Source organism: Cupressus sempervirens, chromosome 7, assembly GCF_028749045.1.
Source record: "Cupressus sempervirens isolate cs-2001-9-10 chromosome 7, ASM2874904v1, whole genome shotgun sequence".
In the NCBI taxonomy this organism is placed as follows: domain Eukaryota; kingdom Viridiplantae; phylum Streptophyta; class Pinopsida; order Cupressales; family Cupressaceae; genus Cupressus; species Cupressus sempervirens.
Genome location: NC_143124.1, coordinates 230,590,096 through 230,662,184, shown reverse-complemented (window position 1 = coordinate 230,662,184; position 72,089 = coordinate 230,590,096).

Sequence of the window (72,089 nt, the reverse complement as noted above, 5' to 3'; positions counted from 1 at the left end):
TTGGCTACATGCAATCTCCAATTTTTTGATTGGCTGGATGAGGATTGCATAGGTGGTTGTGAGGATTTGATCTTATTCTTTTATCCTATCATGAGTAATGCATAATTGTTTCACATCATGGTTTTTATTGGCACAAACTCTTATGCTAATCCTACGTTGCTCAGCACATGAAGTAATACTGATGCTCGATATCATCTATTCTGGATTGCTCGACATCCACTATGTTTCTACGTTACTTAGCTCCTATAGAATTATTGTGTCACTCGACACTTGTTAGTTTTCTTCATTTCTTAGAACCTATTGGATCCTGAGTCACTTGGCACTTATTGAGTTTTGTATAGCTCAACAAAAACTGTAGTTTGCTCGGCACAATCTATGACTTGGCACATAAAGAAATTCTAGCTTGGCTTCCATTGTATACTCAACATGAGTAGTGAAAATGGTTAAGTGTGTTGACAATCATTTTTCAATCTTACTTATTTTATCAACAATTTCCCCCTTTGAAATGGGTGTCAAAAACACTTAATTGATCATTCATGATCTAAACCTTATGTGTGTCCATTCTTCACTTACAAAATTTTAAAAAAAGATATTGTGAACAAAAATATACCTTATGACTCCCCCTAAGTTGATTATGTCATAAATTTTGATGTCTTGTGCCATTGTGCCTGTTGTACTTTGTTCTTTGACCTGTTCTTAACTTCTGAACCTGTTATCTCTTTATCTTCTTGCTATATGCATTTCTCCTCCTTTGAATATTATCTCCTTTAATATATCTCCCCCTTAGAATATTATCTCCTTCATTATCTCCCCCTTTTTGACACTAATTTCAAAGGGTCCTAAATGGTAATGCCATGCTTGGCCAAAAATGCTTTATTAACCTCAAGGAGTATTTTGAGAGCTGCATCCCAATTATTCAATGCAATATCTAATGACTTGTGTTGGATTGCAAGCTCTGCTACTAGATCAACAAGTCCTTCATGTGTAGAAATTGTTTGGATCCTTCTTCAGGACTGTTTCTGCATACATTTTCTCCTTATGTAATATCTCCAAGTGAGGAGTAATTGAGGCTTGTATTTGCATCAACTTTTCTTTAATAGTGGCCTCTTCTACTAATAATGCAGCTAATTCCCGCTGAGTGTGAAGCGTTTGAGAAAATTGCTTCTCACTGTGTGTAGGATTTGAGAGTAGTTGCATACTAGAGAGCTTAAATTTGTTCTTAAGGTTCAAAAATTTTGGATTTATTTCTTGTGTGAGCCTGGAAAAATCACACAATTTTCTATAAAGGGAAAAGATGTTCCCTAGTACAACCTTTACCTTATCCAATTTCTTGGCTGGGTCAACCTATCTTAAAATTATGTTATTGGCTATCTTTTGGTTGACCTTGCCTACAAACTTCTTTTTTGACCATTCCATGAGTTTTACATTTGTATCATGGTCTTCATTATTCACTTGGTCAACTATATCAGATAGTTGCTCAAGGATTGGCCTACTTGAATCTGGAGGTTGTAGGCTAAATGCATCCATGAATATATACTTGATCTCATTCATCTTTTCCTTAGTTAAAGTGCTTGAATCATAATAGGGTATTTTAATTTCTTCATCAAGCTTAGGAATACGATAATGAATGGTCCTAGCTACCCTAGTAGAACTTGAGCTTGGTGTACTGACTTGTAAGATCATCATTTTAGTACTCAGCTTCTGAATGGGTTTGGTAGGAGTTCCTATTTTTGGCAATTCAACCAAATTTTGTATTGTAGACTCCTCTTTATCCTGTGTTTCTTCCTTATCCTCTTCTTGTACCACTACTACTGGGGGTGTACTTGTTATCTATATTGATGTACCTATGACTTCTTCTGCTATTGCACTCGGCTCCTAATAAGGTTGCATGGCTATTCTTGGTGGTGATGGAGATGGTAGAAATGAAAGTCTAGTAGTTTGAATGATATGAGGTGGTTCTTATGGTGACACCTTGGCTTCTTTGATTTTATGTACTAACTTTTGGAGCTCATCTACACTAACCAATATGGGACTTGTACACAACTATTCTTGAATAGTTGTTTGGTCAAGGATCTTAGTGAGATCCTCTATAGTTAATGGATTGATGTTTTAACTTGAGGTTTCAACAACATCCTTAATCTTTATTATTTCTGCAGGTGTGATAGTAGAGTGAATAGGGCTAGGAGGTGGAAGTTGTGTGTCTTGCACAATTTTCTGCTCATCAATACCCCTATCTTCATCTTTTCCTTCCTCCTCTTCAACCTTTTTATCTACTACTGTCTTCTCTTCTCTCCTCTTTCTTCTCTCTTCACTTAGTAGTAGCTTCTTCTTTGTATTCTTCTTCAAGGACATCTTCAGTTTTCTTATAAAAATTCTTCCATGATCTTGTGGTTTTCTGTACAACTTCTTTAATTTTGTTTTGGAGAATGGAGAATTCCCTATACGTAGATGTAAATCTAGTGTCCTGTCTTTTGACTGCTTTAGTTATTTGTTCCCTTGTCAAATCAGGTAGTATGCTTGCTAGGGTTGATTCCCTCATCTCCTTCTCCATTTTCAAATAGAAATGCCATCTATCTTCTACAATTTTATACAATTCCTTTGGCAATTGTCCATCAAGTTCAAGAGGTGTATACTTGAATTGTGCCATCATTACATAGATTGATTCTTCTATTCTGTTTTGTTCCTCTTTGGTGAACTTATTGAAATCAATCTTTTTCATTTCACTTAAGTCTCCATTCCTAATCTTTTCACATAATGTATCAATTGAAGACTTAGGAGGATGACTTACCTTTTTAGACTGATCTTCTTCATCAGTATCAGGTTGAGCCACATATCTATTCCTTTTCCTTGGCTCTTCCTATGCCTTCTTGTTTGTTTACTTCTTCCTTTTAGCTTCATCTTTGGCTTTTTGTGTGGTGGCCCTTGTTGTAGCTCTAGTTGTTGGCTTATTTGATGTATGCTAACAAGCAGGAGGTGTCGTTGCCTTCCTTTAGTTGGCTTTTCCTTTGACGGGTGCTTCCTTGGCTCCTTCTTCCTTGGCACTCTCATCTTTGTCTTCACCTTGGCCTTGTGACAATTCAAGTGGCCCTTGTTCTAGCTCATCCTCATCTTTCTCATCATCACCTTCTTCTTCATCATCACTAATTCCCTCTATTTCTCCTACTGTACTTATTTCTTCAACACCAAATTTCTTCCTTATCTTCTTCACCAACTTGTCCTTCTTCTTCACTGCTATGGTTGTCTTGAGTTCTATAACAACTCTTGATTTGACAATGTCATAAGTTCCAAATGGCTTAGCAGATTTTTCCATTTCCTCTGCAAGTAATGCTGTAATAGCTGCAGAAACTTAATCAACATCAAGCTCATATCCCAATGGTTTGAGCCATCTTGTTCTTGGAAGGACTGCTTGGATATAAGTATAGTCAATATCAACAAGAAAGCATATATCATTTACATGCTTTTCCACCAGTGAAATAGGTATCCTCATTCTTTTCTTCATTGCATTCTTGAAATCATCAAAATAGATAGACATTTCATCATCAAAGCTATCTCCCATTTGTGCAATAAAATCATTTATTTGATCAACAATTATTTTGTTCTGACTCCAGTTGACTTTGCCAAATAAAGGGAATTCCTTCATCACATAGAAGGACATACAAACTAGTACTGACCCAAATTTACATTGTGCTCCCTTGGACTTTCTAATAGCTCCAAGATTTTCATTAATCTATTGCAACATGAGCTCTACAAGATCATATGTATGATCCTTCTTTATTAGTTCGTATGCAACATCAACAACTATACAAGGCACACTATTCAATCTGCTGGACTGATAAAATTTGTGTGATATGATCTTCACAGTAAAATCTAATAGGGGGTCTTTTACTGTGTCAATTTTCATTCCCCTATTATTCCATTTTGCACATTTGTTCTTCTCTATTATTTCCTTCTTTTCACTTCTTAGTGTCTTGGGCTGATCTAGGGTTGGAAATCCTATAACCCTATGAACCATCTTCTTGGTAATTTTAACTGCTCCTTGCTCTAACTAGAATGATCCATCATGAATTCTGTTAAGTATTATGTGTATCCACTTAGTTTTGAATACGATTGGAAAAACTAGGGCTTTGGTTAAACCCTTCTTCTCTATGATTGAAAATTCATCCTTCAAATACCATTGTCACAGAGTTTTTCAAAGGCATTAAAGATTTCCAAGTCTCCTATGGCTCCTATTTTGCAGTTATAACACTTTCACACATCTTGTACCATAACAAATTTTTTAGGGATGGTGGATAGGGCACCAACGGGGTCATTTTTATGTGAAACTTCTGGGATTGGCCTAAATTTGGGTTGCTTAACCTCATCCCTAACAAGTTGAATTTCATAGCTCTCTTTCCTTTGGGTCAACTTTGAACTAGATGGCATTTTTAACTGAACTAGGGTTTGACATTTGAAAATAAATTTCTCAAACTGTACAACTCAGCACCTGAAGGAAAATACCTGGTTAAATGCTTAAATCACTTGGGTAGATGTTGAATTGTTGCAAATCGCTGGTTGAATGCTTGAAAATTGCTCACTTGTGCTCTTGGTAATCACTTTTCAAAATAAGTCAATTTTCACCTTTAAGTAGTTCAAAAACCTTGCATTTAATGCATTCTTGTACCTTCACTTATCACTTAGCTTCCAAAGGTTTTCAACTTGACATCCACTCGGTAGCTATTCTCACTCGACATCTATTGATTTTGTTGATAACTTTGCAACCACTGCAGTTTTACTCGGCAACCAAAGACAGCTTGGCATCATCATTCAAATTTTGTCTTAGCATCTTATCTCATGAAAATTTTTACTTTGCAATGCTTCTTCTTTGTTTAGGGCTGATGTATGTTACTTCCTTATATGTATCAGCCCCATAGGCTCATCTTGTGATTAGTTGGATGAGATATGATCACTTTACCTCTTGAATGAAGTGACCCTTCCATTGGATGTACTTGATCCGTCTTTTTTTGCCATATCTTCTTCATGTCTATTCTGATGTGTTCCTCATCAACTTTTTCTTTGCCCTGATTTATTTTAGTCTTGGGTGCCTTGGCCTTTTTTGGATAATTCTTGCTGACACGTTTAGTTTTCAAGCAATTGAAGCAAGTAGTTTGGTTCAACCATCTTTTATAGTTCCCCTTGAAATGTGTTCTTATGTAGTTCTGGGGTATATGTCCATACTCTTGACAATAGTGACAACTTTGCCTTGTATTGTAATCCCATTTGTAATGATGTACATAGTTGTCCCTTCTTACATGCTCATTTGGTGTCTACATAGGATTTGATCTACATTCAAAGGCTCTATGTCCATACTTCCTGCAATTGTGGTAGTGTCCATCAAATCTTTGTGTCCTTGCAATGTTAGACCTACGGTCTTGTGTCATATGTCCTTGCATGTTGCACTTGTGACAGTAACCCTTGCTTTTGGGTGTGTTTGGCTGATTGATCCTTCTACTTCTATAAACATTAGCAATATGCCCCTTTTTATTACAGTAATGACAAGTGGGTTTAGAATCCTTACCTTTGTCACTTCTTTGCTCAACATTCTTTGATGATTCCCCAACTTTAGTGCTGATGTATCCAAGTCTTGATGTATCAAGGGCTGATCTTGGGGATTTTAGCAACTGTTCAAAGTACTTGATAGCTTCACTTGAATTTTTGAGATTCTCTACTATTCCTTTTTCTCTCTTCAATTCATTCTACAGTTGTTCATTCTGCATCCTCAAAGTAGAGATCTCAATATCTTTCATATTGAGTTCATGATGAAGATTCATCAGTTGGGAAAGTGTGTCCATCTACATGTTTGAGATCCTTTTTAATTTAGTACATTTTTCTTCAAGTCTATTTGCAAGATTTCTTTTGTCATCTTCCATCATGACTCTATCCTCAACTACTCTTTTCTTTTGCTCAGTGATTTCACATAGCATCATATCATATGATTCATGCTCTATCTTAAGAGTTCTTATCTCTTATGCTTGAACTCTGATTTTCTCCATCAGTTTTGTTATTGCTTCATCAAATTCTTTGGAATCTCCTTTAGCAAATACTTGTATGGTGTCAATCTCCTTGTAGTGAATATTATTTTTGGCTATAGCTATTTCCTTCCTTCTTGTTAAGGATTTTCTTAATTCCTCTCTAGCTTCCTCTACCTTGTGTAGAGCGAGATGCACATCTATCACCTAGTTCTCAATGATCTTCCCAAGTTTGAAGACTTCCATCTTCACATCTTTTCCTCCAAGCTATTAGGCTTCTTCTTGAGAGAACTTGGCTCTCATACCAATTGTTAGAATTTCTTAATGGCAAGAGTGTTTCTGAGAGGGGGGGTGAATCAGAAGTACTGGTCATTTTTACTTTTTTAAATCCTTAATAACATATAACTGAAATTAACATGCATGCATAAAAACATTAAAAAATTATGAGAAACAAACATGCATCACCACATAACACTTGAGATTTTGATGACCCAAAAATCCTCTAGGAATAAGAAGGTAAAACTGGGGTGGGGATGATACCCATAGAATTACTACAACAATTGATTTCAACCACTTTTGATGGTTTGTCCTATTAAAGGCCTACCCTGTTAAAGGCTACAACACACTATTAAATGTGACCCTATTAAAGGATTTCAACACCCTATTAGGAGTGTGCCTTGTTAGAGGACTTAAGAACATTCAACTTAGACTATTAAAGGATTTACATAAGGCTATTAAACACACCTAACTCAATAGGATTTCCAAATTCCTAATACAATTGTGAGAGAGTATTAGAATAATACACCTGATCTAATGAAATCTCTAATGCTGATCTTAGGCTCTTGGTCTACTCTTTTATCACTGATCTCTGCTAGATCTGATCTACTCATTGTGTTCCTTGTTCTATTTTGATCAATTAGATGTGTAAATGTCATCCTTTCCACTAAATCTTTGACACCAATTTTCTACAATAACCTTAACAATAGGCTCTACTTTTCCTTCTTCTTTCGACTCCTCTTCTGACAATGTTCAATGGCGTCAAAACTCCCTTATAAAGATTAGTTGTTTTTTATGCATCCTTGATTGAAATATTCTAATTCAAACCCTTGAAATTCACCTATTGGTTGCATGCAATCTCTAATTTTTTGATTTGCTACATGAGGATTGCATAGATGGTTGTGAGGATTTGATCTTATCCTTTTATCCTGTCATGAGTCATGCATAACCGTTTCAGATCATGGTTTGTATTGGCACAAAATCTTATGCTAAACTTGCATTGCTTGACATAAGAAGTAATACTGATGCTTGGCATCATCTATTCTAGATTGCTCGGCATCCACTGTGTTTCTGCATTACTTGACTCTTGTAGAATTACTGTGTCACTCAGCACCTATTAGTTTTTTTCATTGCTCAGCACCTGTTGGATCCTCAGTCACTTGGCACATGTTGAGTTCTGTATAGCTCAGCATATACTATAATGTGTTTTTCTTGGCAGCAACTATAGTTTTCTTGATACAATCTGTGACTCGGCACATAAAGAAATTCTAGCTTGGCTTCCATTGTATACTCGGCATGTATAGTGAAAACGGTTAAGTGTGTTGACACTCATTTTTCAATCTTTCTTATTTGATCAAAATCTTAATGGTTTTCTTTTCATGTTTTAGATTTTGATTTATGAGGAAAACTAAAGGCTTGTGTTGGTATTACTCACCCTTGAATAGGGCAGAAGTGGTCGTGTATGGGAGGAGGGCTTCAGTTGGACTCTGGATAGTGTAGAGTCTCTCTTCATGATGAAAATCATGTTTTTTTAATATAAATAATATTTATTTTATTTATGGATTGTAATGATTTCATAATTATATTATGGATTTAACTATGGGGTTGATAAACTCGAATTGCTGAAGTTGCAAAATTGAAGGGTTATTGCAAGAACTTTGGGTTGATAACTTGATAGTATTTAGGAATGTGACCTAAGGATGAAATGAATGTTTTGAATAATTTAATAATCAATATTTAATGATTTTAACTAGTTTAAAAGTTCATTTAAATAATAAAAATAAAGTATTAAGTCAATTAGACAAATTTTTTGAAATAATGAAACTAGCTCACCTTAGGGATTGTACCAACACACCAAATAAATATGAAATAACTTGATAACCTAATAGAATTTAGGAAACTTTATGAATTTAATAATGTGACTTATAGAATGGTAAAATTAATGTCAACTTATTCAATAATTAGGGTTTAGTCAACCTAAACTCAATGTTTCTATAACACATTGACTTGAGTGTTGTAGACCTATACAATATGGCCAAAATGTCAACTCTACATCTCATTGTAAAATAATCAAAACTCATTTTTAATCCTTTGTCAACTTTCCCTAACCTTTTAAGTATAGTATGTATTAATATAGTGGATTAATTATCTTTAAAAAAAAAATTGTGTATTTTTGCCTTGATATTTTGGGCATGACATTTTGGTATCAGAGCTTAGGTTCGTAACACTTGGGAAACAACAGGTCCATGTAAAGTGTGGACATTTAAATTTTACTATATGAAGTAGGGATTTCTCTTTGTAGAATTTTATGAAGCTAATTTAATTCTTTCTAAACAATGATACTAATGAGTAAACATAAGCAAAACTTGGAATTAGTATTAACAATTGTAAATGGTCAACCATAAATAGATAACCCAGTCTTGATGACTTGAAACAATTGATTAGATGTCAGAATGTCATGTTTATATTAAGGTAGATTATGATCTCTTAAATATTTCAAAATTATATTGCACATGATCACCTTGGGAAAAAAATAAGTCGAGGATCCTCAAACATCTTCCAATCCTATGAGTAGAAATGAGTAAATAACCTAGAAATAAAAAAGAAAGTGTTTCTCATCATCTTTAGTAGAAGTTAGATTTTGTCTGACCTGATCAACTATGGAAGAATTGTAGTCCATATCAAGTATGGAGGTGATCAAGTAGATTAGTATTGATTTAGACATTTCAAACATAAGTAAAGGAAACCTATGATCTTCATAATTTAATTTTGTACCTTCAGATTAAAATATTGAATCGATAAAATGAATGGTGAGTAAATAGGAAGGTAACATGTGAAGGGTATACTAGGATATCAAGATGTTAGGGTACCTCTAACTCATTACAGTGTTGAAATGTATTGTTTCAGTAATCCTTAGAATATAAACAGAGCTCAATTCAAATATGCAAGTAACCTTTGGAAACCTTCAAATATGGTGGTAAGAAAGAAAATAAATGGCGAGAAGTATGCAACATATAGTATTTAACCAATAATATGGAAAATTAAAACTACTGAGTTAGGGTTATGTTAGTCTATTAATGCTAGCAGGCTTATTGTATAAGCATGACTAATACTAAATTTTAACTATCAAGTGAATACTCGTAGACTCTAGTATTGGAGTTATGGATCAATTATAACCTTACAATATAGAGAAAATAAATTTTCAAAAAGATTATCAACCTAATATTAAACAAAGGTACACATGTAGATGCTTAAATTCATCCCAAAAGACTATATTAATCTATTTAATATTGCCCTTGACATTATAATTAATTATTTATGAATTAATTATATTTTTCATATTCTTCTACTTATTTAATTAAATTTATTTAATTAAATAAGTTCATCTCTTCTAAGGAATTTAAATTTAATTTAAATACTTCTAGCCTTGATGTGTTAAATTTATTTAATACATGATCCTCCATAAATCCCCTTTTAAATAAATCTCATTTATTTAATCCCCTGCATTTCATTAATTCCTCTAAACCTATGATTAAATTAAATCCTATTTAATTTAATCTTAAACCTAGCCTAAAACCTAGACTACACCCATCATTTTCATCCTTCTAAGTCTATACACCATTTAATCCCACTTAATCATCCTAATCACCTTGGTAAACCCCCTTCTTTTCCTAAGTGTGTGCTCACACATGTGTGAGGACCACTCACACTTTCCACACCCCTCATGCCTTCTACACCTCTTACCCTCTTGTCCCCCACTCCTCTCTTCAAGTTTTCTCACACATGTGTGAGAAAACTTTGAATGTTGACCACTTGCATGACTTGCTCACATGTCTCCCATGTGGAACCTATGTGGATGCCACATAGATGCCACCCCATCAAGCCCTCTCTCAAGCCTATAAATAGAGCCCTTGTCTCAAACATTAGACATCTCTCACAATTGCATTGTTATCATGCTAGTTTGAGTTTAGAGCTTTCATAGTGATTTTTATGTTGCATACTAATCCTTGGTAGCTACTTTTAGATTGCATGTACATTGTAAGTCTAGCTTATTTATGCCTTTGCATCTTCATTTCATCTTGCATTGTAGATTAGTCTTCATTTTCACCTTGCATTATTAGACTAGTTCCCTTTATTTGCATTCCATCTCCACATCTTTGAATGCTTTCAAACATGGCTTCCTCCATAGTCATTTTTTGGAGTGTTCTTCATTTCATATAGTATAGGTTTCATTATCACACTTGCACATTCACCATCAAGAGATTCAATCAATATAGTTTTGTTTGGGAGAGCACACCATACATACCTCCAATCTTAACACACCAAAAAGGCCTCTCATGGGTGCATTTTTTGAGTTGTTTGAGGTTTCTTGAGGATTTGATTTGTTGGTTGCTTTGAGTTGCAAAACTCAAGCAAATTTTGGTTAGCTTTCTTTTATTATCCTACTTTTGATATATGCATATTAACTAATGTTTGTTTGTTTACTTTTGCTTCCAATAGGTCATTTCTTTTAGCATCCAACAGGTAGAAAAGTTAAGTAACAAGAGGATTATAAGCCACAAGGCATGATAAGAATGGTTATGATGAGCTATATTGTTAGTGATGATATGGTTGTAAGAATGAATAAGTAAACAATGACAACATTCTAATACCTACCTAGTTGTAAACCTACAATCTAAGGATGAATTCATAAGTCATTTATGGCTAGGAGACATGAAATATGGAATTATTGATAAGAATAGTAGCATTATATACATTCTTGGATGTTAAGTAGAACTTGTGTAAACAATGAAATAAAATTAGTTATGAGTTAACCTAATGGACTATTAGATGAAAAAGGTGCATGTGTAGTGATGGACTTGTTTAGTGGCCTATTAAAGAATCAGTATGTCGTGGAAACTCTAAAGGAAAATTGGTTAACCTTGAATAAATATCCAATTTGCATTATAAGAAACCTCATTTGAGGGAGGTTTGTACAACTATTACCCTGATGAGTGAGTATGTGGAATTTAGAATATCTTATGATATTATTATTATTATTAGAGACTCTATAAGTATTTTATACTAGATTAGAATGTTGGTATATGCAACCAATATGTTTTAAGAAGTGTTTGACCCTAGAAAATGTAACCATGTTAGAGTTATGGATAGAACTTCATATTTTGTAAGAATAATTAGGTTAATATGTTATCCTCCCTAAGTATGCATGTAAATTATTAATCATTCTTTATATAGTTGTAAATTTTGAAATAATTCTAGACAAGGTCTGTCTTGGGATAAACATCTTAGTTGTGTGACTTCCATGAGAAAATCAAAGGCTAGTGGGGGAGGATGTAAGGTTCCTCCTCGTATGTACTTATTAAATATGATTTTTTTTGTTAAATCTTTTATAAGATATTAGAATGGATATGAAGAAATGTTTTATGTTTTAGATGTCCTAATGAAAATTGAGATTAGTTGATACATTCATGTTTTAAATACTTAGTGATTTGAGAACGACTACATTATCTTGACTCTTTAAACATTAAATTTCACTAAGGATGATACAAGCTTTTTCACCTTATGATGATGATATTAATTATGGTAACCTCACAATTAGGTTATATGCATATTGATGGTGTAGTACAATAAATGAATGCATGATTAGGAATATGATTAATACTTTAATTGTGCAATTTTTAATGGTTAAATATATGAGTAGAAATGAGATAAAAGTTATTTAAATGAAAGATTGATGTTTTGATTTATGTGATTATCCATATGAGTTTTAAATATATACATGTGACTTTTTTTGAACTATTGATGTGTGAAATGAGTGTGCAAGATAATTAGCTAGGAAATCTAATAGAGAACTGGTAACCAACCCTATGTACTATCTGTGAGACCCAAGGTTGAGTCTAATTAAAGATGCAGACCCCATTGTTTCATATTCTATTTGTATCATAATCAAAATGGGTGTGTCTTTGTGTAATAAAAAAGTGTTTAATGTTATGTAAAAGGGATTTTATAGTGTCACTTAACACTCTTAATTTGTATATGTATATTAGCATGATAATTATGGTTAGTTAAATAACTTGATAATTTGAGATGGACTAGGTTAGTAACCTAAGACTAATTAGATGGTAATGAGGATTAATTACCCTAATTAGGGTTTGGTGGTAAGATTTCATTCCTAGGGTCTTTTAGAAAGTCCAAATATTTCATGCAATTTAATAGGTCCCTAAATAGTCTTAGAGGAAAAAATTAATAAAAATTAAGTGCCTAGGGGTTATATGTATGGGTTGGGGGCATTTTCCACCTCTCTAGCCCCTTTTGTTGACTTTTGTGACCACTCAAATATCCTATTTTTACTTTAGTGCGAAAATTGGAACTTCACCTTAAGTTTGACAAGTTTATACTCTACTATAAAGTTTTCCTTAATGATAGGATTAAGTTAGAAGACCCTAGAAGCCCTTAAGTCAAGTCTAGAGTTATTGCAATTTTAAGGTGGTTAAGTTAGGAGCCTATTTAGTTGCAAATTTGAGGAATGAAGAGTGTTCACCCAATCTCTACATTTAGAGGTTAAAGTTAGGATTGAAGGAGGAAGAAGGATAAATCTTCTCAAATTTTAGTTTTCCATAACCATTTGTGAAGGTAGGAATCCTTCAAGTTCATGTCTTCATGTTGTGTCTTTATTTCTTACGTAGGCTTTCTGCATGTGTGTGTATTTGTATGTATGATGAACATGTTAGGGATGAGATTGTGATGGGTTTCTTAATGGTTTTCTTTTCATATTTGTACATTTGGACTTATGAGGGAAACTATAAATATTGTGTTGGTATTACTTACCCTTGAATAGGGTAGAAGTGGCCATGTATAGGAGGAGGGCTTCAATTGGACCCCAAGCAGTGTAGAGTCTCTCCACATGACGAGGAGAGGGAGAGAGTAGGGTGATATGGGCCCCTACTCGTCAGTACAAACCATGTTTGTGTTTTAGAAATTGAGAAGTGAAAGAACAAAAGTTCTTGTGATTATAGCCTTGAAAGGGGCATCTATTATGGTGTTGTGACCGACTTCTCTTGCTTTGAAAAAATCCACCTTCTCCCTAGTTTGGTTCAAAAATAAATTAGTTGTGCAAACCTAGAATGGGAGTATTTGATTGTTTGTGTCCTTGTGTTAAATCTATTTGTCTCGTAGTCAGTTTTTGGTTTTCTCCATGGTTACCATGATGTAATTTTTTAGATTTCATAGTAGCTACCTTGATATGGAGCCAAGCATGAATTCATAATTTTTGTTTCAATCCAAATAATTGGGAGACTTCTCCTCAGGATAATGATCCTATAGTAAAAAAAATTGTTAAACTTATTTCTGAAGTGATTATGATCTTTGTTTTTCTTCCCTAGTTCTTTCTCAAGGGAGTCCTTGAATTAGGTGTTTTGAATAAAATAAATATGAAGGTGCTAGCCCACTATTGTTTAGAAAAAGAAAATGATAGTCCCTTATATATAAGATAAGCTTCACTGAATTATTAAAATGTTTCAATAGTTGTTCCATTATAATTTGGGTTTGTAAATAAAAATAAAAGACATGGTTTTTTAAAATGTTGATTTACATTATGGAGAAATATATATATATATATATATATATATATATATATATATATATATATATATATATATATATATATATATATATATATATATATATATATATATATATATATATATATATATATATATATATATATATATATATATATATATATTCCCTTGTAACTTGTATAAATGATGGAAAAATGAAAAGAATATAATTTCTAAGTATGTTTATGAATTTTCAATATGAGATCAAGTGCAAATTTAATCAAGAATGCAGTCCTTGGATTAAGCTACTTTGGGTATGATAAATTGCTTACTATTCAACCCTATTGATTTAATGGATTTAATGATATACTATTAGTTAGTAATCCTATATAAAACATTAAGAACTTAGTCCCTGGGTAATAGTATTATCTTAATTAGTATTCCAGTACATTATCCAACTAAAATGAATTAAATCATTATATTGGGGGTTCATAACAATATAAGAAAAAAATAGGAATTATAGAAATCCATACTTTTTTAGGAGAGCATATTAGCTCTTTGGAAAATGTATGGGCAAGTAATTATTAGTTTCAAAAGAAAAATCACAAGAATGTCCTACTTTAAAATTTAAATGAGAAATATATAAAATTTAGAAATTAAAAATAAATAAATAAATCTAATTCTATCCTATCCTAAGTTTCACATACTTAACTTTATCCCATAAACATAACTACCCTCACCTTATTTCAACCTTTACCTATAAAACTTTAAACATTTACTCTCTCCCCCACTTGTCCATGCATTGGAGATAGCAAAAGCCTCATAATAAGTGGTCGTTGGTTTTGAGTAGAGGGGAGGCATTTTAAGTTCAAAATTATAAATAAAAAGGACTCCACCCTTTATGCCTTTTCTTCCCTCCTTGTTGACTTACCTTTCTTGGATGGGACACACCTTTATTTATTTAAAAATAAGAAGAAGAATGGAAAAGAGTTGGTTTTAATGGCACATGGTTAGCCATTCAAAATTTATTAATTGTTTCCCCATGAAAAGTCACCCTAGGCTTCTTATTTAATGGAGCCCTACATTTTTATTTAATGCAGCTCCAAACTTTTTTTTATGACTCACCCTAGAAAATAGGGAGTAGGGGTAGAGATAAATTATTTGAGTTAATAAGTATGGTAATTTAGTTAGAAAGTTTAGTAAATAGTTAAATTAAATTAGATAGTGAGTAATGAAGTTAAATTAGTAAGTAAATTTAAATTAGTATGGGTTAAAACAAAGTAAAGTCAATTAGTAGTTAATGCTTCTAATTAAGTTAGTAAATGGTTTAGTTTATTTAGTAAGTAGTTTTAAATTGTTTTTATTTATTTACTTTTAGTTTAGATTTAATTAAAATATTTTCTTTATTAGTTAGTAATTAGAGTAAATTTAAATTGGATAGTAAATGTATTAATGTTATTATGAAGTAAATATAACTAGATGGTAAGTGGATTTAACTTAGTAGTTAGTAAAGTTAATTAAATTAGTCGCAAGAGTGGATTATATTTATTTAGTTGTTAGTCAATATTAGTGTAAATAATATAGTTACATTTTATCTATATAATTTATCAATCAATACATACGATATTTGAAATGAACATCATGTTCTTTTAATATAAATAATATTTAGTATATTATGGATTGTAATGATTTCATAATTATATTATGTGGTTGATAAACTCCAATTGCCAAAGTTGTGGAATTGAAGGGTTATTGAAAGAACCTTGGGTTGATAACCCGATAGTGTTTAGGAATGTGACGTAAGGATGAAACAAACGTTCTGAATAATTTAATAATTGATATTTAATTATTTTAACTAGTTTAAAAGTTTAGTTAAATAATGAAAATAAGGTATTAAGGTAATTAGAAATTTTTTCTGAAATTATGAAACCAACTCACCTCGAGGATGGTACCAACACACCAAATAAATATGAAATAACTTGATAGCTTAATAGAATTTAGGAAAATTTATGAACCTAATAATGTGACTTATAGAATGGTCAAATTAAGGTTGACTTAGTTAGCAATTAGGGTTTAGTCAACCTAAACTTGATGTTTCTATAACACCTTGACTTGAGTGTTCCAAAACTATAGAATATGGTCGAAATGTCAACTCTGCATCTCATTGAAAAATAATTGAAACTCACTTTTAATCCTTTGTCAAATTTCCTTAACCGTTTAAGTATAGCTTGTATTAACATAGTGGACTCATTAACTTTAAAAAAAAAAAAAAAAAACTATGTGTTTTGGTCCTGATATCTTAGGCATGACACAATTGACTAAGTGTTAAGTCACTAATAGACAATATATTTTATCTTAATTTCAACAATGAATTCAATGACCAATCAACTAAATCTAACAGCAATAATTTTTAAATTTTTAATCACTTAAAATAGTCATCTGGACTATGAGTTTGCTTTCTAGCTTTTTGCTTAATTTATCCATTTATCTTTGATCAAATCCTTAAAAATTTATTTATTCAATTATAACCTATGGTGTGACCACTTTATCCTGAGTCTTTTATTTAATTAAAAGATCATCCCCCCCTTTTAATTAAATAAAATTATTGACACATCTCTTATTCTAAGTTGCACAAACATAAAGCATTATTCCTATTTTTGAAATAAATAAAAAGGAATCTTTGTCTACACATGAATGAACAATTTTCTAGGTGGGAGGAATCTTATATTTAAAAAATAACTTTAATTCTCCTCCACACATTTGAAACCTTCTCAAAAGTCAACTCTACATCACGATTGGTGGAGATGCTTGTGCACATGGATCACTCAAGATGCATTATCCTCCCTTGATTATTCCTCTTAATCTCTATCATTCATTTTTCTTTAAAGGGGAGGGGTCTCTCCTCATTCAAAAATCTTAGTCTCTCATGCCATTTTTATGCTATAGGTTTTCTTGGTGATTTTGGAAACTTGGAGCATTCTTGCATTTTTGAATTTTAGCTTAGCTCTCATTCTACTTAAATTATGGCATACTTTTAGCTTAGTTTCTTTATGATTTACCTTAGTTCTATTTTTTATCTTGTATTTTATTTAGAATAGCTTACATTTGCATTGCATTGATTCTAGATTCTTGGATGCTAGCACTCTTTCTCCCATATTTGAATCTCTTGTTCTATGGTGCACCTTGCAAGGGTTTCATAGTTTGGTTCATTTCACAACCACCATCTAATAGCCTTTGTATGTCATAGATAGAGATATATAAGCCACCTCTTGAGATTCCCTCTTCCATCAGTATTCTCAAGAATAATGGTTTATAGAAGTATGACACTTTTTGTACATACATTTATGGTGCCCACCAAGAAAATGAAGTGTGTACAAAAAGTATCACACTTCTTATATAAACCATTATTTTTTAGAATACCCATGAAAGAGGGCATCCCAAGAGGCAGCTTATAGCTCTCTATCGATGGCATGGAAAGGCTATGAGATGGTGGCTCTCAAATGAACCAAACAATGAAACCCTTGCATGGTGTGTCATAGAACAAGAAATTCAAAATTGGGAGCAAAAATGCTAGCATCCAAGAATCTAGAATGAATACAATGCAAATTTAAGATATTCTAAATGAAATGTAAGCTTAAAAATAGAACTAATCTAAATCATAAAGTAAACTAAGCTGAAAATTATGCCATAATGTAAGTAGAATGAGTGCTAACCTAAAATGAAAAATGAAAGAATGCTCCAAGTCTCCAAAATCACCAAGAAAACTTGAAACATAACAATAGCATGAGAGAATAATATTTTTTAATGAGGAGAGATCCCTCCATTTTAAAGAAAAATGGATAGTAGAGATGAAGAGGCAAAAGAGGCATGATCAAGGGAGGAGAATGCATCTTGAGTGATCCATGTCCACAAGCATCTCCATCGAGCATGATGAAGAGTTGAATTTTGAGAAGGTTTAAAACGTGTGGAGGAGAATAAAAGTTATTTTTTAAATATAAGATTCCTCCCACCTAGAAAATTATGCATTCATGTGTCGACAAAAATGCCTTTTCTTTTATTTCTAAAATAGGAATAATCCTTCATGTGTGTGCAACTTAGGATAAGAGATGAGTGGAGAATTTTATTTAATGAAAAGGGGGACATGTTCTTTTAATTAAATAAGAGACTTGGGATAAAGTGGTCACACCATAGTTTATAATTGAATAAATAGATTTTTGAGGATTTGATCAAAGACGACCAATGGATAAATTAAGAAAAAAAAACTAGAAAGGGGGATCATAGTCTAGATGACTATTTTTAGGTGATTTGATCATTATCTTGGTGATTTCATTTCATTTATTAATCTCATCTACATCATTTCATTTTTGATCTGGAGTGGGAAAAAATACTCTATCATCGCTTGCTACAACTATCTATTTCTTAGGAGCACATATTTGATCTTTTCATTTTCTCTCGATCTATCTACTTTACTTGGTGTTAGTACTCTTCTTGAGTTATGATATCGTCTCTCTCTTGGTGTTCAGTACTATCACTAATAGGTTGTGTGTTCAAGATTTTCTATCTCTTAGCACTTGATTCTTCAAACTTAGTTTTATTTCTTTCTTGGTTGCTTTATTCTTTGACATAATGTGTTCCCAAATCAATCACACATGATCATCTTGCATGCCTCTAAACTATAGATCTAGAAAATAATGTCATTCTTTTCAAATAGAAGCACCTTTGGTGTAATTATATTTTTGTCTTTTCAAATAAAATCACCATTCCTCAACCCCTTGAAAAGAAATAGCCCTAGAAATATCTCCCTCAATAGGAGTCTCCTCCACTTCCAAAATCTTGCACCTGTTATCCACTTCAGTTGGAGATAGCTTCAACTCCATAGAAGCCATGTATGAAGAATTGAACACAAATATACAACTCTACCACCTATATAAATTCATATTTCTCATAACTAAAGAACACTATAGATCCCTCCCAACAAGGAACCAACAACCTATTAAAGGGGGAAACCAAACTTGAGCAACAGAAATAGAGGCACACAAATATCCAATACCCAATCATAAAAAAATATTGGACAACTTAATATACCTATAGAAAGGATCCAGTGAGATATCAAACAAATCAGACCCTTGATTAGAGACCTCTCCCACCAAATATGTAAGGGAAATAACCAACCCTAAAACTGGATGCTCATAAAGAACATGGGAACCAAGAAACATTTTCTTCCACAACCAAAGGTTGTTCCAAGGAAAGTAGCCCAACCCAACATCTAGCATAGGGAGAGGGGGAGTGAGAACCCCCGCCAAACTATTGTTCATAGAAAACCATTAAAAACCCCAAAAATAAACAAAAATTTGAACAAGAGTAGAGTAAAACATAGGATCCTTCAGACTTGATAAAAAACCAAGAAAATACCATGCGAACTAGGCAATAGAGAGCCATGGGTCAAGAACATGAAAATTCCAATAATACTTCCATTGCTCACTAGTACATTTGGGCTCATTTTTTGACCTTTATTGGTCAAAATTTTGACCTAGCTTTTGACCAAATTTTGACCAGATTTGACCAAACATATATATTTATATATTTAAGTTGTGATTGTCCTAGTCGACATGCATGCAAAATTAATAATATCAGATTTCCACAATCCATTTGTAATGAAAGTTCATTTTGGATTTGATTGTGTGTGTTTTTTAGCATCATTGTTTCAGATCACTCTCCATAATCCATTATTAGCTAGATGAGAGAGTGCAGGATGCATGAAAAATGTCATATCATACACGCAAGGCATGTGAAATATTTTATAGAATGCCTGAAAAACATCGACAGTAAATAATCAAACTTTCATAAACACCGATAGTAACTAATATGCTTCTTCATTAGTATGCCTATTACAATAAGAAAAATTTGCAACTATGCACAACAAGTTATACACTAAAAGGAAATCATTTAGGAGATACAAAATTTGACCAACCATATGTTAAGATTCTACAAGTTTTATCACTTGCCTAACTCTGAAAGTTGAGAATAAGTTCATCATCCTCCCTGTACTATGTTTAGATGGCTTGCACATGCACAAATGTTCCAGCATCTCAAATTTGTAGAATATGAATTGTTTGGTAGAAAATGGACATGATTGATGATAAATCATCATATAAAAAGACTCCCATGTACTACTTCCAAAGATGCCTACTTAAAATGAAAATATAGTACTTTTAAGCCCAAGAGTAAAATCTATGAGAATGGAATGGTTTGAGTTATACTTGAGTATTAACCATGTACTTCTTCTAGAAATGCCTACTTTATCATTCCTCTAGTAACAGTGCCTTGTACTAGATCTTGCCAAACTTTATACAAATCTTGAATGAGCTTTTACCGGTGTGCCTGAGCACAAACTAGGCCTACATACTTTGTGACTTTAGGCTAGTCTTGAGATGTAACCACCTGACATTTCCACCAAACCCAAAATATTAAGATAAGCATTTTTCATATGAATTGTGTGAACTAGAACAACAACAAACAATGATCTATATTGAAAACCTACTATTTCTCTTGATGGACTAGAATCTTCCCCAAGGTGTGGATGTGTAACATCTACCCCATAAGAGTCTAAAAGACATTGTGAAGAAAAGTAGTCCTATTTTTGGCAAGTATAAACTAAAGTCTAAAACTCAAAGCACACATTACAACATCAAACACTTGAAGAAACTATTAACAATACACCATAGCTAAGGTTGAGCCCCTTCTGATGGTAGAATAAAGTAATATTAATTACCTCATGACCAACCAGAGTCAACAGTATTGTTCCAAAATCTCTAGCAAAGATCCCCTTATGAATAGAAGAGCCCAAAAGTTGAACAAGCAAGGCCAATACGACCACCCCCACTGTCGTATAAAGAGAATTGGTGGTGAATTCAAGTCCAAGCCACAAAAGAAAAGACATTTACATAAAAACTAAGCAACCCTATCTAGTAAGAATAGATATACAAAGAATTCTGACTGAAATTACAAATTTATGCTAAAAAACTTAAACCATAATAATTGTTTTGTAGAATAATAAAACAAATGACAATAGCATACATTTCTCATTTCTAGGCTATTATGGTTCTTAGTGGCAGATTTCTGTATCTGTTGAATCATGTTGCATGGAATTATATGGAATATTTGATTATTTAATATAATCGACATGCATTATGAAATCATATGATTCAATATCTTACCTAGTCATACAATATACAAATGATAAGACAGTTGACAATGATTTATTATTTACCAAGATGTAGAATATGCAAATGCCATGACAGTCAAGATCAATCTCACAAAGTTTAAGAGGCACTACTTGATAGCTTGACTTGTTTCAGAGCCAGTCACAAAAGGATCAAATTCCCTAGAAAGAAATTCATTACTATAATATACCTCACACTTCCTGAACAAAAATAATATTTGCTACCAATTTATTTCAAATCTAAGCAATCAAATTCAAAATACACTAACCATTAGATAAAATAGTTGATAATATAATGCAAGCCTCAATAAGCACAGTAACAATGCAAGATCTATAATGGTATTACCTTCAAATCAACATTGCACCAATCCATAGGATGATCGGCCACAAATAAGACTTCATAAAATAATAAGTACTACTCTTCTTCAAGTTCCTAGAATTCTACTACAAAAGATCATGATTTTAGTCAAGTTCCTAGAATTCTACTATAAAAGATCATGATTTTAGTCATAGGCATTTAGTCATAGGCACTAACTATAATAGGAATTGTTAATGAAGAGAGCATTATTGTTCAACTCAAATATCAAATTTATATATAAAATCACTTTGTGAATCTTACAAGAAGATTATATGGAAAATGAAGTTACATTCAAAAAACATTAGTGTTAATTTCAGGTTTTGGTTCAGAGAACATACATGAAATAACTACAGAAATGGCCCAAGTCCCTATATAGAAAAAAACCATGAGCCCAATAGCAGGAGCACATTGGAGTATAAGTGCATTCTCCTGCATATATTTGTAAGCCCTGCACCACTAAGAAACTTGTTAAGTATGCTTTTATTTTGGTAGGGTTTTTAATATATTAACATAAATCTATAGTATACCCCTCTAAAAACACTTTAAGCTTTACCCAATAATAATATCCCATGAGTCCAAGAACAACATTTGACTACAAGGGTGGTGATGAGAAGTGTGGGGAAACATCCCTTCAAACCATATAAATTCTTCTAAAGTTCATGTTCAGTGACACAACTTTTGCATTTCACATACAAAAGCTTATTGTCTAGTGTCCTCTTAAATTAACAAAAATCAATACAATCAAAGAAACTGTTGGTGTTTGAACCTACTGAAAAATAAAATGTTCAATAGTAGAATGATAACACTCATATAACCTAAGGATCATCCAATTCCTATTATCAATTACATAAGTAAACCATTTGGACCCAACTTTGACAAAACCATTGGTGGATTCCTACTCTTTAGGCTTTGCAAAACCAAGGTGGGTATACCTAGAGATGATTCCAATGCAAACTGTTGTGTAAAGATTCTTTTAGTTTCATTCTAATTTTCATCTATTACCCACTAACACATGAGCAATTTACTTCATTTCTTTTAATGTTCTCAAACTTGTATGCATCCCTTATCAATAGATCTGGTCGTCATTCTCCTTGAATTTATGAATATTTCTGATAATAGCAGCTACCTCAGACTCAAAGAATAGATATAAATGAGTATTGACCAGAATTTATAACTTTGAACAAAATTGAAAGAAAAATGATTTTGATTTTATAATTGGTCTGATATGCAGCAACAAAATTTATCCTTGTTCACTTCTAACTTATATGACCAGTGCCTTATCCATTGGACAAAAAATTGACTATTGGTGGGAGATCTAATTCAATTAACTTGTAAATGAATTAATCAATTGTAATCACCCATTTCCATTCTTATGAAGTATCCTTTCTATAAACTCATAAACCCTACTGATTCATTGAAGAATTTCTATAATTCCTTGAATTAAAAGCAATAGTGATATCAACATACAACCCATCTAGATTGCATTCAGCCAAGTTAAACCTTATTTAAAATGACTTCAAAGTAGACAAACCCATAAAAAGGAGACAAAAATTGATGACACAAATATAGTGCAAATATCTTTTTAGATGACTAATACAATGACCAATATAATTCAAAGGAAATCCCATAACATCTTGCTGGGTATGTCATTTCAATATATCATCAAAAAGTATAACTAGAAAATAAACCTAGAATAGCTACACACTATTAGACCGATTGTATTCTCTCAAAGACTTAAAATTGTACAAAATTTAGACCCTCACATTGCCTTGAAAACTCATTTATATAGACATGAGTTGCAACAACCAAAGGGTAGATGTGATTGACAGGTGTCCTTTAAAAAATTTTACATACACCTACCACAACAAGACCAAACTCTAAATAATAGAAAGACTGGTACATCAAACATTCCTTTGTGCGTCTGGAAAGACAAAAATATTATGATCGGATTTCTTTAACATTCTGGTTCTTCGAGATAGGTGGCCATCAAATGTGACAGTGATGAGTCATCTCCTACTACTTGAGGATCCTCTTTGTCTTTATCATCAGTGGCAGAAGTGGCTTCCACTTTTGTACTCTCTTCTTTATCATCATCTTCCACCTCATCACCTTCTTCTGTTTGTTATATAGACATAAACTCTTCCTTCCACTTACTATAGGTAGTGTCCTACAGACAGTCAAAATTTAAAACTTCTCTTTGTACAGTTACTAAAGAATTTGCATTTGCCTCTATATCAATAAAATATTTTCTGATGGAGTTATAGAATATTTGTACTTTTACCAACTCCTCATTTGTCATTGCCCACAATAAATGGCATTTTCTATATCCCATTTGGACAGAAGGAGGACTCCTGATTGTCAAACTATTTTCCTCCTAGCATTACAATAAACTGGGCAAAATCATTCAAAAATTTAGATTTTACCTCTTCCTTAATATCTAAATCAGGTTTTTTTGGCTGTTTTGCTTTTATCTTCTCACAGGTTTTTCCAAAATTTCCCATGTTTAATCTCCACAAAAATTGAGCAAAAGCCTTAGACTTTGCAAAATTCTCATCATTAATAAACCTTTCAGAAGCTTAGGCAACTATAAGATCAATTTTCTTACCTTGGTAATCAACAATGGTTAGGTCCAAGGAAAGTGTAGGAGGTTCTTGTGGCTCTGCAACATCCAAATCTATAGAAGTAACAATCACATCCCATTCTCCACCCATTTGTCTAAGCTTCTCCCTTAAAGATGCTTCATCATCGATCCAGATTAGGGACTAGCTTGGGGAGTATTGTTCTACTTGAGAAGAAGAAGATCCCTATTTTAATTTTTGTCTTTTTGGAGAGTTGGTTGCAGATGGACTCCTTGGTCCTTGGCCTTTGATGAAGGGGTGCCTATTGCACACTTTGAACCATTATATAACCTGCCCTTCTCTACAAGGTATACTGGCTAGGAGCCACCACATCTCTATTGCTTATCCTTCTTTGTACCTCTACAGCCTTTTCTAGATGTGTCTCAACATATATGGCTTTCTTCTCATTCATGGTTTGGATTATTATAGAAAAATTATTCATTAATGCTTGCATTTTAGCTCCCCAATATTTCATATCTTTCAATGGGTCATATTGGAGGTCAAAAGAATTAATGAATTCTAAAGTCTTACTGAATACTATCCACTTTTCTTTCCTCAATTCCTATTCTTCCAAAGTGAAAACATTTCTGATTATATCCTCTAGATAATAAACTTATTGTACCATGCGAGAAGCTTTCACCCTCTCTCTTAAGAGGTCATAGAATCCTTTAGGATCAATAAATTTGGCATGAGATTCTGCCATGTTATATCTATCTAAAAACAAATTCAGGTGCTTCCACCCTTTCCTAACAAAAAGAAAATCATGCACTATAGTAACAATTGGAAAGAAGGTGCCCTTCTTAGACAATTCCCTCTCATCTATAGTGCCTATCTACCATAGGAGCTCAACTATCCCTATCTTCAAGGGTACATGGAAAGTTAGAACATGAGGCTTTCCCAAAAATTCACATACTCTTATTATTTTTGAGATGTTGTAAGGGATTATATCCTCCCAGTTATGACTAACCAATAGTCCTTTTGCATGATACTTGGATCTGACCAATTCTAGCAATGCTTGTGGAATTCTAGGGCTATCCCCTTTCAAAAGAAACCTAAGCTTTGATGCAAAGTATCTATCAAATCTCACATAACTGGCATCTGTAGCTTCTAAAGTCATATCTACACTTCACAGCTACATTGGATTCCTCTCTCCATCCCTGGTTGTTTCCAGCTCCATACCCTTGGAGAAAAAGGTGAGTCCCTTGTACAAGAATACATGCATTAGTAAAGAATACCAACAAAATTGTTTGTCCACTTTTCCCCATGCTATCCCTACTAGACCATTGTAAATTTCTTTCGAAAGAAAAGTAGCAAAATCTAGAATAGTGCTCATCCCAAATTGAAGAGTTTGAGCCATGATAAGGACAATAGAGCCTGGGATTTGATTAGCTTCATCCATCCCAAAAATCTTACAAAGAGAAAAATATAATGCTTGAGCTCTAAGGTTGAAATGCCTTCTTAGTGATGGCTCTAGGGTACTGGCTATAATCATAGGCAAGGTGCCAATTTTAACAGCATGCTCCTGCAATGACCCTACTCTTAGGTCAATTCTTTGTGCATCATACCTTTCTTGAAGGTCATCTATGTTAATAATTTCATGTACAGTATGGTTAGGATTGAGGTTAAAAACCTCACTAATTAATTTAGGGAAAACCCTAAAAAGATTCACTCCAGCATGGTTTTTTGCCCCCCTATAATTGGATCATATTTCTTTGCTAGATCCATCAATAAATCACTATCAAAGAAAACTATGGGGACTGTTAATTTACCAATATTAAACTCCCATACATTTCTCATAGGAGTGTCTGGTTTTCACTCTGAAAACCATTTCTTAAACAACTCCAGACCCCCCATGGAAACCTGGGCATAGAACCTAATTAGGTCTATTGTAAAAACCTTATGCTACAGCTACTCTCAGATTTTTTGGAATGAGTTCCCTCCCCTTAGTTATCTCATGTACCGATAAGGGGAATTGTTCAAGAAAATCATTGTGCACAAAATGTTTCAAATAATCCATTTGCCTGATGAATTCTTTTCGGGGAGGCATTTTGAATAAAACCCTAGAAATTTTATAACAATAGATACTCAAATTTTTTAAAAGGTCAAAGAGTACTTACCCGCTAGAATTCATACTTCTACACTATGTGATTTCTTTTGCAATTTTACTAGATTAGTTAGCTAAAAAATTTGTGCCCTGGCTCTGAGAATTTTGTATGCCTTGATGTTCTATCTACACTTTGGTGATTCATTACTGGTGAGATCATGGGTTCTTTTCATACATTGAAATCACATGCATGAAATCTAAATCATATTTACTCTCACTAACCATTACCTCCAAATTGCAACCAAGTTTGAATCCTATCCGTAGATTTTCACCAAACCTGATGGCTCTGATTTAAAAAGAAAAAAGCGTTATGGCTTTAAAAAACAAGGCTATCTGTCACAATAGCACTTCCCCACATTTCTTAAATTTCTTGCATCTTAGAATTGTGAGGAAGTTCCACTCATTGATCAAGACAAGATCAACAATCAAATCAATTCATATTTGAAGAAAGTCTAGTCAGCTATACTGATCAATAGGAAACCCTTTTGGAGTGTTGGGCTTCTGAAAACTTCCATGCTAGTAGGTCCTATATTTTCTTCTGAGTGAGTAGGTGCTTGGCATCATCCTTTCCACATGTCAAGCTGGTGCATTCCTGCTTTTCTTATCTGACGAGCATCTTCAAAATTTGGGCTTGTGCCAGTCATTAATATTCAAAAGATCAACAGTGGTAATACTGAGAATCTACAAACCTTACAAGATGGGAAAAGTGACGTTACCATGGACACCTATCAGCATGGCACATTCTCGCTTTGTTTAAACTTCACTCAAGTTCTTTATGTGGCAAAGTGCCCTTCGTTGATCAAGACAGGATCAACGGTGTGAAACAAATCCTACATTTTATGCTTGCACCATCCACTTGGACCAATGAAAGGACTGCTTTCAATCCACATGCTCTGATTCACCTTACTATTGCATTAATTTCTAAAACTTTCCATGCCCACATCAGAAGTGTTTCCAGTTAAGCACAAGTGGTAGACCACATGGTGTGACCCAACATTCTTCTATAGTTCGGCCCCAATATGACACACATCATAAAGGTGCATACCCACATTCCTTAAATCTCTAGCATCTTCATAATGTGGGATTGCACTAACCTTCAATCTTTGAAAGATCTACGACTAATGAGGCTTCACTTCCATTTGGTAGACAAACTTCTTTAGTGGCACATCTAGCAATACACGTTAGCAACCATTTTGTAGCATGACACATTGCAACATAAAGTTAAAATTTCTTGACCCCACATTGCCACATGTCCAAAAATTGCTTGCCTACATTATTTATCTCTTGTGTAGCTTCAAATTGTGGGCATGTGTTGGCCTTTGATATTTGACAGATCAACGGTTATGAAATCATGCGTTTCAAATACCACGCTTGTTGAAGTGAGAAATAAAATATCTCCATTCATTCCAACTCATCTGACACTTGCCATGGAAGACATCTCAACATCATCCTTGACAACGGTGGGCCCATCTTGTTAGACTGTGCCACTTGTCCAATTTTTGCTTCCCCACATTATTTACTTGATGTGCATCTCCTTCTTATAGGAAAGTGCTAGCCCTTGATTCAAATGAAATAAATGGTTGACTCTTCTTGGTGATAAAGGCATATCTCTTTTGGTAACTCAACCAATGATATCGCCGAAAATCCAAAACATGCACAAAAAGTACTGACAAACTTGCAAAAGTTTTTGACAACTTATAACTCCTTTTACGGTTCACTGGAATTTTAGAAAGGCAAGGGCTACGTGTCACCATGTCGTATGGCCACATTATTTAAAAACCTTGCATCTCAAAATTGTGGGTACATGATACTCGTTTATCTAAACAAGATCAACGATTTTAAAAACTTTGTGCCATCAGAGGTATTTTCTAATAGAATGATTAAGCAATTTGCAAGCCAAGCACGACCACATAAGCTTTAAACAAAATTATAATGAATTCAAGCTTGCGCAAGCCCTTCCTTAGGTGAAAAGATAAATTGTTAAAAACCTTTTTCTGAAAATATTTTGAGGGTTATTTAAAAACTAGGGCAATCTAAGGGTTTGAAAAATACAAGGAACAAAACCCTAATTTGCAAGATTTAAAAACTCAAATTATTTTTCACTAAATTTTTCCATAATTTCTACATTGTGAAAAATTAGAAAAATAGTGGCTTTGTCTAGGGATGATAGCCTACCTGAGTCTATGCAAGAATTTAGAATCTTTGGGAGAGTAGACCATTTACTTGGTACAGGGATGACCGCTTTTTTAGAGAGCACAAAACAGAACACACAGAACAAGGAACAAAAAAAAAAACAAACAAACAGTACAGAGAGACTATTTACAAGGATTTACAAAATATATAGAATATATAGGAAAACCAAGAACCCTAAAACTACTGTTCATGGAAAATAGATACTTTTAAGAAAAGTACCTCTTCAAGAATTTTCCATGAATTGGCAATTCAAGAATATCTCTAGTTAAATCTTTCAAAAAATATGAATCTTCTCCATTTTTATCACAAAGGTTATATGGACCAAGCCAAATTAGGTCAAATTTACCATGCTTTCCTTTATCTTCCAATCTAGCATTCCACATTAGTACCATGTCTCCTATTTCATACTTTCTCCCAATGGCCTTTTTATCATATAAGTGCTTCATCTATGATTGGAGCTTAGCATTCTGAACAGAGGAATCTCTTCTTGTCTCTTCTAACTATTTAATGTCATCCATTTTGAGTTGCATCTCATCAATAATATCATTTAATATAGTTGAATGAATTTATACATCTCCTTTAGATTATTCTGGGGAAGTCTAGCTTGTATACCATAAACCAAGTCAAATGGGGCACAACCAAAGGCCTTTTTCACAGTAACCCTATCAGCCCATAGGGCTAATGGCAATTTTGAATCCCATGCCTTCTTGTTTTCCCCCAAAATCCTCTTGATAATCTTTAGTATACTCTTATTGCTAGATTTTTCCTGACCATTCCCTTGAGGATGATAAGGTGAGGATGTATATTCTATAATGCCATATTTTCTGCAAAACTCTTTATATTCATCAGATCTAAAACACATAGCATTATCAGTTATTATTTTTTGTGGGCAACCAAATCTAGTTATAATATTATTTAAGATGAAATTGATCACCACTTTTCTTGGTGCATTCTTGGTAGGAATTGCTTCAACCCATTTGGTGAAGTAATCAGTTGCCACTAGAATCCAAGAATGTCCAACACTGGATTTGTTTGAGATTTCACCTATGAAATCAATTCCCTACTATTGAAATGGTGCCTATACTTCTATAGGTCTTAATGGTAAATTCCCAAAAAAATTCAACTTTCCACTGAATCTTTGACAAGTATCATAGGTCTTAACCAATTCATGAGCATCCTTGAAAAGTGTTGGCCACCAAAAAAAAGATCTAAGGACTTTGTGGGCTATAGTTTTAGCCATGTAATGACCTCCACACACACCTTCATGCATATCTTTAAATTTTTTCACAGCCTCAGTTTCATCTACACATTTCAAAATTACTCCTTCCATGTCTCTCCACCATAACTGTCCTTGCACTATAATATACCTTATAGCCTACAACTTCAAAGCTCTTTTTTGATTTTTTGTTAATTCTGGTGGGGACTTCATATTCTACAAATAATAAATCACATTTTTGTACCAATCAGAGTTGTCCACATCATAGAGGTCTTCTTTACAATTATCATCCAATTGATTAATTTGGTTTGCCTCTAGATTTGCTTCTGTCATCAACTTGGCCATACCTTTATCTCTGACCAATTTAGTAATTTGGATGTTAATGTTGAATTCTTGTATTCTATTGATCCACCTACACCTCCTACCAGATACCTCTTGTTGTGAGAAAATGTCTTTCATAGCAGCAGTAGGGACAAAAGCAATAACTATAGCCCCCATTAAATAAAATCTAAAAGCCTTGACTCCTTTGACCAATGCATATGCTTGTTTTTCATTAATATCATACTTTAGTTTAGCTTCTTGCAAGCTAAAGAATGCAATTGGTTGTTCATAACCTTCTTCATTTTTCTGTAACAGTACTACAACAACAATGTGGAATGAGGCAAAAGAAAATATATGCATTGGTTTGTCATAATCGAGAGCTATGAGAATAGGAGCATCTTTAATAGCTTTCTTAATTTTTTGAAATGCAATACTAGGTTCACCATCCCCTTTTATTTCAAATCCTTTCTTTAGCATTCTTGATATAGGCCTACTAATCTCTGCAAATTTTGTCACAAATCTCCTAAGAAAATTGATCTGTTCAAAAAATGACTTGATGCCTTTGACACTCTTCAGTTTTTGAATCTTATCTATTGCTTCTACCCTTTCAGGGTCAATCCTCACTCCATGCTTACCAACTAGATTTCCTAACAATTTTCCTTCAGTGACACCAAAGTTACATATCCTTGGATTTAAAGATATTCAATAATTAAGGGCTTTGATAAATACCTTTTCTAAGTGCATGCAATGATCATTTTCATCCTTTGAGTAAGCAGTAAGGTCATCCTGATACATAGCCAAAAAATTTGTCAATAATATCAGCAAAAGCCAAATCCATGGCCCTTTGGAAAGTAGCTCAAACATTAGTAAGCCCAAAAGGCATCCTGACATAAAAATATGTACCCCATGGAGTGGTGAAAGCGATATTAAACTATTCTAATTCTTTGACAACCACTTGATTATATCCTAAAAAATCCATCCATCATGGACATCAATTCTGAACTAGTGACCGTTTGCAACATGGCTTCCATATTGGGTAAACCATAATTATCTTTTAATGAAGATATGTTGAGATTCCTGAAGTCAACACATAACCTTATATCTCCATTTTTCTTTCTTACTAGTACTAGATTGGATACCCAAGAAGAATGTCTAATAGGCTTTATAATCCCAACATCTCTTGACTTGATCAATTCTTCTTGCATTTTGGGAGCTAAGGTTGGATTTATTGGCCTTTTTTTTTGTCTAAAAGGCTTAGAATCTAGTTTCAAATGGATTTCATGTTGAAATAAATCTTCTCTATAGGTCGTTAGATCATCATATGACCATGCAAACATATGTCTATACTTCCTTAGAAGGTCTATTAGATCTATCCTAATTTTAGGAGGCAATTTCTTACCAATATATACCTTTTTAGGTGTTTCTTGAGTTCCCAGGTTCACCTCCTCTAAGTCCTTGGCATTATACCCATTAGTATCCATTTGTGTCCTATCATGGTTGTCAAAAATAGTTTCTAAAACAATTAGCCCATTTGGAATTTTATTTATCTTCAATTGCACAACTTCTTGTCCAAAAATAATATCCTTTCTGTCTATAGTTTCCACATAAGCTGCACAATCAACTTCTTGTCTTGATAACATATGCTCACAGTTCAGAAATCTCAAAATGTCCTTCTCATCTTGAAATACTTTCCAATTTTGGACATTGTCAGGAACAGAAGGCCTGATCTGAGTTTCAATTTTAGATATACCAGAAAATGTAATATCATCAGGTTTTATTGCTATATTTGCCAGAAAATTTGCCATCTTATTGTTAGATCTATCCCTTCAAATTATCCCAAATGCATCAAAGCACTCATTCATGTCCCATACTGCATTTCTATATTGTTTTAACCTTTTATTCTTTAACACATAAACATTTCTCACCTGGGATATAATTAACTTAGAATCCCCTATTACATGTATACATTTTATCCCATGCTTATGAGCTAGTCTAAGTCCTAACAATAAAGCCTCATATTTTGCTATGTTATTGGTACAGGAGAAATTCAATGTTAAAGAAAATTTGTAAGCTACCCCAGCAGGAGAAATTAATAAAATACCTACACCTACTTGATCTTTGCAATAAGTACTCCCATAAGTCACCTTTATTTCACTTTGTATCAACTTCCATTTCTATCTAATATTTTTCCTTGCTTTTCTTCAGAATCAAGACCTCAGCTCTAAATGCATTGACATCTATATCCACAAAATTTTTCATATCATCCTCAACTTCCTCTACTATCATATATATTCTTTTTGGTTCTCTATTGATCTTTACAAAATTTCCATCAATATTAAAAGTAGAAAATGATAGGTCACATTGTAAACTTCCTCCCATGGCAGCACTCCATTTTCTAGATAATAACATCCTATATTGAGGTGGTATGTCAACAACCAATACGCTCATAGTGAGTTCTTTATTTGGAGAGGCTGTCAATCTATAGGACAGGGCACTAATAGTGCCTATCACTATAACTTCTCTCTTATCCATAACACAACATCTACCTTGAGTAGTGTCAACCTTTAGACCTAATTCTTTCATTATCTCAAAAGGCATAATAGTACTAGAAGCACTAGAGTCAATCATACAATTATTTAATGTCTTACCATTCACTAAGATGCTTAAGAAAAATGGTTCAACATTTCCCAAACATTCATTGATAGAGTTGTCCAAAAACATCTGAGGAATCTGAGACACAACCACTTTAGTGTCCTATTCCTTCACATTTTCCTTTTTCACTCTTTTGGGAACATTATTTTAATTAAATTCTTGACATACATTTACATCCTTTATCTTAGCACTCTAGGATTCTTAGTAACTCAGACAGGGGGACCTTAATATTAATCTGAGACAAAACAAAAAACATATCTATAGAAGAATTAGAAAGGTTATCATTATTCACATTCTCTTCTCATCATGCTTACCCAACGTGTTCAAGGGATTATGATGACTCTTATCTTTCTTAGTGACATTCTCTGATATCTTCCCATCTCTTTTCTTGGAGATATTATTTGAGTGCTCTATATCCTTAGGGTTGCCCCCTTTCCTTTGTTCCCATTTTTTATTTGCAAATTTACCCTTCATAGTAGGGGACTCTTTAGGTTTTACAATTTCCCCTTTCTTATGGTTGGTCCCCATTATGAAAATACTAGCTACCTTATTCCCTTCATTTCCTTGAACCATACTTCTAGTTTGAACCTAAGCCACCATATTAGTAATTATTTGGTCAATTTCTTCTCTAGAAGGCTTCCTTAATGTCACCTCCTCTTTAGTACTCACCATGTTGCACACATTGTCTTCAACATCACTCTCATCAGAAAATACTTGTTGCTGCATCTTATTTTGAAATTGCCTTTGCTCATTTACATCTCTATCATAATATTCACAATCAGAATATTCGTGATGTGAGTCAAGAATATTATATCCTACATCATAATGGTTTTCTTCATGCTCATGACATTCTTCCACTACAGTTTGATTTCCAGAAAATGATAGAGCTATTGCATGATATTTAGGGGCATGAGGTAGTTGACAAGCAGAACACCATGTAGGTTCAATAGTAAATTTAGGATCATCTACCAAATTTATAGAGTTTTTGGATAAAGGATCAGGGGTCACCTTGTTATTTTTGTTCTTGGGGGGAGGACAATTAGGCTGACCATCCTTCCAAGTAGTGTTATAAGGGATATTTTGCAATCTATTTTGTTTACTGAAATTTGATTGGTAAGGGACCCTATTTTTAGTGGGGTTCCTATCACTCTTTACTTGAGGAAGATTCAAACCTTTTATAGCATTTAGAATTTGACTCATTTCACTAGGCTCTTGCTTTTTCCCTCTAGTAGCCTTATGTTCTTCCCTTCTATTTCCCTTATTCCCAAATAACCTAGGATCATCTCTTTTTCTTTCTAACCTCCTTGAAATCCTTAAGTTATTTTCTATGTTAATAGCAATTCTGAAAGCATCTCTTAAAGTCCTAGGCTCCTTATCCCTAAGTTGGTATGCCATTTTACCATCAAAAGCATCTAGATAAGTAATCAGACATACCTTGTCATTAATTCACATGGCTTGCATTAGCTTGTACATCCTTTTCTAGAATCTAGTGTTAAATTCAGTGATAGATTCATTAGGCAACCTCTTAATATTATTGAAATCACTCAAAATATAACTTTGATTTTTCTTGTCACCATATTGCTCTTTAAAAAAAATTCAATATCTTTCCAATCAACAATAGATAATTTAGGAGGTCTCTTGAACCATTCTCTAGCATCTTCAGTTAGTGACTGAACAAACAATTTCATAATGACATCTTTAGCTTCAACCTCATAATCACTCATCATATCAAGAAAAATCCTCAAATGGTCCTCACAAGTGATAGCATTATTTCCATCAAATTTAGGCAATCTTTTCCTCATTTCTTGTGGTATAGGATTAGGAAAACCAGGGATCCCATCAAAACATATTTGTCTATAACCATCTAAGTGGATAGGTCTCCTTTGTACATCAATCTTAAGCTGATTAGCACTATCTTTCTTATTATTACTCATAGTATTACTAGTGCTAGTATCACCAACAAATTTTTTGAGATCTACTTTCTATGAAGATGAAGACAAGAAAGAAAAAGGTACCTTAGTAGTATTCTGATTTGCACCAATAGATCCATCATTATCTTTAGATAGAGTTGTAGACTGCTTCTTGGTATTTTCTAGGAATTTGATCTTATTGTTCATTTTAGCTATAATAGCCTCATTTTTTGCAATCTCCAATCTCTTGGCTAAAGCATCCCTTTCTTTCCTTCTCTTTTCCAATTCAATATCAAAGAGTGACATAGAATCATGGATCTAAACTATCTTTACTAGCTCATTAATCTTAACATCAATCTCCTTTTGTTTTCCTTTGTCCTTAGCCACTACAACAGGTTCCATATTCTTTATTCTATTGTTATCAATTGCTAGGGTAGTATAGTCCTTAACCTACTATATTACAGGTCCCTCTAGATTCATTTTTTGAGTTTCCAACAAATTTTTCTCTTGCCTCCTAAGTTGTTCAACTTGTCCCACAATCTCAGGCTACCATGCCTTAGCTGCTATCTCATTTTTCTTCTTTAGGGCAGAAATTCACCCTATTAATTCTTATTTTTCTTCATAGTTCTTTGTAATCACTTCTTCCCTTTCCTTTTTAAATCTCCTATTTATAGCTTCTTTCTTAGCAAGCTATGCTTTGAAAATTTGATTCTCATCAGGATTAGGGATAGTGAACTAAGACCCAGATGTTTTCTCATCATTAAAACTTTCAGGTTCTAAGTGTCAAGGTCTGACCTTTTTAGGGGAATAATCTGACAAGAAATGGTTTGTACTACACTGGAAAAGGTTGTTACTAGTCCTATCCTCAAGACTACATACATGTGGTTGCACAATCTTCTCCTAGCATATCATTTTAGGGGTATTATAGAAATCATCATCAGACAAAACTTGATGAGATCTCGGACCTTTGGAGATAGGAACCTTTTCAACAACAGAATGGTGAGCATTATATTTCCCTACTACTTGCTCCTATGAATAGCTTCCTTTTTGCATCTAGTTTCCCTTCACAGCCCAATTCTGTCTTCCTCTAGGAGGGAGATCAATTTGTAATTTGATTGCCAGGTTTTTTCTCACCTTCGCCCATGTATTTCTCTTATTCTCCATAATTTGGGGCAACAATTTTCTAAATCTTGACACTGGTTAAAACCTTTTGAGTTGCCACCCACTCTATTAGAATGGGAAAAAGAACTGAAAAAATGATAAATCCTTTAGTGACAATCTCAGGAAAAATGTATACAAATTCCAACTCCACTGGAAACTTCAGCATAAAAAATCTGCAACTCTACCCAAGGAGACATAGATCTTTAATAACTCACTATTTATGACAACACTAAGTCTAATTCCCTAGTAGAGTCATCATTTTGTTGGTGTTTGAAACTACTAAACAACAAAATGTTCAATACTAGAATGATAACACTCATATAACCTAAGGATCGGCCAATTCCTATTATCAATTACATAAGTAAACCATTTGTACCCAACTTCGACAAAACCATTGGAAAATTTTATCTTCTCATAGGTTTTCTCAAAATTGCACATGTTTAATCTCCAAAAAAATTGAGGAAAAGCCCTAGACTTACAAAATTCTCATCATTAATAAACCTTTCAGAAGCTTGGGCAACTATTAGATCAATTTCCTTACCTTGGTAATCAACAATGGTTAGGTTGAAGGAAGGTGTAGGAGGTTCTTGTGGCTCTCTAACATCCAAATCTATAGAAGTAACAATCACATCCCCTTCTCCACCCATTTGTCTAAGCTGCTCCCTTAAAGATGCTTCATTATTGATCTGGATTGGGGATTGGCTTGGGGAGTATTGTTCTACTTGAGAAGAAGAAGATCCTTGTTCTAGTTTCTATCTTTTTGGAGAGCTGGATATAGATGGAATCCCTAGTCTTGGCCTCTGATGAAGGGGTGCCTATTGCACACTTTGAACCATTATATAACCCACCCTTCTTTACAAGGTATACTAGCTAGGAGCCACCACATTTCTGCTGCTCATCCTTCTTTGTACCTCTGCAACCTTGTCTGGATGTGTCTCAACATATATGGCTTTCTTCTCATTCATGGTTTGGATTATTATAGAAAAATTATTCATTAATGCTTGCATTTTAGCTCCCCAATATTTCTTATATTTCAATGGGTCATACTGGGTGTCAAAAACATTAATGAATTCTAAAGTCTTACTGAATACTATCCACTTTTCTTTCCTCAATTCCTATTCTAGCAAAGTCAAAACATTTCTAATTATATCCTCTAGATAATAAACTTGTTGTACCATGTGAGAAGCCTTCATCATCTCTCTTAAGAGGTCATAGAATCCTTCAGGGTCAATAAATTTGGCATGATATTCTGCCATGTTATATCTATCTAAAAACAAATTCAAGTGCTTCCATCCTTTCCTAACAAAAACAAAATCATGCACTATAGTAACAATTGGAAAGAAGGTACCCTTCTCAAATAATTCCCTCTCATCTATAGTGTCTATCTGCCATGGAAGCTAAAGTATCCCTATCTTCAATGGCACATGGAAAGGTAGAACATGAGGCTTTCCCAAAAAGCCATATACTCTTATTATTGTTGAGACATTGTAAGGGATTATATCCCCCCTGTTATGACTAACCAATATCCCTTTTGCATGATCCTTGGGTTTGACCAATTCTAGCAATGCTTGTGGAATTCTAGGGTTGTTCCCTTTCAAAAGCAACCTAAGCTTTGATGCAAATTATCTATCAAATCTCACATAACTGACATCTATAGCTTCTAAATTCATTTCTACACTCCATAACTGCATTGGATTCCTCTTTCCATCCCTGGTTATTTCCAGCTCCATACCCTTGGAGAAAAAGGTGAGTCCCTTGTACAAGCATACATGCATTAGCAATGAATACCAATAGAATGGTTTGTCCACTTTTCCCCATGCTATCCCTACTAGACCATTGTGAATTTCTTTCTTAAGAAAAGTAGCAAAATCTAGAATAGTGCTCATCCCAAATTGAAGAGTTTGAGCCATGATAAGGACAATAGAGCCTGGGATTTAATTAGCTTCATCCATCCCAAAAATCTTGCAAAAAAAAAAAATAATGCTTGAGCTCTACCGTTAAAATGCCTTCTGAGCAATGGCTCTAGGGTACTAGTTGTAATCACAAGCAAGGTACCAATTTTAACAGAATGCTCCTATAATGACCTTGTTCTTAGGTAAATTCTTTGTGCATCATACCTTGCTTGAAGGTCATCTATGTCAATAATTTCATGTATAGCATGGTTAGGATTGAGGTTGAAAACCTCACTAATTAATTCAGGGAAAACCCTAAAAAGATTCAGTCTAGCATGGTTTTTTACCCCCCTATAATTGAATCATATTTCTTTGCCAGATCCATCAATAAATCACTATCAAAGAAAACTGTGGCGACTATTAATTTACAAATATCGAACTCCCATACATTGCTCATAGGAGTGTCCAATTTTTTTGAAAACCATTTCTTAAACAACTCTAGACCCCCCATGGAAACCTAGGCATCTCTTACCCAATTAGGTCTGTCGTAAAAAGCTTCTGCTATAGCTACTTTCAAATGTTTTGGAATGAGTTCCCTGCCCTTAGTTATTTCATATACTGATAAGGGGAATTGTTCAAGAAAATCATTATGCGTAGAATGTTTTAAATAATCTATTTTCTCGGTGAATTCTTTTTGGGGAGGCATTTTGAATAAAACCCTAGAAATTTTATAACAGTAGATACTCAAAATTTTTAAAAGGTCACAGAGTACTTACCCACTAGAATTTGGACTTCTACACTATGTGATTTCTTCTGCAATATTACTAGATCACTTAGCTAAAAATTCTGTGCCTTGGATCTAAGAATTTTGTATGCCTTGATGTCCTTTCTATGCTTTGGTGATTCATTAATGGTGAGATCGTGGGTTCTTTCCATACATTGAAATCACACGCATGAAATCTGAATCATATTTACTCTCAGTAACCATTACTCCAAATTGCAACCAAGTTTGAATCCTATCTGTAGATTTTCACTAGATCAAACAGCTCTGATTTAAAAAGAAACAAGCTTTATGGCTTTAAAAAAGAAGGCTACATGTCACAATAGCACTTTCTTATCTTTCTTAAATTTCTTGCACCTTAGAATTGTGGGGAAGCACTCCTCGTTGATCAAGACAAGATTAATGATTAGATCAATTCATAATTGAAGAAAGTTCAATCACCTATACTGACCAATAGGAAACCCTTTTGGAGAGTTGGGCTTTTGACAACTTCCACACTAGGGAGTCCCATATTTTCTTTTGAGTGAGTAGGTGCTTGATGTTATCCTTTCCATGTGTCAAGGTGGCACATTCCTACTTTTCTTATCTAATGAGCATCTTCAAATTGCAGGCTTGTGTCAGTCGTCAATCTTCAAAAGATCAATGGTGGTAATACTAAGAATCTACAAACCTTACAAGCTGGGAAAAGTGACGTTACCGTGGACACATGTTAGCATGGCACATTCCTGCTTTGTTTAAACTTCACTCAAGTTCTTTATGCAGGAAAGTGCCCTTCATTGATCAAGACAGGATCAATGGTGTGAAACAAATCCTACATTTTATTCTCACACCATCCACTTGGGCCAATGAAAGGACTACTTTCAATCTGCATGCTCTGATTCACCTAACTATTGCATTAATTTTTGAAACTTTGCACGCCCACATCATAAGTGTTTCTAGCTAAGCACAAGTGGTAGACCACATGGTGTGACCCAATGTTATTCTATAGGTTGGCCCCACTGTGACACACATCACAAAGGCATATACCCGCATTCCTTAAATCTCTAGCATCTTCATAATGCGAGATTGCACTAACCCTTGATCTTTGAAAGATCTATGGCTAACGAGGCTTCACTTCCATTTAGCACACAAACTTCTTTAGTGGCACATCTGGCAGTACACATCAATAACCATTTTACAGTGTGGCACACCACAGCATACATTTAAAATTTCTTGACCCCACCTTGTCACACATCCAAAAACACCTTTCCTGCATTATTTATCTCTTGTGTAGCTTCAAATTGTGGGCATGCGCTTGCCTTTGATCCTTGAAAAATCAACGGTTATAAAATCATGCATTTGAAATACCACGCTAGCTGAAGTGATGAATAAAATATCTCCATTCATTCCAACTCATCTAACACTTTCCACGAAAGACATCTCAACATCATCTTTGAGAACGGCGGGCCCATCTTGTCAGACTATGCCACTTGTCCAATTTTTGCTTCCCTGCATTATTTATCTGATGAGCATTTCCTTCTTGCAGGAAAGTGCCAGCCCTTGATTCAAACGAAACCAATGGTTGGCGCTTCTTGGTGATAAAGGCATATATTTGTTGGTAACTCAACCAATGATACCATAGGAAATCCAGAACATGCACAAAAAGTACTAACAAACCTGCAAATTTTTTTGACAACTTATAACTTCTTTTACGATTCACTGGAATTTTAGAAAAGCAAGGGCTATGTGTCACCAAGTCGCATGCCCACTTTATTTAAAAACCTTGCATCTCAAAATTGCAGGAAAAATTTGTGTCATCAGAGGTATTTCCTAATAGAATGATTAAGCAATTTGCAAGCCAAGCATGGCCACGTAAGGTTTAAAATTGTTTATAATGAATTCATGCTTGTGCAAGCCCTTCCTTAGGTGAAAGGATATACTGTTAAAAACATTTTCCTAAAAATATTTTGAGGGTTATTTAAAAACTAGGGCATTCTAAGGGTTTGAAAAATACAAGGAAAAAAACCCTAATTTGCAAGATTTAAAAACATAAATGTTTTTCACCAAATTTTTCTATAATTTATGCATTGTGAAAAATCAGACCGATAGAAATGACAAGAAGAAAGATGAAGAATCAAACACCTGAAGGATACAATGTTGATGTAGCTTTAGAAAGATCATCTGAAGAACATGATATGCTTAGGTTGAAGGAACTTTGAGATTCATTACTACACTTGGGAATGGGCTCATCTTCAATCTTCTAAAATATCACACTTGGTTTTTTTCCACATCTTGTTCAAACCATATAATGCAATCTCATCTATGAAGCATGTTAAAAGCTAACAAACAAAACAAAAACTCACATGCAAAAATAAAGGCGAGCGCAACCTTTTTTGGCATCTTTCTCCCCATGCCAAAATGGGAGCTCTAGAGCAGACATCTTAGTTATTATAGAAGATATATTATGAAATAGCATTTGAAATGTTGATACAAAAGTTAAATGTTATGGACTACAAACAAGGAACTACACTGTATACAAGGGAGTAATCCTTTACTACACTATGTACAATGGACTAATCCTTTACTACATTTTGTACATGTTCTAGTTAAATGTTATGGATTGCAAGAAATTGTTACTATCCTCAACCTTATGCTTACATTCTCCTTGCACAACAATGTCTTTACTACTACCTTGGGTGTATGCCCTAGAAGTTCTTTCTTTTCTTTAATCTACTATCTACATAACATTCAAAAAAGGTCTAGCTTAGCATACATTCAAGACACTACAATTGGTTTTATAAGATGAGTAGGAAATTCCATAAAATGTGAAGGAATCACATATATTTGTTCATAAATTAAATCTTTAAAACTAGTAAATTTAATGTTCTATTTATTGCACTATAATCTCCTAAATATTTAGGTAGTACTCCAAAATAACTCTGAGTGTCCTTGTTGCTTTTACTTTTTCATGAAAACTAGATAAAATAAGTCTTTATATACAAGATCTACATCAATCTCTAGAACATCTAGTAATTCATCCTTGTGATTCCTTTGAAAAATATCAACAATCACTTGTACAATGCTCCCTTGTGAACCCATGAAACTTTGTCAAGATCTAACAATAAAGAAATCATACCAGAAAAATGTAGTGCACTAAAACGTATAATTAAGAAGGTATGGTCAATCCTCACTAGTTAAGTGCCTTTACATCTAGAGCCTTTTCATCTACCAAGTTGCAAATAATTTGATATAAAGTTTTGGTGTCAAAACTATGATGATCTACAACCTATCATACAAAACCATTGGATGTGTCAACCCCCATAGTATTCTTAAAAGATATTTTTCCTTAAATAGTTCTAAAAAATAAAATTAATACCCATGGATGCACTTAAATTTTTACTAAGATGGTTAAAAAATTATGTTAAACGAGCATTTCCTTGATGGATGAAATTAAATTTCCATTATCATCATTTGTTGCCTACTGTTGTTATCATCATTTGTTGCCTGTTGTTGTTAGAAGCACTGCAAATATATAATTTGTCAAGTGTCAAAGGAAATGACAAAAACATAAAACATTACTGAAGATTTTTTCACATTCTTGTGCTTTTCCAGTGCATCAGTCTATAACTTCATGTTGGAGAATTAATGTTGAATCATTTTTTTATGATCCATTTTAAAGATATTAAGAGAAATTATCTACTTTGCTATCAATTATTTATGGTAGTTAATGGAGTTAACCCTGACTATTTATGAAGCAAGCTCACAATCAAATGTAAAAATATTTCATGTTAAAATATATAGAGAATCATTGAAATAGAATAACCTGTGATGTCATTTAAGCCAAAATGATCTGTACAGTATATTAGGAGAGAGTAAACTACATACTTCTATAAAATTGCTTCAATAAATAAACAAAATTATTTAAATACTGAATAACTCAGCAATCAAAACTAAAGTTTTGTGTTTTAAAGTAAAAAACTCTTCATACATATTGAATATTTCAATAGTCATAGCTAATTTTTTGTTTGTCTTGCCCTAGATTTTATGTACTCAAAGATACAAAATAATAGTGTACTTAAGCTAAAATTATTCTATTATGAATAGATTGAAAGGAAAGAAGACCTTTCATTTTGTTCAATTGTAAAATTATGCATAGAAAATAATAATGAATTCATTGGCATTTACAATAAGAGAGGGTTTACATTGTTACCAACTCCCACACATTGGTTGCATTTCTCGAGTCTTTGCATGTAGATTATATAACCACAAAATTCCACATTTTCAGATTTAAAACAAATGCTATCAATAAAATTACTAGATGGTTAAATGAGCATGTCCTTGATGGATGCACTTAAATTTCCATTATCATCATTATTTTTCTGTTGTTGTTACAACATTTACCAATGGAATAATAAGACTAGTTTCTTTATCCTATCATTATAGATGGAGGGAAAAATAGAAAAGTTATAAAATGGTTTAGTTTAAATAGAACATTGTAAGTATAGCATATGCTATGTTTTAAATAGTTAGATGACATAGATGTTATTAGATAACTTATGTTGATTTCAGATGAAATGAATCAAAGCTTATAATATACTATTTAAAATTGTTATTAAATAAATCCACAAACAATTAAATCTACAGCCTATCACTAATAAAAAATTATAAATGAGCATCTATCTAAAGGAATCCTTGTAGCCATAACTAAAAAATGTGTGTAAAACAAAAATATATATATCTGACAAAATAAATCATATAATGGGTGGAGTTGGAATGAGATCAAAAAAGACTATCAACAACAATGCACATGCTTTCATATAGTCCATATACTCTTAAATATCTACTCTAATGTCAGTGATAATGAGTATCCATAAACTCTACATATTATTTTACCATATTTATGTGTTGAAGTATAAATTGTGCAGGATATCATATGCTCAACATTTGGGTTCTATGTAGAAGCTTTTTGTATCCAGAAAAAAGGACCTATCATTGTAGGGGTGTTCACTCCACTATGTACGATATCAAAAAATGTACTTGAATTTATCCTTGTCCATGTATCACTTTATTTGGGAAGGTTAGTGTTCATTCAAATCTCCTTCTATCAAATGCAATGCTAAGTAAATATCAAAAATATCTTGATCTTTTTATTGCCTGAAGTTGTTATATTGATGTGATTAGTAATAATTTTTCTATCCAAAATCAATGGGAATCAAACCCTCCTTTTGGGTCTAGTTGAAATACCACATCTAGTTGAAAAACTATTTTGAAGTTGGTTTGGCATAGGATTAGAATCTAATCTTATCTGAAATTACTTAGGTGCATGATATTTAGATCCACAAATTGCCTCTAAAAAGCTTGTTTAGGTGAAAACAATGTGGAGGAGATCTTGTAAGCTAAAAAAGCCACTCAATAACATTATTTTCCATTGAAATGTATTAACAAAGAACATTATTTGATGTAATAAAATAGTTCAATCACAACTTTTTGATGCATGAAGGCTCGAGATCTTGATTTTTGTCTGCTTCAAATATGAATGGATACTGCAGTTAAGGTTTAAAATTTTAACGATAAACTTAAAAGGTAATTTTTATTTTTCTGTGACACAACTTAAATTATACTCATTGTGAAGGTGAAGGTGCTCCAAAACTACATAAGATATTTGAAATTTTAGAAGAAATGAAATGATGCTCAACTTGTTGTTCACAACAAGGTTGTGAGGCCAAAATTTGGGATTTTACAAGCCCTGGAAGTTAGAACTAAGTGTCAAATGGTATATAAACAATGCTCTGCAGTGCTTTTAGGATAGAAAAAGGGGGCAATAGGGGACCCAATTTCTATGATGTATAATAACTTAAAATTTGAATGCCACCATCGCCTGTTTTTCCCTAATACTTAAATTTCTTAGAATATATTAATATACTGAGAGGAAAAAAGAAATATCAACAATATCAATAAGTAAATAATATATGAGGGAAGTAATAACATCATATATTGAACAATATTAATACTAACCTTATGGGTTAGTCACCCTATGTTAGTCTTGTGTGACCCTTGAAACAACTGGTGCAAATGCACTAGTAGGAGTCTGAGGGGTACAAAAGGAGATGAATCCCATTAAAGAGGAGAGGAAATAGTGGAAACCATATTTGCAAAAGATCACAATGAGAATTTAGAAAGTTAGATCAGATTGAGAAATACTATACAGGTATCTTGAGGATGATCAATCTATAATAGAAAACTCTATTGTTAATTATTTACTAAACTTCAAAAGGTAGACCCTATCTATGATATATCATTAATACTTGCATTAGAGGAAGATCAGAGAATAAGATAAAAGACTATGTGAGCTTTTGTACTTCGATAATAGTAGATGAAATGTAGGGGAGAGGAAAAAGTAGAAACTAGATATGAAAAGGATCACAGTGAGAATTGAGAAGAAGGCATGTTAGATCAGATTGAAAAATCAAGCTATAATAGAAAACTCAATTGTTTAGTATTTTTGAACTTAGAGAAGAACCTGCTAGAGATAAAAGGCACTATTCTAGACTCTATGTATGCTAAACTTGATCCAAACCTTTCCATGTGAATCAAAGAGAATACAATTCAAAATGAATATAGAAATTCCATCCATTATATCTTCTTTTGTATCCCCTAACCATTCCATTAACCATTATATCCCCTAAGAGCATAAACATTGTAAACATCGTATTCAGTCTCTCACTAACCATCATTAATATTTTATATATCAGGTAAATGCTTTAGAGCATCTATACAAGCTCCAAACACATAAGCAGTATTGTTTACATTTGGAAGAAGAGAATTTACATGAAGAAGCATATTACTAACCTTCAACCTCAATTAATCCTGGGTCATAAACTGTGAATTCTCCACTTTTAGTTAAGGTATTTAGTTTGGTCAAAAAACCTAGAGATTCCACAATATTTCTTACTCTTTCATACAACTACGACAACAAAACTTTGCTTTAATCACAAATACAAGACTATTTCATTTATCCATGAAACTACAATGAAGAAATACAATAGATTTTTATTTTTTGCAACCTATATGGTATGAGATATATGATACAAGTTCATAATGGATTTTGTAGAAACATATACATATACAAGTTCATATTCTGCATAAAGAGGTTGAGTAGGAATGTTGGCTGAGTGAATAGAAATGCTAGTTGAGCTAGGACTCTTATAAACAAAATTGTCAGCTCAGTCAACTAATTCTTCTATGAACTATCATTTATTCTGTAATTGCATGCCAATTCTAATGTTAGAGCATTTAGTATGACCAAATTCATGCAATTTCCCTTGGACCATGACTCAAAGAAGAATGTAATTGTTAACTTTTCCTGAAGAGCTGATCAAACTTTTAGTAACATTGTAAAACTGGTAACCAACTTAGATTAAACTATACTGAAAAAGAAAGAAAAAATAGGAGGTTGTTTAAGATTCAAACCAGCCAGTCTCAAATGTAGAACAATCTCCCTATATCATGTAAGAGCCTCTTCAAACCCATGGCAAGGTCAAAAATATGGAAAGAAGCTAAACACTGAATAGTCATGCGTAGATGCTACAATATCCACAAAATAGTATTTAAAAATGATAGCATCTATAATTCCAAAGAAGATAATGGCAACCATGTGCATCACATGATAGCCTATGTCTATGTGTAATATATTCTCACAAAGTTGTTTTATTTAATGTAATTTTTTTTTTTTTAAGTATAAACCATCGCCAAAGCCAAAATAGGGGATCATATTATCTTTGTCAAATGGAGATAGAGTTCAACCAATGATTGAAATCACTTGCTCATATGGGTTAGGTCTGTTCCCAATCTCATGCAAACTTCGCCTATTAAAAGAATGCTTCCTTGCATTTATAAAAAAAAAACATATTGATTTTCAATGCCCAATTTAGTTAATGAAACTTTCTATGTGAGAGGATTTTTATACTAGTCCACTCATTACTCTTGGTGAAATTGATTCCAAGAATCAAGTTTGAAAACTTGAGCCCAAATTCTCTTAGGACAACTATCACCTATTAGTCATATTCAACAATAACAAGTTTAGTAGGACTCAAAAGTCAAAATTTCTAGACCACAATGACTTTACCAAATCTACCTTGAGAATGTAAATATATAAAGGGAACAAAATGATCAAATATCAAACACTTTAGGTAGACATACATAAATCCCATATCATATTTGCATTTTATGTTAAACTCACTTCACCCCTCCCCATAACGAAAACACTAAAAATTGAACATTTTGCTGACTTCAACAAACTATTGTAACTAAAGGAGATTCAAAGAAGGTTGCTATTCTTTGGTATAAGTACAAACAATGAAGTAAAATAAGAAGCATTGCTAGTGGGAATTGGCATAATCTCAAAACTAGAGAATTCCAATAGTTGAAGGTGACTAAGTTGTTGATAATGCAATTAATAAAAATAATAGTATAAATTGAATGCTCAGTAAATATGTAGCATAAGCATCTGGGTTAGGGAGAAATTTGATTCTATCAACTTTCCACATTGCAAGTGACCTCCAATAATGTAGCACATTATCTTGCTAATGAAGGAATCATTCAAGAACTTATAATGGCCCTCTATAGTTAGTTCAAAGGTCTTGTTGCTTGCATGGATCTTTAAAGGCACACCATCTATATTTAGTTAAAATTTCTTGTATTAATCTTTAAGGGAACCAGTCAATTCAAAGCTCCCATATTGATCTTTAAAGACACCTATGTTTTTAGGAACCATGATTTTGTTAGATATGATCATGTTGATAGGCATGTGTTAAGTCATTCTATTTTTTGAGAACTTGAAATTGTTGCCATGAGGCATGTTTGAAAATTTTACACTTCACATGAGACATGTTTGAAACATCAATTAAGGAGGATTGGTAGGAACATTGATGCTAAACCCATTCCGAGGGATGGTGTTCAAGAAAGAGAAAGTAACTAAAAGCATGTGGTCATGTCTCCAACACGAGACTAAAGGTCAACTTTTCTTATGAGTCAAAATTTGTACTACGTTATGTCAAAGATATGCTAGAAGACAAGATTCTCAATAAGGATTGGGACTGAGTCAGTACTCAAAATTCATGCTAAGAATATAGGCCACTCCTATGCTTTAAATAGAGTGTTGAAATTGGTGATATTGGAATGTATTTCCTACTCACAAGTGACTATAAAGAAGACAATTACACCAATTAGAAACAACTTATATATATATATATATATATATATATATATATATATATATATATATATATATATTGATGATGGATAAGAATTATAAAACTACAAAAAAAAACTTATAGTTATCTCTCACCCTCCTCAATCTACCTTTCCCTGTTAGGTACTCCCCTTTGAACTTGTCATTAGAGTTGGTATCCCAAATGCTGTCTACATGGATATTTGCTACAAATTTTGGAAGATATTCAGTAATGTGCACCATGGTCTAGTATATTATATATCCCTGTATCATAGAACCCTTAGGACATGCTCTTTGTCAAAGCAAGCCCTTCATAAATTTCAAATGCCTCTCAACCATCCACATTGATCTAGTTTGTACGAGTCCACACAATTCAATCTCCTCAACTTGATGTATGAGGTAGTGTTCTTGAGCATTGAAAGAGGTTGGAGACAAACACTTTTGCATTTCACACATAAGCTGTGGAATTTTTCTCTTCCAATATTTTATATATTTTTTATCAATTTCTTTAGATGATAACCACCTAAAAGAGATTCAACACACAAAAAAACATAATTGAGATTTCAAATAAAATTATACAATAGATTTTAGATAAAAAGTTACAAATCTAAGAAAAAATACTTCTAACCTCATTTATTTTCGAAGATCATATATAACTTGTTTAATACTATTGTCAAACAGTTGTGGAAGGGATAGAGGTAGGACAAACTGCAATCATTAAAAATTGATCATTTCAACATATTATTAAATAATGCAATAGGTAGTACATTCAATTTTATAAATATACTATAAATAGAGAACATGACTTACCTTGACGAAGGCATGCCAATCATGTGTTTTCAACTTTGGCCCAAAATCACCTTTTTTTAATAGAAGAGTGTTTATATTTACAACAAATCCTATTGGAAATTTTGCTTTTTTATGACTTTTTTCAATGCATCACTTTGTTGCCCTGTTAATAACCAAGGAAGGGCACTTGTATTTATGCAATCTCCATTGCTATTTAATTCAATGGAAGCTTTTAGTGCATGATTGGATTCATGAATGTTAGTACAAATTTTGGCAATTTTTTTCTCTATCACACCTTCCAACCAACATTTTCCATTGTGTCTTTATTACATTCTTTCCAATATGCATAGCATCAAAAAATGCATGATTGGGAGATCTTTGTAATATGGTAACCTACTAAATTGAGTAGGATAACTTTTCATTCCTCTAGGAAGTTGTTCATTGATGCCTTGACGATGTTCATGAGCATCAATTATAGTATTAGTAAATGTAAGACAATATCAAAATACAATTTTTAAACTTTAGATGACAAATTGGACATTACCTCGACGATTTAGTTGATCGTATTCCAACTTCCATAGATGAGGTGTCATTCTTCATGGCCTTGATGATGTCTCTTCTTTTCCATTGAAAATATGTTTTTTGGGAATTCGATACCTATGATTATTGTGGAGAAAGTGTCTAAACTCATCAAACACCTACTTTCCTAAACTTCTTGAATGATGAGATTTCATATTTGGACCACAAACTAGACATACAAATTTTCCTTTTATCTGAAGACCTAAAAGATCATGTATAATTGGATCATGTACAATTATCATGTGCAACTTAATTATTTGATAGTAATGTGTAAGAACTATAATAGACCAAAAATATGTGATCTTAAAAATATAACATACCACAAAAATGAGTTAGCCGAAGGCCATCATGTATTGTCCATACAAGCATTGCATGGAATTGAAATTGTCGATGTCTTATCAATTTAGAGATGTCATACATAGTGATGCCATTCTATAACTTCAACAACTCATTAATTAGGGGTTCAATAAACACATTCATATCTTTAACTTGGTATTTAACTAATAATTGAATGAACATAAACATTACATAATTATTATGACCATTTTCATGCACTATTTATAAGTTAATTTAGATAACTATAAAATGAAAAAATACCTGGCACAATCATTGACAACATTATGTGCTCCCTCTTTATGGATATCCAAGGAAGAATGTTATGTAAATAAGAAAATTAGGCCACACTGAGTAAACAGATCTTATATCTCCATATAGATTGATACCATCCACCACTAATGAAAGCTTCAGATTATAAGGTTCTTCTTTAAAGTGTGACCATGTTTATTCTATCTCTTTAAATGCAGAAACATCAGAAGGCATTCACATAATATCATCTTGACTTCTATTACGTGCATGCTAATCCATAAATTGTACCAAGCTAGCGCACTTGAATAATTGTTGAAGACGTAAAATAATGGAAATGTACCGAAGAACCTTGTGAGGCACTCTTTTTGCTATTTGATCTAGATGATATCTACTAATATGACAATTAGGGCATTCTATTGCAAATTCATGTCGTTTATGATATAAAATGTGATCATTGGGACATGCATGTATTGTCTAATACTTCATTCCAATCTGATTCATAATGTTAGATAATTCTCGATATGAATGAGGAAAAATGTTTGATGGTGGTAAGAAAAATTCACTAATCAAACTACAACAAAAACTATGCATTGTTAATACAATGAATAATAATTGTATAGTAACATTGAAGATGATAGAAATGGCATACCTTAGCATACATGACATTGCTACATTGGATATACCATTCATAACCTTTAAGCTCACCAACAACACTATAACTGAGAGTAGAGTTGTTTGGGAGCCTTTGTATAAGGGCTCGTGTGCTTTCTCAAGTAAAGGTATATCAAGACCATTTTCATCATCATTATTAGATTTACTAGTATAATCATTGTGAGCCTCTTCATCACCTGCTCCAATACCATCTTCTTCAATCATGTCCTCTAGCACATTATCATCTTCTTGCATGGGAGTGTTATCCTCAACTTGGATATTCATACCTCCATGTTCCTCTAGTAGGAAATCCACATTCAACAATGGACGAAAACCATGGCCCCCTTCAATGTGACCATTTGCCTACAATGAATCTAGGCTGTTGTGATTAGAATTATTCAATTCTTTAAGCCCTTACACTTTTTCACAAGGACAATAACATTTATCAATTTTTCTTTAGAACTGACCCCACAATGTAGCCATTGTCTCATTATTTTGTTCTGGGTTCATATTGTCATGCGTGGTCTTTCTTCATTGGAGAATATATCTGCAAATAAATTGAAAATGTTGTAGTTAATGTTTATAATTTCACATATGAAAATTGTTGATCAATGTTTTCAAATGTAACTAAAATGATCCTATAATTTCTAGAAGGCCTAGATGTTTGCAAAATGTGGAGTTATAGACAATGTATCTTAATTATTTACAAAATGCCTCAAAGAGATCTCACAAGGTGAAAGTTTCTTAGGTGCTATCAGTAGCATGCCTTGACTAATCTTGATAGAAATGACTAATGTGATTAATGCATCAACTAATGAAGATGACTAAAAGATCAAAACATAGTAATGTATAGCAATGTTTTTCTCAACGAAAGATATGCTCTTCAGTAAGATATAAAAGGAAATATAAATTAGATGTGATCTATGTGTGCTCCAGGCAGATGGACATTACCTTTTGAAAATCGTTCAATAGGGGCAAGCATGTTCTTAATAGGTATATTTATTCTTTATATAGTTCTACTTTCTGATTATAAATAATAGACTTCTTTTCTCAAGCAATACATCAAATTTAAAAGGGTTGGTATATTACATAGCAGTAGTCAGCATTGCATGGTGGTCATATTGATGGAATACTTTTTGTAAAAATAAAAAAATTCAAAGCTACTGTACAAAAATTGTTTGTTATTTAGTTTTAGAATTATTCCATGCTTTATTTTAAAATAATCAAATGTGTTTTAGATTTTATTTGAAGGAAAAATTAGTTGGGTTTTCACAACAGTAAAATAAAGCAAATTGTTTGACAAAATTTCTCAGAGTTCAGGTTACAAAAATTTTAATATGAAACAATGCAACATCCTATAGTGGTATCAAAGCACAAAACATCATACTAGCCTATGTATATTGATTCAGTATTGGAGATGGCTAATGTGGTAATAAGTCTTTTAAATAGTTAAGTGTAATAAATTGTTCAAAATTGGTAAATTTGTACCTTCAAATGAGGTTCTTGAAGTGAGTATTATGCTCTTCCATTTGGGAACCTAGATGCCCTCTACAAAAATAGCTAGTGGTGTTGATCATCCCACAAGAATAGAGGACCCAAGATCTCAGTATGTAGGAAAAGTCTAAAATAATCCCAATTGTATTGCTTTAGTATGAGGAAAATTAAATTTGGGTTGAGAAATCTACCTACCCCTTGTGTCAATATGATAAAACCTTGACACATTTTGTGTAGCTTTCCTTTGAGAGGCCTTGTGAGGACAAATAATTTTAACTATAATTCATATGCAAGTGGTAACATATGTGCTCCTCACAGCTGTAAGATCAAGGCCTCTTTGAAACACAATATGTGCAACCCTCCTAAAAAAAGATGCTTCAAATCATTGTGTAAGAAATACTTGTAAATCATTAAACTTTAATTTATTTTCTTGCTCATCATACTTGCATAAAAGAGACTATGTTCCTAACAATGCAGGAAGGAATTTGTAGCTTATACTAAAGTTTGCTTTCAAGATTTTGGAGATAGAGTGAAACACTAGATCACTTTAAATGAACCTTATGCCTATGTGGCTATGGAACCATTGAAACCATGAACCACAAAGAAAAATAGTCATTGATTCCTTTCGCTCTCGTACTCTATAGGAACCATTGAAACCATTAAAGTTTGACAATGAGTTATACTATTTAAACCATACTAAGCCACTATGCAAGCATAAATCAATACAAAGTCACATTCAACAAACATTACCGGTAATAAGTATTAACTCTTGGGAAGGTAAAAGATAATTTACATAATATAGCTTCTATTTTTTAAAAAAAGATAGGAGAACATTTAATGATCCCTAGAGAGGTGTAATAGAAAAGGATTAGGTTTAACTAGCTTGCTAAAGTTAGGCACAGTTGAAGAGGCATTTACTGTAATGACCCCATCAAAATAAGGTTTGATAATAAATTAATAATTGTGTAATATAATGAAGAACTATAAAATTAATAATAAGAATAAATTGAAATAAAAATAAAATTATAAGTCCATAACATTAATATAACATGATATGATATTTTATGTCAATAAATATAATTATTACTTAACATAAGAATATATATAATAAATAAATGAAGTATAACTATTATCAATATAAATAATATGCTTGGTACTAATAATATAATATTTCTTAATATGAATCCCCAAAAACATAGTCTAATTTATAGTAGGTATACCACATATACCCGACAAGACATATGAGTCAAAATAGCCACATACATAGGTCCAATGATTGGAATATGAATAGAAGAATGGATCACATATAAAGCATTATATACAGAAACAAATAAGATACAAAACAACCCATGTACCAAATGAAATAGTCTTCCCTAATTGAAGATAATCACGATAAACATAGAGTTGGAATTTCAAAGAATTAAAGATCAGATAAATATATAAAAGACATGCACGACCATAGTTGGAGAAGATAGTGATGGTGTAATTAGTAACACTCATATTATAATAGAATGCTAAAAATAGAAAATACTAAGGTCAAGAAACCCATGCAGCATTTTATAACTCTATACATGTCTTGTCAAATCTATTATATGCACACACAAAATACATACATGACATATGTTAAGAGGACATACATAATATATAGCACTCAAATAACAAACAACAACATAGTTTAGATATTTCTAGAAATACAATTATAATGAAGATAGTGACATATTTGAGTCTTCAACAATGGCCCGATAAAATAAGGATATGATGGCAGCAGTCTAGTCAATTAGAAAGAGCAACTTATTCATCAAACCACAAACATGTATTAGAGCCTGTGAAGTGTAGAAGAGGAGAATGGGCATGGAGTTTTGAAGCAGATAGACAATGATCACAATGAGAAGAGCACGTTAGTGAATTTTAATAAGTCAACGATAGACTTCACATTCACAACATTCTAAAGAAGACAAAATGGTGGAATGATACATACTGAACAAAGAAATTAATTATGAAAAGGTATGTTGTCAATATGAGAAGTCCCTATTCCAAAGAGATACATCATTTATGTGCAAAGTAAACATATAAATAAGACATCTATTATTTGCAAAGAAAAAAGGGAGGAGAGAAGAATAGACAAGGAGAATATCTATATATATTCATATTTTTAATTTGATATGTATATATACAGCAAAATAAAAGAGAGAGATGAATACATAATTGAATATATGTGAAGAGAGAAAAAAGAAGAGTAGTGAAGTATAAGAAGAAAAAAATAATGAAGTAAGATATAAGTAGATTGAAAAGTAAGAGTGCAATAAAGGAGTATATATATATAATCAGATTTTCAATCTGATATATATATTTTTAGTAGAATATAAAGGTAAGTGGGTATAAACTAGTAAGGGTAGAGAATTCATATTTATTGACTCAAATTTCTAAGACACCTTACAAGGGGATATTAAAGTTACAATATTCCTCTAGTTTGATTCTTCTTGCTTTCAAATGGATTACATTTGTTGAATTTCAGAGACTTGCATTTATATGTTTTAGTTGCTTTACAATCTGACAACATACCTGTGTAGATGACTAGTATCAATAGGTCAAGAAATTTGGCAGGCTATAATGATAAAATATAGAACATATGGCAGGCTATAACAATAAACTATATCCTTCCCATGATAATTCATGTCAAACGAGATCAATAAAATCACATGTTAAGCTTTGAGTTGACTATATAATAATGCAACACTCAAATCTGAAAGAAGAATATTAGTATTTGACCAACCTACATCACAACTCCACAAATCCACCGCCACTATTCCTTGAACAATACAATTATATAGACATGATTCCATGAAAGTTGTGAAACTTAATTGAATAGTATCATAAGTGTATAGCCACAAGCCACAACTAAGCCAAGTAGGCATATATACATTAGATGTCTCAGGTTTAGCATCACAAGAAAATCCCTTTGTACCCTTTGGTTGCACAAATTCGTCCTAAATTTTATTTTAGCCATACCCAAAAAGATCAAAAGGATGATTCACAATCCACAATCTTAACAAAACTAAGATCTTGGGAGAAATAGTCCATATTATCTACATGAATGGCAGTTTTCTTTATCATCCCCATATCCTATGTCAACCCACAACTACCTTAATAACTACAATATAAATCAATCAAGGATGACCTCCATCAAGCACACTATAAAAATTTCTTCAATCAAAGCCATACCTTTTGGTGTATCGATGAAAAAATTTCTCCAATCATCCACCTTGATTGAATTGGTTCATAAATAGTTGTGTTCCTACATATTATTCTTTTGAAAGATTAGAGCACTCAAATATAATAACTTAAACCCATATATACATCACAAAGACCAATTTTCATCGATCAAGGGTATCTCTCATAATCAAACACATCAAAATTGCATTAAGAGATCCCCCATCTATTTTTTCAGCTCATCTTTGTTTAAGTTTCTTGACATTCACTTTATCTTGGGAGCTTAAGTTCCTTTAGAAGAAACCTTGTAGAAAGTGTTGCATTAACCTTTAAACAAATATGTGTAGTGTAGCCTTTACCTTCCCAGTTTAACCCTTAAATTAACTAATATCCTAATTTTTGAAGAAAGAAATTATCTTCAAAGTAGTGGGTTAAGGATTTTACTAATGATAGTCTAAACGTAACAAAAATCAGTCTAGATTAAACCACTTAAGTTTCGTAGCAACATGGGCATTATAGTAGAGGATCTAACATTATTTTCCCTCAAATCTAAAAATCAATAATTATCTCATAATGGAACCATTTATTCCAGCTTGGTTTGTATCTAAATTACAAGAAAACCATCAAACATTCTTTCTAATGGCGGGCTTTGATAGTATCAAGGGCATAATGAAGCACTTTACAACAATCACAAAGGAAATCTTTCAATTTTCCATGTACCAATTCAAACTTAGATATATCTTATTGTTCTAAGAACATTCCATCATTAAAAGTGCCAGAAAGGCAAGAATATGGAAACATTTGTAGATCAACATAAGATCCATAATACTGAAATGTACTTGTAATATGCACTTGGAGATGATGCATAGAACCTCTATTTGCAAGATTCATTCTATGAAAATTCCTACAAAAATAACAAAGTTCCAGATACAAGAAAAAAATAATGTGCTACTCATCTTGCATCCTATGCCATCCCATGCATGAGATATCAATATCTTTAATTTATGAAACAATAAATGCTACCACTAGAATCTCTTCAAATTCTCAAGCTACCAACTAGTAGCTTGTATAATATTTTTGCACTTCAATTCTCATTCAACCACCTCAAGCTACAAGAGCCTCTTCTCATATAAAAAGAATGTTGCCTTTAAAAAAATAAGTTATGCCTCATAGAGCCTGATTCTGGTTTAATGAAGTGGTGGTGAAGTACCAACCTGCTATTGAGAGATGATCACATAATATCAATAGCTACTAAACCCTTTTTCAAGTAGTGCGTGACCTCATTTAGGATATTTACTTTGATGGGTCGAGGTGATGAATGGATTATGAAGTGGGAGTTATTTTGATATCCCTTGAAGGAAAATTAATTCCTCATTCCTTTTACCTATAATTGCACTAGAAAATTTATATCATTGAGTACAAAGCCCTAATCATTTGGGTACATGTTGTGATTCCTATAGAGATTAAAAGCCTTCATATACATAGAAATTGTATATTAACAATGAATCCACTAACAAATATGTATAAGGGGAACCAATCTAGGTTGTCTTAGTATATAGAATTAGCATTGATCTTAATCATTTCTATTACTACACCATATATAGTATTTCAAGGAGAGAAAATTGGTATGCAGATGCAAAGGCTAGTGTAGCCTCTTTGGTCTGACCTGAAATCATCACCAATGCATATAAATTTGTGCTACAAGTGTTGAGATCTCATGTAGTATTATAATTTCCAAGCCTTGGTGATCCCATTTGTATACACGTAGACTTAGAAGAATGGTTTGTTGGCATCTATGGGTATCTGAAGAGAAAAAAATTCCTTGATAGAGTTGATGAAAATTATTATATTAGGATAAGAAAACTCTTTGGTTTCTATCTATTCTTGTAAAATGTCTTGTATCGAAGATCCTATAATGGTCTCCTCTAATGATACTTAACCAAGGTTAAGATACCACTCATTTTTTGAGAGGCTCATTCAAGTCAACTAGAGGACGTATAGGTGGTAAGGCCCTAGTTCAAAAGCTAATTCATGTGCAATAATATTAGAAAATGATGGAGAAAGACTCCTTTTCATTTATCAAGAGTACTCACAATGCCAGCAACATAGAAATTTTATTTAAGCTCTTTCACAGGCTCACTAAGCTGAAAACTATCCATGGCCCTTCTAGACATGGGGTTTAGATATAACTAGAAAAATATCTCTACCACTATTTAAAGGCCATATTTTTATCATCATGACCTCATAGTATTTTAGTAAGTGGGTGGAAGGGGGCCCATTAAGGTCTACCATCACTGAAATTATCTATTAGTTCCTATTAGATAATATCTAATTTCATTTTGGTTTATCTTCCACTATTGTCTCAAATAATGGGACAAATTTTTAAAATGAGGTAAAATAGTTACATAAATATTTTATGTCCTACATCACTTCTCTATACCTTATTATTTTCAATCCAATAGTTAGGCAAAAGCCTCTCACAAGACCATTGAGAAAATATTGCAAACATTTGTAAGTAAGAATGGGAGAGATTGGCATACCCAATTAACCTATTCTTTTTGGTCTTATTGTACTAGTGTCTCTATAGATACATGATCTATTCCTTATAGCCTAGTATATAGAGCCAATGTTATCATGCCCCTAAACTAGAGATAGCATCATTATGTGTCTCCCTTAAAGGAGTGATCAGTGATGACATTAATAGTTTGAATCATTTGCATGAGTTAAAAATGTTTGATGAACATACTCTACACCTTTGAGCTTATTAGAAAACACTCTCTATGCAATATAATCAAAATTTTCTTTCTCATAACTTTAAGGTAGGTAATCTCATTCTTTGTAAATCTAAATGAATGTAAATGTGTCACATAGTCAAAGAAGGAAATTCAGCTCAACTGGCTGGGGCCATATGTTTTCACCTTTTGCTTATAGGTATGGAGCCTACAAGTTAGCCCCCACTGACAATACCCCTCTCAAGGAACCCATGAATGTGGTACATTGATGATGGTGTTATGACTAAATGTGACATGCAATATGAATCTAAGTGATCCCCATGACATATTGTCATCAACATGAGTGTTTATCTTTGTGGTAACAACCATGTTTGTGATATGTCTGCGCATGTATGGTGTGACTACAACTATAAAAAGTACCTAAAGAAAGCCAAGATAAAAAAAGAATGGAAACCTATATACTACTAGAGTTATAGAGTAACCTAGTCAATATTGCTACTAAACAAGATTTTGTGGCCTAGTTGATACAACCGGTATCTTGTGATCAATACACTAATTATTTATATGGGAACTTGATCATACAAGCTATTTAGGTAGGGACCTAGGTCCCCAACTAAAAAGCTATGTTGTCGAGAACATACCTACTTTTTATAGTCATTAAGTTTCCATATCCTCTAATTAAGTGAATTTTTTGTCTTTTTAGACCCTAGTTCCAAGGCTTTTGTAATAGTATTTTTTTTTATTCTAAGCAAAATGTGTATATTGGATAACAAGAGCATCATAAATTTGGAAGTTTATCTTGATGGACAATTCACAAGAAGGAATTTGGTACATTTATATACTATCTAGTGTCTTGTTAATATTTTCATTAGTTGAGACTATTATTTATATATCCTCTAGAGATGTAAGATAGTCATGCTTCTAGCTGCACATACAAATAGGAAGTTTGAAACACTGTTGAAGCATTTAGCACACACTACTATCAAATTGGCTAGGTGATAAGTACATTGTAGCTTTATTGAAACTTCACAGAAGATGTTTGGTATCATTCATTAGTGATTCTTGATTATGTATTGAGGCAATAGTTAGAGTGTTTTAATTTTGACCTTTTCTAATAGCCCTAGGCTAATAGTTCTGATTCATTGACTATCATGTTCATAATTATGCCACATTCAATATGGTAGCTGAATCAAGACATTAATCCTTGACTGGAGCAACCTAAGGTCATAGAGAACATAAAGCCAAAGGAAGAAAAGAAAGGAGACAAAAGAAGAGCCTACTACTACGATCAAGCCTGAGGAACCACAGATAGATATCGAGGCAGAGAAAAAGAAATGGAAATCTAATGTCAAAGGGATAATTGAATGGATAGAATATGGTGCAAAGTTGGATCAAACTTAAAAATACTATTGGAGGTATAATGAAGATGATCAAGGTATGAATGAGAAATATGTTATCAAATACCTATTGAATTTTAAGAGAAACTTTGTAGATATCAACAAAGGCATCCTTGATCATCTATTTGACAAGTTAGATGAGAGAAGGTTAAGAACGCTAGAGGAAGATAAGAAAATTAGAGAGAACAAACTATGAAAACTTTGAACAATCATAAATAGTTCTCTTAGTCAACTTTATAAATGATGCCAACTATCCAATTCTAGATAGAGTTGACATGAATTATCTTCTTCCAATCATTAGGGCTTATTGAATATAATTGAAAGCATGCAATTACCTAGCTAATCTCCAAATATAGTAATGTACCTTTGGGTTGTGTCCAAATTGTAGACATTTAGGCTTTTCAATGTTCATAAACACACACACACTTTAGAGACATGTCCTCAATAAATTTGAAACCTAAGAATATCAAATGAACCTTGTTGAAACCACAATTCCCAAGTGACACAAGCCTTGGAATGGTGAGTCACAATAAAATCTCATGTTAGGGTACCCAAAGCATACAGCACATGCCCTAGGCATGGGGATATAGAGTTCTCAAGAACATGACACATCACTCAAAAATCCCATACTCTAAAGAGACCTTTTTAAATCCTTAAAGTGAGAAGTTTCCAAAAAACAAGTTACCTCAATTCATTAAAAATTCAAGATTCTTAGGCTAAATCTAACCCACCTCTATAAGTGCACACTCTGACCCATGTTCTCATACCCTCTTAAAGCTAAGTAGCAAAGGTTCTTGGTATTTTAAGATTTGAGCTAGGAATCCCCATCAAAGTTCTACTAAACATGCAAGCCTTTAAGGGTAAGCTCATGTTAGTGACTTGAAACCTCAAGTCTCAAAATCCCTAATAGGAGAAAATAATTCGAGTACTTTGGAACTCTTTGTCTGAGATTCTCATTTCTATAATGATAAATTATTAGACATTTTAAAGGAATCCAAAGAAACACATTTCAAACCACAAGTTCTAAAACCAAACCTTTAAGAAAGCAATATTTTAAAGTCCCTTACTCCAAAATCCTTGTTCAATACATATCAAATAAATCAGACTTTGCTCCCAATCTATCTTCTTGCAGTTTTATTTTAGAGAGGTTTCCAAAGTTGAGTAAACTAGTATCCGTAGTCATTATTTGCAAGGAAGAAAAAAGAGTAAAATACTCATCCTCTTCATTATTTGCAGCAGAAAAAAGAAAGAATAAATTCCCATCTAAGGAACAAAATAGAGCAAAAACCCAAATTATTCATGATCTATCAGAGATGAAAAAGGTAAACACCCATCCAAATTATTGTTTGTAATGAAGAAAAGAAGGGTAAGAACCCTTACTATTCATACTTTTCCAAGGAAAGAAATATGCAAATACTTGTGTGCAGGGAGAGTAATGAATGAAACATTATAATCTAAAGGAGATTATAAAAATTTTGGATGCACATCTTTATCAATGACTTGGTCAAGCAACTCTATCTATAAAATGCCCTGAAAACTAGAGTCATCTTTCTCACTACCATCAAATTTGAAGGATAATGAATCACTCTATGTTTTTGCTTCTCTATTCATATAAGATGACCATTTAGAGGCCCACTTTCCATGATCTTGTGTTCCATGGCTACTCCCTCCTTGCTTCTAAGTAGTGCTACCTAACCTATTCAAGCACCCAATTATACTTGATATCTAATCCCCATAGAGACTCCTTCTCGAGGTTGCACTAAAGCTATCAAACCTTGTTGGCGTTGAAGCTATAAACCCTATTGGCACATAGTACTGGCCACAAAATGTAGTGTAGGAAATGATTAAGCACACAAGCTATCTTTTGGTCGTGTAACAATGAAATTATGGTGGCAAAAAGAGCTTTTTTAAAGTTTTGACATAGTGTAAGCCCATGTTGGTCAAAATTTTGACCAACACGGGCTTTTGTATATATATATATATATATATGTTGCCTTGCATATTTCAACCAATTTGACCCCATTTTATTAGATGGTCAAAAATTTTGGTCTAAAAATGGGGTCAAATGTCCTAGTGGCCCATTTTGAAGCAAAAACAATGACATCTGGGATAAACCCATAAAAAATATCACCATCAGATTCACCAAAAGAGGAAATAGGACTTTTCCCATTGCAACATCCTCCTTTGTTATGTTTTCCATGACCAACATGACACACACACAAATGGGTAAAACCCCATGCAAAGCTTCACCTCACCATCCCATGAAAATACAACCCACTAAAGTTTTTAATGTATATATAGAGTAACTTATGAATTAAAAATTGTTGGAACTAACAATAGGAAAGTAAACTCTAAGAGGGGGAGGGGTCAAGAGGGGCTTGAATCAAAACTTTAATCATAAAAACATTTGCCACACATCCATCTCATAATTTGCATGTAAATTCAAATAGCTAGCTACACATATTCATGCATAGCATGAAACAAATAACACATAACACAATAATTTTGTTAACCAAAAACCCTCCAATGAGAAGGTAAAACTAGAGCGGGGATGACACCCACAAATATTCGCTACTATAGTTGTAAAGTGTATCCAATTAAGGTTACAATTGTTTGATCATAAATTATGATCTACCCTCTAAAAGGCATGCCTTGTTAAAGGCTTACAAAGACTATTAAATCTTACTCTATTAAAGGATTTCAACACCATGCTAAAAGTTTGCCTTGTTAGAGGACTTCAACTTACAATAAAGTAAGCACCATGTTAAAGGATTTACAAAATCCTGTTAGGACTACTCAGTTAAGATATTTTCACTGATTCACCTTTTAAAATGTTTTAGCCTTGATCCTTCAATTAGCACCTGTCTACTAGATATCATATCTCCTCTTTCCTAATGTGTACCTGATCCTACTGATTAGATGTATCTCTTATGTCCTTTAACTTCTCTTCTTTGTTCTCTCTAACTAATTATGTAATTCATTCCTCTCTCACAACCTCATTGGTCACCATGAATTCTCTCTCCATACTTAGCATTCACCCTTTTCTTCTCATCCGCAAATTGCTTCATATTTTTATTCTTAGGGTTTTCCTTCCTTAAGAAGACTTAGGTGAGCTAGGGTTAGGTATGAATCAATGATTGTGATTCACCCATTTTTCCACTAAGAACATCCCTTAATCTAATTGGTTTCATGTACTACATAGGTATTCTCAATATACCTATGTATAAATATTCTAGAATCATAAAACAATCCTTAAGTTAACACAACAAAAATTTACATAGGAGTTTGTGTCATTAAAAACAACTATGTCCAAAACTATTTACTCGGCACTTGAAGGCTCTAATGTTTGACATCCATTACATCTTCAATTCTATAACTTAAATCCTGAATGACTCAATATCCACTATTTTACTTGACTCATGAGTGACTCAACACTCACTATCTTCTTGGCACATACTAGTGCTTGGTACTATCTATGTATATTACTAGGCATGTATTTTATGGAAACTGATGTTCATCATGCTTTGATCACTTGGCTTGTAGTGAGTACTTGTCTTTCTCTGATCACTCAACATACACTATAAATATAACTAAGTGTGTTGTCACTCATTTGTCAAAATCAATCTAAAATTAACAAACTCCCCCTTTGACTTGAGTGGAAAAAACATGTTGTCATGTATATACATCTTAACTATGAGCATAACTTAGAAAATATATATACTTTACTCAGTTTGCATACAAAATCTCAAAACTTCAAAATTTTGCAAAAAGTTGATGACTTGAATAGTCATACCTCTGCGAAATTCCATAACTCCCCCTGAGTTAAGTACCTAAATTTTGATCACTTCTTCTGAGTAAATATGTTGTACTATTATTTTCCCCTATTTCTATCTCAAAACTATATACCCCTTACTTGAAAAACCCTTATAATTCCCCTTTTTTTGACACTTATGTCATTTGGGTGGTACCCTGATAATGTGTTTGTCCAGAAATGGTTTGTGGACCTCCATGATTATTTTCAATGCTACATCCCAGTTATTGCACACTACATCTAGAGATTGGCATTGGATATCTAGCTTGGAAGCAAGGTTAACTAAGCCATTATGAGTGGAAATATGAGAATATTTCTTCATCAATGTTTCAACATAGGCTAGTTCCTTGTGCAATACATCCATATATGGGTTCAATATAGATTGGATGCTAATTAAGGTTGCATGAATGTTAGCATCTTGTGCTTCTAATGTAGCTATTTGACCTTGAGTACAGAGTAATCTCTAAAATTTTGATTCACTTTGACTAGGAGATAGTTTTAAATTATTACTTGTAGACTTTAGATCTCCCTCTAGTTGGTCAACATGCCTCTGTACTTCTTGTGTGAAAATATTCACATCACACAACTTGGTTTAAAGAGAGAAAATGTTCTCCAACACCTTTTTCACATCCTCTATTTTTGTTGCTAAATCATCCCATTGTAGTGCAATGACACTAGATATATTTTCAAGTACTTTTGTCTGAAACTTATTTTTTGACCATTCTAACAATTTAGTATTCGAGTCCAAGACATCATAATTTATCTTGTCAATAATATTTGAAAGTTTCTCAAGGATAGGTTTATCTACTTTAGGAACTGGGATATTGAAAGCATCAAGTAATATATCTTTGATGTCATGAAGTACTTGCTTATTTTTATGCTATCTTCTCAGTAACTCTTGGTGTTTCTTCCTATGAAGAGCTTCCTATAGAATTCTCATCTAGTTAATGGTGATTGTGGTTAAATAAAACCTAGGTAGTTAAATCACCTCATCAAGACTCACATCTCTATAAGATATCTCTTATGAGCTTCTTGATGTCTCTACACTTGGCCTAGATATTTGCAATGGTGTGGCTTGAGTGATCAACCTTTGAAGATCTTGACTACTATTAGGAATCACAAAAACTAATAAGGTAACCAAAGTCTAGATAGAAATTCATTGCTTTGGAGAAGTAGTCACCTTCAATTCTTCATGCTTGTCCATCTAACTATCCTCTTTCTTCCCTTCATCTTGTGTTTTTGATGTAGGTATAAGACTTGCTTCCTAACTTAATCTGATTTTTTTCCCATTTGTTTTCAATTTTAAGTAAGTCTTTCTTGTGGTAAATAAATGGAACAAGAGGTAATGCAATTTGTGTTGTAGTAATACCTTGTTGTTTAGTGCTTGCACTCTATTTTTCTACAACTTTTACCTCTAGGGGCACACTAAATGTGTTAATTTGCTTCTTCCCTCTTGTTGCCATACCTACCTTTTTAATTTCATTAGTTCTCACTAGAAGAAGATTTGTGCATAACTATGCTACTATGGCGGAACTCTTCAATATCTTATTTAAATCATCCTTAGTCAAAGGATTGATGTTTTGAGAAGAATTGTTAGTAACTTCCTTGATTTGTATTAAGTCTTGCTGACTCACTTGGTCTACATGTAGACGAATATTATTCAACACTTTTACATCTTGTAAATTATATTCATCTTGTTGCTTTTATTTAGTTGTGGCCTCTCCTTTTGTTGTTTATTTCTTAGTGTCTTCCACACTACGATCTTTGATTGACTCATATTTTGTAGCCTCTAATGCTTGATTTGTTGTCTCCTTCTCACATTGCTTATAGTCTTGTAATGCTTTCTCACCTTTCTATGTTATTACAAGAGTGGGTAACTTATAAATAGATCTCCAAATAGCTGTGATTTTGGTTACCACATCCTCAATTTTCTTATTTAGTATATGAAAAGCTCTATATTTGGGGGGAAAATTTGTTTTGTGTTCTTCCATAGCCTTGGTAATTTGTCTTTTGTCCAATTTTGGCATTACTTGGGCTAAAGTTGATTCCCTAATTTGTCTTTCTATTTGTACATGTTATTTCTATTTGTGCTCAACTTTGTCATAAATAATCTTAGGTAATGAGTTGACAATCTCTATAGGAGTTTATTTGAATGTGGCCATCATCACATATATGGCTCTCTATATTATTTTGTTCAACTTTTCCTATCTTATCAAAATCTGTGTGCAAAACAAAAGAAATTGGCATTTGATTTTATATTGTCACAAAATTTATCTAAATCAAAGGAGGGACTATGGCTTACCACTTTAAATTGACTCATGCCATCAGATTTTGTCTTCTCCTCTTTTGACTCATTTGAAGCTACATACTTTCTCCACTCATATGTCTTCTTGACTAGTTGGCTCGGCTCTACTAAAGCAATTGTGACACACTGCCAAGGGATCCAAAAGAATTAACCTAAAGTTTTACTAACTTTTCCAACAAAAAAAAAATTAAAGAGAGAATAACATACATTTCAAACGTAAAGTAGAAAAAGCAATACAATCATCTATAAGCATACATAATAGGTTGCATTCCTTAAGGATCCCAAGATGCTGAGTCACATTTAAATTTAATTATTACTAAGTCTAACAAATACCACATCCATATGAAAGAATAATTAAAAGTCCAAAGTCCATTCAAATAATATACATTTCTTCCGAATGCCACTTGGCAATAAAATTTGGAATGCTAATCATCCACTGTACATATCACAGGGTATGAAAGGCTAAAAGAATATTCATTTATAAAAATAGAATTATATCATCCCATTCAGATCCATGATACAAAGTATAATACAATAAATGAAACCATCCATCATATAAGATATAACCATCCATCATAATGATATGAAGATATAATAAAAGGAAATGCAGACAAAGAACTCCAACCATGACAACAATGAATGGATCTCAATGGTAAGAGTAAACAACACTACCACCTGACCACATGGAATCTAAATGGGCCACTCCCACTGCACTAAGGAGATAGTCTCAAGTCCCAAATAGGATATCAATCCAAATATCAAAAGTACTCTTTAAGTCTAAGAAATCCTAAAAGCAATCTAACTCAAAGGTTCCAAGATAAATCGACATCTATACCTAGAAGTACAAAAAGACACATAGGAAATCTATACTGCTAGTGGGCAAGTGTCATCACATGAATCAATGTTAGGGTTACTCGGCTAGTGTTTTAATCTTTTGACCCCCTATTGACCCTATGCAACACTAGTATCCTTTTGTACTAACAAGGCATACTAATGAGTCAACTCTAAGGTTACCTGGCTAGTCTTTTAATCCTCTAGCCCATTAGTGACTTTCTGTGGTACCAATATCTTATTAATTCATTTTAAACCCATTTAATGAAATGGTATCACTTATTAAACTTCCTACAATGGGTTACCTTGGCAGCTACTCTAGGCCTTGGCTTCCATTGCAAGCTACTTCCCAACTTAACATACAAATTACCTACCCTAGGCTTATAAAAGCATAAATCAAAGAGTCATAGTATACAACCTCAGTCCTATACAAGTGACTAGAAAGCATCAAAAGATAATTTACCATAACACATCAATTCTCTACAAGCAACTGGAAAGCATCCCAAAAATATTGATCAAAGACTCAAAATGGTTAAGTCAAATATGTCATAGCATGACATCACCATGAACAAATCATACCAAACACCTCTATCCTATAAAAGTGACTGCAAAGAAATCCAAACACAACTAATCGAAGACTCCAAAATAATTAAGTCATGTAGGTCATAACATTCACCTTAGATTCACACAAAAACACTGGAAAGAAATAACAATCAATAAATCAACACACATCATAGAGCATACCAGACACACTACTTTAGTTGAGTATTAAAGATCGAAATCAATTCCTCATAACATCACAATCACAAAACTCCCAAGCCTTTGGTAACATCCTAAGACTAGCCACACTCTAGTCAACCCAAACCCAAAGCATAGATAACACACATAAAATAGAATAGTCTAATAGTTTGGTTTGATTTGAAAATACATAGTTGAGTTAAAAAGTAAGCTAAAGTTTTCATTCAGTGTAAGTTTCAAGTAAGAAAGATTCTCAGTTTTACCCCCATTCATTTATTTGAATAAAATATAGAATCACCCCCATTATATTTTCAGTCAATTTCCTAAAAATAATCTAAGGGTAATTCATTATTTAAATTATTAAAATAATTCTTATTAATTTTTAAATGGAATAATTTACAATTCTAGTAAAGATTAGAATTATTAATAATAATCAAATAAATCTACAATTCTATTAGTTTACCTTCATTATTAATTAAACTTAATTAAATAATATTTAATTAAATTAATTAATAATTATCAATAAAACTATACATAAACATTTATCAATTATTTATGAAATTTATAATTATTAATACAACTATTAATAATTAATAATTTAATATTTATTAAAATTAATAATAATTATAAATTTAATAATTAATACTTATCAAAATATTAATTAGAAAAACATAAAAAGTAAATTAAATTGAAAACTAAAACCAACATGTTTTAATAACAGCGTCAACCTTAGCCTGCAACACCAGGCATCCTTGTTGCCATAGTCAATAGTTATGATTGTTGCTGCGAGCACCAAGGTACCTGTTGTTGCAGCCCCTAAAAAGGCCAACAATAGGTACATGGGGTTGTAGGGTTTTCCCCACCCCTCCCCAATTATATATATATATATTTGCAATCTTAGTTTGATAGGAAAAATATGATTAACCATTCGAATTTCTAATTAAAATTTTTCTTTTATTTCAAAACCCCTCCTAATTTGATTTCCAAATTAAAAATTATCTTTCTTCTGAAAATTCTTTCCTCTTCTAAAATTCATCGTTCCTTCTCAAAATTTCCAGTCCTTTGAAAAAAGAACCTTCAATTGGTGATAAGGAGTTCTCTCCTAAAATTGGGGCACTAATTGTGCATTTACCTGAGAGAACTCCTTGCTCACCAGACTTTAACTCCTATTATCTTTTCTTTATCTTTTCCATGCATGTTTATTAAATTATAAAATAACTTTATTTAATTTTTACTTGACTTCTCTTTTCAATTAATTTATTAGATTTTAATCTCATGCACACTTCATGAAATCTTAAAACTTTTAATAAATTAATATCTTTTCACTTTTCAATTTATTTTTAAAATATTAATTGATAAAATATTTATTAACTTAAATAATAATATTTAGCATTTATTTAAAAATGAACTCTAAATATAATATTATTAAATTAAATAAATATTATTACATTCTAAAATTAAACTTATAACTTTTATCTTTAAATTTAATTCTTTTTATTTAATTAATTCTCCAAATTAAATAAATATAATTAAATATTAAAATATCATAACAATTTTTTATTAAATTAAATAATTAATTAAATCATTTAATTTTTCTTTATTAATAGAAAAATCACTAAAGACTCATAAACCAAAAATACAAAACCAATCATAGAAAAACACATATAAGATCTAACTAAAGGGTTATAATTACGAATTAATGTCATTTGATGCATTCAGAAGGTAAACAACTTAGATACTTGTCCTAATTTTTTGGGACAAATGACTTAAAGGTTTATAATTTGGACTTAAGAATTTATCTCCCCTCTCTTACCATTGAGATAATGTAACAGAGTATGCTCATCCTAGAAATTTAGGGAAGTCAATACCTGGTACTTGTAATCTGCATAAAATCCATGCATGTATAATCACAATATTCTAAACTAAATAGATAATGGCAAGAAGTGGTGCATCGTGTAGATCCCAACTAGCAGGTGACTACGATTCCCTTCCTTAACCACGTCAGAAATGTCATACATAAATAAAACATACATGCACACCATACAAATGCAATATGGGGTAAGTATCCATAACAAAACACATGATAATCCATTTAACTAGTCATCAGCAATAACTAAAATCACTGAATAATCATCATGCATACATGAAGTATAGAGTACCAAGTAATCTCAACATATAATCAACTGAATGTGAAACAATATATGATAATTTCAAAATAATACTACCAATAATCAAGCATAAAAATGGCATAAAAGAGTTTAGCAATTATAGCAAAAATGTGAACTAGGGGTAGCACTACATCCAACCCCCTAGACTTAGGCTTACTCCTGGAAGCCTACAAGAATGGTAAAGCTAAAGAACTCATTGTGTGGATCCCATTGAACCCTTTCCCCCCATAGGAGGATATGAATTTTCTTAGAACACTACAACAATAATATCCAAGATAACAAGGTACTATGATAACCATAAAACATACTACTTTTAGTCACTTAGAGAAATATGATTTTGGTTTAATAGTAAACTGAGAACCATATTGATCCAACATTCATTCTTTTAACAAATACTAAAATAGATCCCCTAAACACTCTAAAAAAAGGATCAACATCCCTAATCCATCGAAAAACATACGAGATACTATAATAACCATAAACTATACTACTGTAAGCATGTATATAAAAGGCATATGTTTTGAAAATAGAATAAGTTTCAATTTTTAGTTTCGCCTATTTTTAGGTTTAAGTATATTTCAGTTTTGAAGTCTAAGTGTTCAAGTTTGAAAACATACAATTAAAAAGTTTAAGTCCTGTTTCAGTTGAACTAGTTCAAGGTTCAGTTTCAAGTTCAATTTTGTAATAGATATACATAAGAGTTTTTTTTTTTTTTTTTTTAAAGTTTCAACTAGTTAATAATCAAATATACCCAGAGGTCCCAATGTAGAACTCACACTCTGATACAAGATGTTATGCCTTACCAAGTGATCTAAAAGAATTAACCTAAAGTTTTACTAACTTTTCCAAACATTTTATTTTTTAAAGAAAGAATAACATACACATCAAACATAAAGTAGCAGAAGCAATACACTCATCTATAAGCATACATAACAGGCTACATTCCTTAAGGATCCTAAGAGGTTTAGTCACATTTAAATTTAATTATTACTAAGTATAACAAATACCACATCCATATGAAAGAATAATTAAAATTATAAAGTCCATTCAAATAATATACATTTTTTCTGAATGCCACTTGACAATAAAATTTGGAATGCTCAATCATCCATTGTACATCCCACATGGTATGAAAAGGCTAAAAGAATATACATTTATAAAAATAGAATTACATCATCCCATTCGAATCCATGATACAAAGTACAATACAATAAATCAAACCATCCATCATATAAGATATAACAATCCATCATAATGATATGAAGATAGAATGAAAGGAAATGCAGACAAAGAACTCAAGCCACGACAACAACAGACAAATCTCAATGGTAAGAGTAAAAAGCACTACCACCTAACTATGTGGAACCTAAATGGCTCACTCCCACCGCACTGAGGAGATAGTCTCAAGTCCCAAACATGATATCAATCCAAATATCAAAAGTACTCTCTAAGTCTAGGAAATCTAAAAAGTAATCTAACTCAAAGGTTCCACGATAAATTATACCCAGAGGCACACAAAGACATGTAGGAAATCTATACTGGTAGTGGGCAAATGTCATCACATGAATCAACACTAGTGTTATCTAGCTATTCATTAATCCTTCAGCCCCCTAGTGACCCTATGCAACACTAGTATCCTTCTGTACTAACAATGCATACTAACGAGTCAACTTTAAGATTACTCGGCTAGTCTTTTAATCGTCTAGCCCCTTAGTGACTTTCTATGGTACCAATATCTTATTAATTCATGTTAAACCTATTTAATGAAATGTTATCACTTATTAAACTACCTACAATGGGTTACCATGGTAGCCACTCTGGGCCCCAGCCTCCATTGCAAGCCACTTCCCAACTCAACATACAAATTAACTACACTAGGCTTATAACAGCATGAATCAAATAATCATAATATATCACCTTAGTCCTATACAAGTGACTAGAAAGCATCAAAAGATAATTCACCATAACACATCAGTTCTCTATGAGGAACTAGAAAGCATCCCAAAAATACTAATCAAAGACTCACAATGGTTAAGTCAAATATGTCATAGCTTGACATCACCAAGAAAAAATATACCAAACACCTTTGTCCTATAAAAGTGACTAGAAAGAAATCCAAATACAAATGATCGAAGACTCCAAAATGGTTAAGCCAAGTAGGTGATAACATTCACCTCAGCTTCACACAAGAACACTGGAAAGCAATAACAATAAAAAAATCAACACACATCATAGAGCATATCAGACACACTACCTTGGTTGAGTATTAAAGATTAAAATTAATTCCTCATAACATCATAATCACAAAACTCTTAAGCCTTTGGTAACATCCTAAGACTAGTCACACTCTAGTTAATCCAAACCCAAAGCATAGACAACACATAGAAAACAAAGTAGTCTCATAGTTTGGTTTGATTTGAAAACATGCAGTTGAGTTAAACAATAGGGTAAAGTTTTCATTCAATGTAAGTTTCAAGTAAGAAAAAATCTCAATTTTACCCTACAAGTTAACCCATTCATTTATTTGAATAAAATATAGAATTACCCCGATTATATTTTAAGTTAATTTCCAAAAATATTCTAAGGCTAATTTATTATTTAAATTATTAAAATAATAATAATAATTTTTAAAATAGAATAATTTACAATTCTATTAAAGATTAGAATTATTAATAATAATCAAATAAATTTACAATTCTATTAGATTACCTTCACTATAAATTAAACTTAATTAAATTATATTTAATTAAATTAATTAATAATTATCAATAAAACTATACATAAATATTTATCAATTATTTATTAAATTTATAATTATTAATACAACTATTAATAATTAATAATTTAATATATAATTATTTTTTAAATTTCTAAAACTTATTTAATAAAATTAATAATAACTATAAATTTAGATTTTATTATTTATCAAAATATTAATAAAAAACATTTTTTAAAAATGAAATTGAAAACTAAAACTGACATGTTTTAATAACACCACCAGCCTTAGCCTACGGTGTCAGGCATCCCTGTTGCCATGACCCCTAAAAAGGCTGACAATAGGTACGCAGTGGGTGGGGGGTGGTGTGGGGTTTTCCCTACACCTCCCCAATTTTATATATATATATATATATACTTCATTCTTAATTTAACTTAAAACAATCCCCCCCTAAAATGTATAAAAATATTTTACTTTTTAATTTTATTTTTAATAAAATTTAATCTTCCAAACCAATCCCCTCTACTAAAATATTTTAATATAATTTTTTTTTTGATAAACATTTGCAATCTTAGTTTGATAGGAAAAATAAGATTAACCATTCAAA